Source organism: Miscanthus floridulus, chromosome 2 (assembly GCF_019320115.1).
Source record: "Miscanthus floridulus cultivar M001 chromosome 2, ASM1932011v1, whole genome shotgun sequence".
NCBI lineage: Eukaryota > Viridiplantae > Streptophyta > Magnoliopsida > Poales > Poaceae > Miscanthus > Miscanthus floridulus.
In genome coordinates this window covers 172783825-172855913 of record NC_089581.1, presented here as the reverse complement: position 1 = coordinate 172855913, position 72089 = coordinate 172783825, and the positions used below count along the sequence as shown (strand labels likewise).

The 72089-nt window shown below is 48.7% G+C and overlaps 2 protein-coding genes across 2 annotated transcripts; one reads left to right on the top strand and one right to left on the bottom strand.

Annotated features, from left to right (window-relative positions):
- The first annotated feature begins 24641 nt into the window (after positions 1–24641).
- On the top strand, positions 24642–30510 carry LOC136535725 (4-coumarate--CoA ligase-like 4). Its single transcript, XM_066528095.1, has 5 exons — positions 24642–26103; positions 28645–28790; positions 29083–29150; positions 29237–29339; positions 30114–30510. The coding sequence occupies exons 1-5, from the start codon at positions 24876–24878 to the stop codon at positions 30225–30227; spliced, it is 1659 nt and encodes a 552-aa protein (XP_066384192.1). The 5' UTR covers positions 24642–24875; the 3' UTR covers positions 30228–30510.
- Positions 30511–33943: 3433 nt separating this feature from the next.
- On the bottom strand, positions 33944–53631 carry LOC136537464 (uncharacterized). The gene is made up of 2 exons (XM_066529430.1): positions 53074–53631; positions 33944–34084 (listed from the first exon to the last, which is right to left on the bottom strand). Exons 1-2 carry the CDS (start codon positions 53629–53631, stop codon positions 33944–33946), a joined length of 699 nt encoding a protein of 232 aa, XP_066385527.1.
- Positions 53632–72089: the final 18458 nt, after the last annotated feature.

Sequence of the window (72089 nt, the reverse complement as noted above, 5' to 3'; positions counted from 1 at the left end):
TGGTGAGAGCGGGCGATACGGATCCCAGACGAACCATCGAGGGGAGTAGTGAAATACGCCCTAGGCACGGTCGCCGACCGGATGACCGGAGTCCTAGCCCTAAGGGCCCGGGACCATAGGCCTTTGACCGGTGTATCCGGAGAGCGCTGTTCCCACAGCGCTTCCGACCGCCCACCAACATCACCAAGTACACCAGGGAGACAAGCCCCTATATTTGGCTCGAAGATTTCTGGCTCGCCTGCCGAGCCAAAGGGGTGGATGATGACTATTTTATCATTCAATATCTCCCTATATGCGTGGGGGAACATGTTCGGGCATGGCTTGAATTCCTTTTGCATGGCAGCATCTGGGACTGGGCAGACCTCAAGAGGGTTTTTATCGAGAATTTCTAGGGGACGTATGTCCACCCTAGAAACTCCTAGGACCTCAAGAGTTACCAGCAGGAGCCTAGTGAGTCCATACGGGATTACATCCGTAGGTTCTCCTAATGATGCAACTCCCTCCCTGATGTCGTCGACGTGGACATTATCAGCGCATTCCTCTCCGAGATGACCTACGAGTCCCTGATCCACAAGCTTAGATGCCTAAGGCCCCGTACCACCCGCGACCTGCTCGATGTCGCCACTAACCACGCCTCTGACGAGGAGGCAGTCGGAGCGGTCTTCAACGGGGGCCAGGACAAAGGTAAGGCCAAAGCATGGATCAAGATGAGGGCCCCTCCACACAGAGGGGCAAGAAGAACAAAAAGGATCGACGTCGATCGAACAACACCGTATTGGTCATCATGGCTGATCGCACGGGCAAGCAGCCCCAATAGGGACTGCCTGACCACTTCAACAAGCTCATGGACAGTCCATGCACCAACCACGCCTACATCATCAAACACCTCTACAAGGACTACGAGCTCCTCAAACATTTCCTATGATAGGCCAGCGGGCCGAAAGAAGGGGACGACAAAGAGGCGGTAGCCAAGAAAGGAGGTGTGGCGGGTAAGGACGGAGACGGTTTCTCCAATGCTGAGGAATGCATCATGATCTTCGGTGGATCCGACGCCATCTGGTCTAAGTGCTAAGACAAGGTGCGCTATTGGGAGGCATGCGCCGCCGAGATGGCCGTCCCCTCCTTCCTCAGCTGGTCAGAATATCCGATCATGTTCGATCAGAGGGACCATCCCTCCCATGTCGTGAGATCAGGACACTACCCGCTCATCGTTGACCCCATCATCTGCAAGAAGCACCTCACTAAGGTGCTGATGGACGAAGGCAGCGGCCTCAACATCCTCTACGTCGACACCCTCGATGCCATGCGCATCCTTCGATCGAAGCTCCACCTAACGAGCTCTCCCTTCCATGAGGTGATCCCGGGAGCGCAGGCATACCTGCTCGGGCAGATCGACCTGCCCGTCATGTTCGGCAACTGGGCCAACTCTGATCGGAGGTCCTCACCTTCGAAGTGGTGGACTTTCTAGGGTCCTACCATGCCATCTTGGGGCGGCCATGCTACGCCAAATTTATGGCAATCCCCAACTATATCTACCTCAAGCTAAAGATGCCAGGACCGAACAACGTCGTCACCATGAGCAACACCTTTTTGCACGCCTTCATGTGTGACCGCGAGCACTACGAGCTCACCACTGTGGTTGTCAACTCGTCCAAGCTCTCGTGGCTCGAGGAATTGTCGATCCCGACAGTCCCAGACTGCAACAAACAAACCTCCTCGATGGCCTTCCATCTGCTCAAGGAAACCAAGGTGGTGGGAATTGACCCCACCGACCCAACCAAGGCGGTTTGGATCAAGACCCATCTCCTGGCCAAATAGGAATACGAGCTCGTTGACTTCCTATGCGACAATCACGATGTCTTCGCATGGTAGCCTTCTGACATGTCAGGCATACTGTGGGAGGTCGCCGAGTGTAACACCCCTGGTGTTAGTCTTGCCTAATTGCACTTGCATTTCCTGATCATGCGCATCATTCATCCATTCCTGAGCATATATCACTTGAAACATGGGAAACATGACTTTGAAACAAAAGTATCGTTTCAATTGTTTTTCATCATTTCAGTACCTTTAGTGCTTGATTATTGTATGACCAATGTGTGGTATGGCTAAATACATTGTTAAACATCTTAGCTATGCTTAGAAAGTCATTAGGAACAATGTTCATGTTGATCATTTTGCCAAATTAAGATTTCCAATTCATGGTTTGACTTGTTTTGACCCTAGGACTTTTTGGTTTGACTGTTCAAAAAGTACCACTTAGAATGTTTGCATGTCTGAGCAACCTAAAACAAAGTTATAGCAAATTATATGAGGAACAAAAAGTATTTTGTGACCAAGTCATGAAAATGTGCACAACATGCCCAAAATGGTCCCACAAGTCAGAATTTGGGTTGGTTTCAACACTTAGAAATTTTCTAAGTACAAAACTCCATTTTTCAGTTTCATGAACATGACTTTGGCATGAATTTACTCTCTGTCCTTTGTGAATTAGCTTAGGATTTCTATAGGACAATTGTAGCCCTATTGTAGATCTACAACTTTGCTTCAAGGAGAAATTGCTAACTCGCCACCATTTTAGAGTTTGGAAGCAACAAAAACGCGCTGTCAGTCGGTCTCGGCGGTCTCTGATGGACGGTTTAGGCCAGCCAGCTGGCCGACATCGTCAGGCCGCGGCGGCCAAGTGGTGGCCGTACGCCGTCGCTGCCCCCACCGGTCAGGCCATCGCCGCCACGAAGACGCCACGTGCCCCGTAGCTAGCTTATTTGTTTCGCCCGCGTCCCTTTGCCTCGTCAGTCCACTCCGAGCCGAGCGCGCGCCTCCGCCATTACCGCCATGAGCTCCGATGAGCTCCCGCGTAAGCACCACCATACCTTGCCTCGCTCCGTCACTTACGTAGCTCCGCTGAGACCTCCACTAGCTCCTCGCCACCTCTGCGTAGTCCACCGACCTCAGGTGAGGCCGTTTTCGGTGTTTCCGCGCCGTCGCAACCTCGCCGGAGTTGGGGTGCTCCGTGGCTAGCCCCACCTGGAGTACCTCATCCCCTCCGCTCTCTTCCTTCTCATTCCCCAGTGTGCCCTGTAGCCCAGCTGCAGCGACCGAGGGAAACCCCGGGTGCACAGCACCGGGTGCACCCAACGTTTGCATTCGCTGGTTTTTCGTTTTAAGGAAAAGGGGTTTTAGAAATGGTTTCAAAAATTGATTCAAATGCTTAGTAAATGTATATCTCAATTTGTGTTGCTCCAAAATGTATGAAACAAATTTTGTTATGCTTCTTGTGACTAGATCTATCTGTTAAAAATACTGCATGTCTAGTTTGTGATACTTTTATGTGTAGCTTTATTTAAAGTAAATAAATGCTGATTTCTGAGAAAATGTCTAGTAAATAGAATATACCTCAGAAAAATATGGTTCTAGTTTTGTTAGTTTCCTTGAGTGATTTACTTTCTGTGAAAAATATATTCCATGCATGTCTTGTAGAAAAATTAGGAAGTGTAGTTCAAGTGCCTTTAATGGCTGACTTTTGTTATTTTTGCTAAAGAGCCAAAGTTGCATAAAACATACATATGATAATTTTTGTACAGTGATTATATACTATGAAGAACCTAGGAAAAATATTAATTCTGTTGTTTGACACTTTTCATAGTACAAAGTAATTTCATGCTCATTTTTATGCTATAGCTTGTCATTTTTGTGTAGGATAGTTTACTTATCCAAATGCCATGAAATTTTTATGGTAGTTTGCTTAGGATAGTATTATGCTACTGTAATTTTCTCAGATTTTTAGGAGCATCAGAAATATATGTTGCTATTCAAACCTATTATTAATTAGGGTTTAAGCAAGTGTTGCTTTAAGTGTGATTAAGAAATTAGTAAAGCTTTGGTGTATCTTTGAAGCATTTCATAAGATATGTTGACTTAACATATTAGTAGTAGAAGAGAATGCAGTAGATGACATGTGCTTGTAGTATAGTTTCTTGGATGATGTTGACTACCTTGCATTTAAACATATCCATTGCATTCATCTCCTTCGATGCACCGTTTGCATAATCACTTACGCGCATTGCATCATATAGGATCGCAAACCGAGAACCCAGTTGTCATACCCGAGGAGCAGCTCGAGGTGCAGCAGCAGGAAGTGCCAGAAGCCGACGAGGAGGACGTTGAAGAACTTTCGGAGTGCCCCGATCACCGTCCGAGCTCTTTCGAGAGAGGCAAGCCCCGAAGCATTTTTCTCCCGATTTGCAATTATTTAATTAAATGCTTTACTTTAATTGATGCATTATGTTCAAGAGTTGTTTGCAACCGTTGCTGCATTATACCTTGTTTGCCTTTGTTATACTATATCCTTGTTACCCTAGTATCCGCAGTCGAGTCAATGCTTAGCTGGCTTAGACCGGTAGAAGTCGGGTGATTTCCTGTCACCTGCGAGCTATAGGTGGTTACCTGGATCTGCTTGAATGACTATAAAGTCATGATATAACTAAGTGTTAAATGAAGTTGAGACCGGACGGAGACTTGCAGAGTTTTTGGGCTGTAGTGTTTCCATCTGTGTCGATTAAGGACCGACCGTTGTTGGGCCTCAAGTCATATTGAACGCATGCCTTACATTTAGCTGGCCGGATAAAGTACCTTCCGACCGCGAAGCTGGGAGATTTTTCGGGCCGAGTAGATTGCCCGCAATGCACTGTGCCGGAGCAGGTGTGGTAGGACATGGGGGCGGGATGATAAGACAAAAGTGCAGTCGGTCGGCCCCCGGGTACATGTGGTTCCTAGCAAACTCGAGATTCCTGAAAAGTTGACTCGGTGATCAATATCTCACTTTAGCGGGTGAGTGAGGTTTGTGTAAGAAATAAATCACCAGCTGGTTAGTAATCGATTCGAATCGCCATCGCTCCTAGATAGTGAGCACTTGACTTGAGTTACTTCATCGTAGTAAATGTTTATGGAACACTTGGACAGTTATAATGAATATGACAGTATGGAAGTTATTTAATGGTCGTTGGTTATCATTATCTGCTTAATCATATGTTTACTCTAATATAGGTGCAAATCTAGTCGACAGGTTAATAATAATTAACTTGGCAAAAATGCTTTTCTAAAGGTTCTCGAAATGCTAAAAATGCTTCTTTTTGCAAATGAGTCAGCTACCCTACTATAAAGCCCTTCATGATCCTTGGTGTCATTTATTTTTGGTTATGTCGGGTAAGTCTAGCTGAGTACCTTCTCGTACTCAGGGTTTTATTCCCACTTGTTGCAGATGGGCAGATGTATTATGGCTACTGTATCAACTACCTTTATCCTGTGATGGGTGATGCTTAGGACCATGGGCATGGTCATTCCTTACGTCTCACCTGATGTTTTTGTTGGAGATGATCATTCGCTGGCACTATATTTAAACTACGCGTGAGTGTGTGTGGTTTGAACAAATGACTTCCGCTACTTTTATTCGAACTGGTTTGTAATAACTATGTTAAACTCTGATGTATCTGTGATGCGAACTTTTATGTAATTTGTGATGGTGACCGCTAAACTTATTACGATCATGGCTGGGACACGAGTTGGTTTGAAATCCTTTGTGATTTTACGGACTACCGGGTTATACGGGCTTAAGTTTGTTCAATCGTCTGCTCTGGTGGATGATTTTCTTACTTAATTTTGTATAATTGGTCGGTTCTATCACAGCTGGTATCAGAGCATGGTTTAGCGTGTTACTGTTCACAAGTGTATTTAAAACAAAAAGGCATTTGGAAAACGTGATTTTAAAACTATAAAGTGTGCCAGTGATCATATTCTTTATGCCCAGTTAAGGACTTTAGGTGGCTTAATTAAGTACTGACTTGAGGTTCTTGCATCATATTTCTCTTTCGTCGCTCATACAGCGTGCTATTGTATGAGTGCCACTTGTTTGAGTGGTAATGAATGGATCATTTGCCTCTACGCGTCGGTAAGTGTGAGTTGTGAGAGCATAATCGGACACACCGCCGATCTAGGGTGAATGCTTATATGATACTAGAGTAATTACATGTTCTACGCATGTTTTACAAAGGTATCTCATGTATGGGTCTTCCGTCTGTTGAGGCGATGCCGTCAGTAGGACGATGGTTCGGGTAGTTACTACCGTTGTACACGTATCTGGGGATTCGTGTAGAGCGTGTAGATAAAACTTTACTGCTTTTATGCATTCATTGGGAATTGGGCTGAAATAAATCTTCTGCAGGTACATAACAACGCTCTCGTGTAGAACGTATTAGCTACGTATTGAGGGATCGTTGTATGCCACCGAATTCGTTGTTAGAAATTATTTATTTCCTAAGTTTGTGAGAACGTACGACACGTACATACATCATGTTACTTGTGCATTTCATTCATCTCATGCATTCCTCCCCTTATAAATTGATTGTCTCATTTTGATAAAAGATGTATCACCAAAAATATGTTTCCCCGAGGTAATAAAAGAACTTTTGCTACAGATGGCCCGCACGAAGCAGACCGCCCGTAAGTCCACTGGAGGAAGAGCACCCCGACGTCCGTTGGCCCTGAGGGAGCACCGCACCACGGACACCTTCTTGAGCGAGTTTGGCATGCCAACTTTGCTTTGGAGAGTGCTCCATGATGTGGGGTACCCAGAGGGTCAAGAGCCGATGTACTCATGGAATGAGAGCCAGTTAGCAGAGGATGGACTTGTAGTGGTGGAGATCACGGTTCCTGCTCTCGGTGATGCTCCGGATTGGGATGGTTGGCATTTGGAGTTTGAGGGTCGCACTCCAGCTGAGGGTGCAGAGGGAGCAGCCTTCCGTGTCATCAGGGACATCATGAGCAGATTTCCCAGTGAGCTTGCAGCAGCTCTGGCTGGTACTTTTCCTAGGGATGATCCTCGTGATGCCATTTGAGTTCAGCCTTAGGGAAGCGCATTGGTCAGAGGTCCAGCTGAAGGACAGGCTAGCGACAACCAGGCAATGAGTGCTATGTTCACCGCCATCAGAGCGTATGAAGGTCTCGAGAGTACCTACTGGACTTTGACTGGCTTGCGTAGTGAGGATAAGCTCAAAGGGAAGAAGCGGAAGAAGAGATAGGCACGAGCTATAGCTAGCTTGCAGGAGCAGTTGGCTGATATGAACTTACAGCGAGATCAAGCGGTTGAGAGAGGTGATAGAGCTATGCAGCGAGTGCATACGTTGACTCAAGCCAACAACAATGCAGACCGCATGATTGGACAGCTGGTTCAGGAAAGGAATGAAGCCTGGAAAGCAAGAAACCTTCTACTGCAAAGGGTCGATGAGCTAGAGGAATACAACGGCTACCTGCACAAGGAGTTTCACGCGCTCTACAATGGGGTTAGCCCATATGCTCCACCAGACGCCGCTGGCATGGACATCGACGACGACAACCAGGATGAGCCTATAGTTTCACCTGGAGGCGATGGTGATGTCTCCGATCTCGATGATGGCCCCAAGGAGTAGGCTAGTTGCCTTACGCTAGTATCTAGGTCGTGTCGCGATGGCATTTCTTTTGTTGGCATGTAATCTATCATATGTTGCTTCGAACGTATGAGATTTGGCATGTGGTTGGAACTTGATTTTCGAATGCGATATCTGAACGCATAAAAAGTCCAGTATATGTATACTGGCAAATTTGGTTGTATGGACGCGATGTTTGCTGTTGAAGCAATTCGATTAAGTGCTGTTGTTTTAATTGGGATGCGATTGTTGTGCCTCTGTTTTATTGTATGAGTTTATTCTCTCTAGTAAATTTAGTACGGCATAAATTTTTCCTTCACTCGCAATTATTACAGCTTCACTTAATCGTTACTTGTTGCTGAAATATGCAGATGACAAACACTCGCCGAACCACGTATGAGGCCGCTGAGCCCGGTGCCAACGGTGCGGGGACCGGTGGTGGTGGTGGTGGTGGTGGTGGAAACCACGGCAACAACAATGAACCTCCCCATGAACCGCATTTGCCACCTCCTCCCCCGTTTACCCCCGAGATGTTCCTCGCATAGCTACTCGGGAGTGAGCGCAACGCGGAACAATCCCAGAAGAACATGGAGGATCTTCTTCGAACCATCACCAACAACGTTCAACGTGGTAACAATCAAGGTGGTGGCATGGGAGTGAACCAATATAGCAGCTTCAAAGATTTCATGGACACCAGGCCGCCAGTATTTAAGGAAGCAACAGAGCCACTCGATGCTGAGGAATGGATCAACACGATGGAAGATAAATTCCGTGTGTTGAGGATGACGGAGGTTCTAAAAACGGAGTATGCTGCACTTGAATTGCAAGGACCGGTGGGAATGTGGTGGAAGCACCATCGCACTACCTTCCCTTCAAATGCTCAGATTTCTTAGAGAGAGTTTGCTGAGGCCTTCCGTGGAGCCTATATTCCACCAGGGCTGACCGAGATGAAGTTGGGAGAGTTTCTGGCGTTGAACCAGGGCACCAAGACCGTGACACAATACCTACATGCCTTCAACAACTTGTGTCGCTATGCTCCCGACATGGTTGACACAGATGCTAAAAGAATAGCCAGTTTTAAGAGGGGTCTCAATCCAAAAATGATGAAGCATGTTGGTACCAACAACCGCATCAGATTCAATGACTTCATCAGCGACTGTCTGAAGCAGGAGAAGAATAACAATGCCAGCACCACAGCCAAGACACGCAAGAGAGCCTTTGAAGGTGGGTCGTCTCAAGCTAGAGCCCCTATGGGAGGTCATCCTCCATATCGCCCATCGGCACCTGGCGCTAGGTTTCGGCCACCTCAGCCAAGAAGTCAGAATTTCCGTGGACCTCAAAAGCCATACAAGATAGCAGCACAGCCCAACAAGGTAGCCGCAACTACGGTACAAGGCAGTTCCAAGGGAGCTGTGGGATCTGCCGGGACAGTAAGAGGACCCTGTTATAACTATGATCAGCCCAGTCATTTCTCAAGGTTTTGTCCATACCCACCCAAAAAGAAGTAGCAGACTTATAATGCTAGAGTGCAACGTACAACAGTGGATAAAATTCCAGAGGGAGAGCCCGTCACTGCTGGTAAGTTTCCTGTCAAAAAAACCCTGCAGTTGTTCTATTTAATTCTGGATCATCGCATTCTTTTATGAGTCAAGCATTTGCACAGAAACATGGACAACGATGCACAGAATTGGGTTATGGGTACCGTATAAGCTCAGCAGGGGCTGATGTTTTGACCAACCAGATGGTTCGAGGGGCAACCCTTGAACTAGGTAGCAGGAAGTTCCGGGTGAACTTGATAGTTATGCCTGGGTTAGTCTTGGATGTCATTATAGGGATGAATTGGATGAAGGATTGGGGAGCAGTCATAGATACTGGAAGTCGAGTACTTACCCTTAAGGATCCCCTAGGTGAGGGTACTTTCCAAGTACCATTGCCTTGGAGAACAGACCTGATAAGTGTTACCTGTGCTACGGCAGTCATTCCTATTCATCAGATTCCGGTAGTGTGTGAATTTCCGGACGTATTCCCGGATGAGCTACCTGGTCTTCCGCCAGATAGGGAGATTGAGTTTGGAATTGAGCTAGTCCCCGGAACAGCTCTGATTTCAAGGAGACCCTATCGGATGCCTCCAGATGAGTTAGCTGAGCTGAAGAAGCAATTAGAAGATTTGTCAAAAAAGGGGTTTATTCGGCCAAGCAAGTCTGAATGGGGATGTCCCGCTTTGTTTGTAAAAAAGAAGAAAGAGGGCACATTGAGAATGTGTGTAGATTATAGGCCACTCAATGCTGTGACCGTCAAGAATAAATATCCCTTGCCTCATATTGATGTTCTATTTGACCAATTATCCAAGGCCAAGGTGTTCTCAAAAATAGATTTGAGATCCGGTTATTATCAGATTAAGATTAGGCCACAGGATATAACGAAAACTACATTTTCCACCAGATACGGGTTGTATGAGTATCTTGTCATGTCTTTTGGCTTAACAAATGCTCCTACATACTTTATGTTTTTGATGAATACAGTTTTTATGCCAGAATTGGATAAGTTTGTGGTAGTATTCATCGATGACATTCTGGTATACTCCGAGAATGAGAAAGATCATGAAGAGCATCTGAGAACTGTCTTGACCAGACTTAGAGATCATCAATTGTATGCTAAGTTTAGCAAATGCGAATTCTGGTTGAAGGAAGTTCCTTTCCTTGGTCACATTCTGTCAGAGAATGGAGTTTCAGTCGATCCAAGTAAGGTGCAAGAAGTTATGAATTGGAAAGCACCGACCACAGTTCCTGAGATTAGAAGTTTCTTAGGACTAGCCGGTTATTACCGTCGCTTTATACCAGATTTCTCGAAGATCGCCAAACCGATGACAAGCCTCCTACAGAAGGATCATAAGTTTGTGTGGACAGAGGAGTGTGAAGCAGCTTTCCACACTTTGCGGAAACTGTTGACCACTGCTCCTGTTCTAGCACAACCGGATATCGAGAAACCATTTGATGTGTTTTGCGACGCATCGAAGACTGGATTGGGTTGTGTTCTTATGCAAGAAAGGAGAGTCATTGCTTATGCATCACGTCAATTGAGGAAGCACGAGGTCAACTATCCAACACATGATCTTGAACTTGCTGCAGTTGTGCACGCCCTAAAAATTTGGAGACATTATCTACTTGGTAATGTGTGCAATATTTTCACGGGTCACAAGAGTCTTAAGTATATCTTTACCCAACCAGAGCTAAACATGAGACAGCGCAGATGGTTGGAATTGATAAAGGATTACAACTTGAATGTGCAATATCATCCTGGTAAAGCCAATGTAGTGGTAGATGCTTTGAGCAGAAAGTCACATTATTTAAATGTGCAGCCATTACTTGAAGATGGGTTCGATCTAATGCATCCTGCTGTGTTACATAGTATTCAGATTAGTTGCTCTTTAGAGAGTAAGATAATAGAAGGTCAGAAAACCGACAAGGGAATATTCCATATCAAAGAGAAAATAAAAGAAAAGCCATCTCAACACTTTAAAGTGGATGAACAGGGCGTGTTGTGGTTTGACAACCGTCTTGTGGTTCCCAAGGATCGAGAGCTTAGGAATAAACTCATGGATGAAGCTCACTTTTCTAAGCTATCTATCCATCCAGGAAGTAGTAAGATGTATCAAGAACTAAGATCTCGCTATTGGTGGACCAAAATGAAGAAAGAAATTACAGCATATGTTGTCAGATGTGACACCTGTTGTTGAGTGAAAGCAACTCACATGAACCTACCGGTATGTTGCAACCCTTGTCCGTTCCTAGTTGGAAGTGGGACGATATAAGTATGGATTTTATCATGGGTTTGCCCACTACTCAAAAAGGCCATGATTCGATTTGGGTAATTGTGGACCGTCTTACCAAGGCCGCTCATTTCTTGCCTGTCAAAATAGATTATCGACCACCTCAATATGCCGAGAAGTATATCACAGAAATTGTGAGGTTGCATGGTATACCAAAGACCATAGTATCTGATAGAGGCTCACAGTTCACGGCCCACTTTTGGGAACATTTACACAAAGGCTTGGGAGCTAGTTTGATTCACAGTACCGCTTATCATCCTCAGACAGATGGTCAGACTGAATGAGTAAATGCTATTTTGGAGGATATGTTAAGAGCCTGTGTATTGTCTTCCAAGAGATCATGGGAGTCATGGTTACCGTTAGCTGAGTTCTCTTATAATAATAGTTATCAATAAAGCATCAAGATGGCCCCATTCGAAGCTTTATATGGCAGAAAATATAGAACACCATTAAATTGGGTCGAGCCTGGTGATAGAAGATATTATGGCATTGACTTTGTAGAAGAAGCCGAGAAGAAAGTTTATATTATTCAGCATAATATGAAAGCGGCCCAATCACGTCAGAAAAGCTATGCCGACAAAAGAAGGAGACCTCTTATGTTTGAAGTGGGTGACTATGTTTATCTGAAAGTCACGCCAATGAAGAAGAAAAGGTTTGGAATCCAAAGAAACCTTGCCGCGAGATTCATAGGACCATACAAGATCTTAGAACGAAGAGGTCCGGTAGCCTACAAGTTACAGTTACCTAAAACAATGAGTACCATTTTCCCAGTTTTCCATGTGTCACATCTCAAGAAATGTTTGCGTGTTCCGGAGGAAAGAATAGAACCTCGAGGTATTCGACTCAAATCAGATTTGGTGTATCATGAACAACCCATCCGAGTGTTAGACATGAAGGAACGTGCTACTCGGAATAGTGTGGTGAAAACATACAAGATACAGTGGGATCATCATGATGAGGGAGATGCAACTTGGGAAACAGGAGAGTATCTACAAAAAGCTTATGAAGAATTTTATAACCAATGGTTCGTAACCCAAATCTCGGGACGAGATTTTTATAAGGGGGGAGGGCTGTAACACCCCTGGTGTTAGTCTTGCCTAATTGCACTTGCATTTCCTGATCATGCGCATCATTCATCCATTCCTGAGCATATATCACTTGAAACATGGGAAACATGACTTTGAAACAAAAGTATCGTTTCAATTGTTTTTCATCGTTTCAGTACCTTTAGTGCTTGATTATTGTATGACCAATGTGTGGTATGGCTAAATACATTGTAAACATCTTAGCTATGCTTAGAAAGTCATTAGGAACAATGTTCATGTTGATCATTTTGCCTAATTAAGATTTCCAATTCATGGTTTGACTTGTTTTGACCCTAGGACTTTTTGGTTTGACTATTCAAAAAGTACCACTTAGAATGTTTGCATGTCTGAGCAACCTAAAACAAAGTTGTAGCAAATTATATGAGGAACAAAAAGTATTTTGTGACCAAGTCATGAAAATGTGCACAACATGCCCAAAATGGTCCCACAAGTCAGAATTTGGGTTGGTTTCAACACTTAGAAATTTTCTAAGTACAAAACTCCATTTTTCAGTTTCATGAACACGACTTTGGCATGAATTTACTCTCTGTCCTTTGTGAATTAGCTTAGGATTTCTATAGGACAATTGTAGCCCTATTGTAGATCTACAACTTTGCTTCAAGGAGAAATTGCTAACTCGCCACCGTTTTGGAGTTTGGAAGCAACAAAAACGCGCTGTCAGTCGGTCTCGGCGGTCTCTGATGGACGGTTTAGGCCAGCCAGCTGGCCGACATCGTCAGGCCGCGGTGGCCAAGTGGTGGTCGTACGCCGTCGCTGCCCCCACCGGTTAGGCCATCGCCGCCACGAAGACACCACGTGCCCCGCAGCTGGCTTATTTGTTTCGCCCGCGTCCCTTTGCCTCGTCAGTCCACTCTGAGCCGAGCGCGCGCCTCCGCCATTACCGCCGTGAGCTCCCGCGTAAGCACCACCATACCTCGCCTTGCTCCGTCACTTACGTAGCTCCGCTGAGACCTCCACTAGCTCCTCGCCACCTCTGCGTAGTCCACCGACCTCAGGTGAGGCCGTTTTCGGTGTTTCCGCGCCGTCGCAACCTCGCCGGAGTTGGGGTGCTCCGTGGCCAGCCCCACCTGGAGTACCTCATCCCCTCCGCTCTCTTCCTTCTCATTCCCCAGTGTGCCCCGCAGCCCAGCTGCAGCGACCGAGGGAAACCCCGGGTGCACAGCACCGGGTGCACCCAACGTTTGCATTCGCTGGTTTTTTCGTTTTAAGGAAAAGGGGTTTTAGAAATGGTTTCAAAAATTGATTCAAATGCTTAGTAAATGTATATCTCAATTTGTGTTGCTCCAAAATGTATGAAACAAATTTTGTTATGCTTCTTGTGACTAGATCTATCTGTTAAAAATACTGCATGTCTAGTTTGTGATACTTTTATGTGTAGCTTTATTTAAAGTAAATAAATGCTGATTTCTGAGAAAATGTCTAATAAATAGAATATACCTCAGAAAAAATATGGTTCCAGTTTTGTTAGTTTCCTTGAGTGATTTACTTTCTGTGAAAAATATATTCCATGCATGTCTTGTAGAAAAATTAGGAAGTGTAGTTCAAGTGCCTTTAATGGCTGACTTTTGTTATTTTTGCTAAAGAGCCAAAGTTGCATAAAACATGCATATGATAATTTTTGTACAGTGATTATATACTATGAAGAACCTAGGAAAAATATTAATTCTGTTGTTTGACACTTTTCATAGTACAAAGTAATTTCATGCTCATTTTTATGCTATAGCTTGTCATTTTTGTGTAGGATAGTTTACTTATCCAAATGCCATGAAATTTTTATGGTAGTTTGTTTAGGATAGTATTATGCTACTGTAATTTTCTCAGATTTTTAGGAGCATCAGAAATATATGTTGCTATTCAAACCTATTATTAATTAGGGTTTAAGCAAGTGTTGCTTTAAGTGTGATTAAGAAATTAGTAAAGCTTTGGTGTATCTTTGAAGCATTTCATAAGATATGTTTACTTAACATATTAGTAGTAGAAGAGAATGTAGTAGATGACATGTGCTTGTAGTATAGTTTCTTGGATGATGTTGACTACCTTGCATTTAAACATATCCATTGCATTCATCTCCTTCGATGCACCGTTTGCATAATCACTTACGCGCATTGCATCATACAGGATCGCAAACCGAGAACCCAGTCGTCATACCCGAGGCGCCCGAGGAGCAGCTCGAGGTGCAGCAGCAGGAAGTGCCAGAAGCCGACGAGGAGGACGTTGAAGAACTTCTGGAGTGCCCCGATCACCGTCCGAGCTCTTTTGAGAGAGGCAAGCCCCGGAGCATTTTTCTCCCGGTTTGCAATTATTTAATTAAATGCTTTACTTTAATTGATGCATTATGTTCAGGAGTTGTTTGCAACCGTTGCTGCATTATACCTTGTTTGCCTTTGTTATACTATATCCTTGTTATCCTGGTATCCGCAGTTGAGTCAATGCTTAGCTGGCTTAGACCGGTAGAAGTCGGGTGATTTCCTGTCACCTACGAGCTATAGGTGGTTACCTGGATCTGCTTGGATGACTATAAAGTCATGGTATAACTAAGTGTTAAATGAAGTTGAGACTGAACGGAGACTTGCAGAGTTTTTGGGCTGTAGTGTTTCCGTCTGTGTCGATTAAGGACCGACCGTTGTTGGGCCTCAAGTCATGTTGAACGCATGCCTTACATTTAGCTGGCCGGATAAAGTACCTTCCGACCGCGAAGCTGGGAGATTTTTCGGGCCGAGTAGATTCCCCGCAACGCACTGTGCCAGAGCAGGTGTGGTAGGACATGGGGGCGGGATGATAAGACCAAAGTGCAGTCGGTCGGCCCCCGGGTACGTGTGGTTCCTGGCAAACTCGAGATTCCTGGAAAGTTGACTCGGTGATCAATATCTCACTTTCGCGGGTGAGTGAGGTTTGTGTAAGGAATAAATCACCAGCTGGTTAGTAATCGATTCGAATCGCCATCGCTCCTGGATAGTGAGCACTTGACTTGAGTTACTTCATCGTAGTAAATGTTTATGGAACACTTGGACAGTTATAATGAATATGACAGTATGGAAGTTATTTAATGGTCGTTGGTTATCATTATCTGCTTAATCACATGTTTACTCTAGTATAGGTGCAAATCTAGTCGACAGGTTAATAATAATTAACTTGGTAAAAATGCTTTTCTAAAGGTTCTCGAAATGCTAAAAATGCTTCTTTTTGCAAATGAGTCAGCTACCCTACTATAAAGCCCTTCATGATCCTTGGTGTCATTTATTTTTGGTTATGTCGGGTAAGTCTAGCTGAGTACCTTCTCGTACTCAGGGTTTTATTTCCACTTGTTGCAAATGGGCAGATGTATTACGGCTACTGTATCAACTGCCTTTATCCTACGATGGGTGATGCTTAGGACCATGGGCATGGTCATTCCTTACGTCTCACCTGATGCTTTTGTTGGAGATGATCATTCACTGGCACTATATTTAAACTACGCGTGAGTGTGTGTGGTTTGAACAAATGACTTCCGCTACTTTTATTCGAACTGGTTTGTAATAACTATGTTAAACTCTGATGTATCTGTGATGCGAACTTTTATGTAATTTGTGATGGTGACCGCTAAACTTATTACGATCATGGCTGGGACACGAGTTGGTTTGAAATCCTTCGTGATTTCACGGACTACCGGGTTATACGGGCTTAAGTTTGTTCAATCGTCTGCTCTGGTGGATGATTTTCTTACTTAATTTCGTATAATTGGTCGGTTCTGTCACATCGAGCACGCACTATGTCTCATCCTGGGCTCGAAGCCCAGCAAGCAGCACATGCGTCGCTTCGACGACGAGAGGCGTAGGGCCATAGGCAAAGAGATCGCCAAACTCCTAGCAGCCGGATTCATCAGAGAGGTATTTCACTCCGGCTGGCTTGCTAATCCCATTCTTGTTAAAAAGAAGACCGAGAAGTAGAGAATGTGTGTTGATTATACTTACCTCAACAAAGTGTGTCTAAAGGATCACTTTCCTCTACCACACATAGACCAGATAGTCGACTCCACCTTAGGTTACGAGATCCTCTCCTTTTTGGATGCCTACTCGGGCTATCACTAGATCACGATGAAAGAGTCTGATCAGCTCGCAACCTCGTTCATCACCCTGTATGGTTCGTACTGCTACATAACCATGACATTCGGCTTGAAGAATGCTGGCGCCACCTAGCAAAGGTGCATTTAGTAATGCTTCGCCGACCAAATCAACCCGCTCGATCAACCTAATCAAGTTGAGCGGCCAAGACCAACGATCGTCATCTATGTTGATGACATAGTGGTCAAAACAACTCAAGCTTGCGACTTGATCACAAACTTGGCCGTAACATTTGTTAACCTCCAAAGATTCAACATCAGGTTGAATCCTAAAAAATGTGTTTTTGGGGTTTCGAAGGGGAAGCTGCTAGGATACATTGTGTCCGAGCATGGCATCAAGGCCAACCCTGAAAAAATTACGGCCATCTCCAACATGGATCCCATACACAACGTCAAGGGCATGCAAAGGCTCACCGGCTGTCTGGCTACCCAAAGTCGGTTCATCTCCTATCTTGGCGAACAAGGGATGCCAATCTACAAGCTCCTTAAAAAGACAGACACTTTCGTCTGGACTGAGGAAGCTCAGCAGGCCCTAGAGAGCCTCAAAGTGTCCCTAATGTCAGCCCCGATCCTCGTCGCTCCCGAACAGGGAGAACCCCTTCTCCTCTATATCATGGCCAGCAACCAAGTGGTAAGCGCCACGCTGGCCGTCGAAAGGGAGGAGCTGGGACACCAACTTAAGGGCCAACGGCCTGTATACTTCATCGACGAAGTACTCACTGACCCCAAGGTCCAGTACCCCTAGGTGCAGAAACTCCTATACGCTGTGCTGATGGCGACCCAGAAGTTCCTACACTACTTCACCGACCACGAAGTCACGGTCGTCACTTCATACCCACTCGGGGACATCATCCGCAACTGTGACGCCATAGAATGGATCTCTAAGTGGGCACTCGAACTCATGGGCCATGACATAAGGTACATCCCTTGTACTACCATTAAATCTCAAGCTCTCATGGATTTTGTCGCCGAATGGACAGAGGTGCAGCTACCGACCCCAGACGTCACCCATGAGTACTAGACAATGTATTTCGAAGGGTCCATAATGGCACTCAGCTTGGGGGCTAGAGTGGTTCTAATCTCCCTAGATGGGAGTAGGCTCCACTATGCCATCCACCTCCACTTTTTAGCCTCAAATAACACCGTGGAGTACAAGGCCCTCATCAACGGACTACGCATCACCATCGAGCTTGGTGCTACGTGACTCTACGTTCGCGGCGACTTGGAGCTAGTCGTTGATCAGGTCATGAAGGAGTCCTCCTGCAAAAGCCTCCTCATAGCAGTATACTACCAAGAGGTGTGCAAGCTCAAGGACAAATTCCAGTGGATTGAGCTTCATCACGTCCCCCAAAAGGATAACAATGCTGCTGATTTTCTTGCAAAATTGGCCGCCAGACGGGATCCATCCCCAAGCGGGGTCTTCATCAACGATGTCCATGAGCCGTTCGCCCGCATCCTAGAAGGTTTGGTCTAGACACACCCCGACGCCTAGCCAGCGCCTAGAGGCTTCGACCCCGACGCCAAGCCAGCGCTCGGGGGCTCCGATCCTAGTACCTCCATGACTATGTCACCCACCAACGTCACCGTATTGACACTTGATCAAACTGAGTGGCGAGCGCCACTACTCGCCTACCTCCTCGAGGAGGTTCTCCCACCCAAAAGGACTAAAGCCCAACGAATCGCTCGACGCACCAAGACCTTCATCACGCTCAGTGACGAGCTCTACAAATGAAGTCCATCAGGGGTGCTCATGAAGTGCATCTCCACCAACTAGAGGAAGTAGCTCCTCCTCGAGGTCCATGCTGGGATTTATGGACATCACATGGCCCCAAGGTCGCTGGTCGAAAAAGCCTTTCGCCAAGGTGTTTATTGGCCTATCGTGCTACAAGATGTAGAGAAGGTCGTCCGTAGGTGTGAAGGATCTCAGTTCTACGCTCAGCAAACCCATTTGCCGGTATAGGAGCTCTAAACCATCCCCATCACCTAGCCATTCATGGTCTAGGGCCTCAACATGGTGGACCCCTCAAAAAGGGCCTAGGAGGCTTCACTCACCTACTCGTAGCAGTCGACAAGTTCACCAAGTGGATAGAGGCCAAGCCCATCACCAACATTCGCTCGGAAGAGGTAGTCAAATTCTTCCTCGATATCATCTACCGGTTTGGTGTTCCTAACTATATCATCACTGACCATGGGACTAACTTCACCGGAAAGAAGTTCCTAGACTTCAGTGATGGATATGGCATTAGGATCGACTGGTCCTCGGTCGGACATCCACAAACTAACGGTCAGGTCAAGCATGCTAATGGCATGGTCCTCCAAGTACTTAAGTGACGCATCTTCGATTGACTCAACAAGTACGCTAGGTGATGGGTTGCAGAGGTCCCAGCGATCCTCTAGAGCCTGAGAATGACCCCAAACTAATCCACAAGGTTCACACCTTTCTTCCTAGCCTATGGAGCTAAGGCAGTGTTGCCCTCTGACCTTGACCACGATGCCCCAAGAGTGAAGGCTTTCAACCGCGACCAAGCCGTGGAGGCTTAGCAAGACGCAGTCAACCTACTCGAAGTGGCCCATGAGACGACCATCATTCGCTCTGCTTGCTACCAACAAACCCTTTGTAGGTACCACAAAAGGAAGATCAGGGGGAGGATACTCGAAGTTGGCGGTATCGTACTCCGGAGGACCCAATCAACGAAGGAAAAACATAAAATCTCTCCACCATGGGAAGGGCCCTATACGGTGATCGAAGTAATCTGACCGGGCACCTACTGACTAGAGGATAGCAATGGCAACGTTCTCACCAACACTTGGAACATTGAACAACTACGTCATTTTTCCCTAAATTTGGTCCTATCGCTTTTTAGTCAACACTTGCTCCTGTAAAAGCACCCTAGCCCGAACATTTTTAGCTTGGGTCGCTCGGGGCTCCATGAGGGTACAATACTAAATATTACCTCTCTTTTTTACTATCACATGGTAAACAACTTTGTCGGGTGTTATAGCTGAAGCCCAAAGAGAAGGTCGAGGGAAAGCCCATATCTCTTAATGCCTCGATGGTGTCTAAATTGGTATGCTCCTCCGACGACGCACAATTAGGGTTCGATGGGCCGCCATACCACCACATTGGTCGTGACCTCTCCGCCAATGGAGCAACCCGATGGTGGTAGAGGGTGTGGAACACCCACACCCCATTAAGGCCACGCCGCACGAGCTTCTAGAGCTCCTCCTCGATGATCTCCACCTTTTTCTTCTCTCGATGGGAACAACCCCATGACCAACTATCCTGCTTCTCCGGCCTCTTGCCGGTGAATGCCGGGAACGATGCCTTTGTCGGATTCCTGATATAAAACCACTCCTCATGCCACTCCCAGTTTGAGTCATAGGGGATGTACGCAGGATATAAGCCTCCCGCGCTCGGTTTTCTCTGCAGGATGAAACCCCCCACTGGCACGACCTCAGGCGGATTCCTCACCAACAAAGCTCTCCTAGAGAATAGCCATCGGAAGAAGCCCGTGTGCGGCTCTATACCGAGAAAAGCCTCGCAAACGGTGATGAAGCCAGCGATGTGCAGTGCCTCCGTCGGATTGAGGTGCTGCAGCTCTAGACCTGCACTCATGGAAGGCGAGAAAGGAAACCACCTCACTAGGCCAATGTTGTGGAAATTCCTCCCTCCCAGGAGCCCTCTAGTGCGCCATCTCCTTCGACGGTAGAAACCCCTTCGCGATGAAGGCCTTCAATAGCGACTCCCTCATAGTGGACGACCTCTAGTCCAACATTTTGCTTCAGGATCATAAAAGGATTTGTGAGTTTTCTCTTCCCCCTCGCTCTCTCCCTTTTCTTTCTCTCCCTTTTTCTTTCCTAGAAACCGTCGTGGCTCTCAAGAACGCTCTCGGCAAGAAGAAAAATGAGAGGAGGTGATAGATGGGGAACATGCGAAGGAACAGGGCGAAAGACCTTCTCCCTTTTCCTACTTAAGGAAAAGGGCGCAACAGTTGGGGAAGGCGCGCCGATCAGGAAAGTCAAAATGGCAGAGCAAAAAACCCTATCTCTTTTCCATTTAAAGCAGATAAGACACACCCTGACCGATGAGACGTGCCCTGCCCGATGGAACGGCTCCTAATCAGATGAGACGTGACCTGGGTATGGCCCACCACTACCGCACGCCAACCACTACCGCACGCTGGGCACAAGAACCAAAGCGCCACCGCACATAAGCAGCTCTCCATATCCCTAGGCGGGACTTAGAAAAAATTCAAAATGAGATCTCCGCCGGGAGAGACCGTCGGGCTTCCTAAGTCGATCGAATGGCTCAGGAAAAATACCGAGAGACAGGTAAGGAGCAAAGGGACGCCCCATGTTGGCCATGCTGACTCCGTCATGAACGATGAGCATGGGTCCCAGTCGGACATTTCTGACTAGAGCTCTTCAAAACCCCATCACTCAAGTCATCAAGGTAACACTATTGAGCCCTCGCTATTTCCTTATAATCATTTGATACATCCATACACACATTTATTCCATACGCCCGTGCCCCCTCGGACGATTCGGGCCCTGAACCGTCCGGGGGCTCAGGAACTAAGCATCGCACATTCAGCGAAAATGCATCACAACGCTCTATGTTGCGTCATAAAGCGGCAGTTGCCTCATTTGACATGAGCAACAACCGATCGGGGTTCGAAGGCTGCCCCACGAAGGGCTCTAGGCCGCCCCACGTCAAACAGAGCCAGGGAAGAAAACGCAAATGAGCCCCGTGCGGCCCTCGCCCCGTCTGACCCAAAGCAGACAGGGCCATCTCAACCTTCTCATTCGATCCTAAACCTCTTGTCAAGCCCATAGAATCTCCATCGAGGGGAGACCGTGGCCACGTGGGTCGGTCTCTGGAACAACCCAGGCATCCGCCGAGTTATAGGTAAAGGAGTAGTGGAATATCACAAGAGGGCTATGCCGACCCCGTTATGAACGATGGACCCAGATTCCACTCGATCATACCCGTTAGCGAACTCACCGAGCGCGTCACTTGAGTCCAAGCGATCAGGACAAGTGACAAAAACTCAGCCCCTCCAGTTGTGAGAAACCGAGGACGGGGTAACGCACACAACTCAAACCGACCCCTACCAAAGCCCAATGGGGCTCAGGGGCTCAAGACACCAAACGCCTAGGTCTATGACCCCAAACTCATCCCATCCATCAGCTATGCTTTGACTGCACACCAAACACCTTGGTCTACGACCCCAAACTCACCCCATCCATCGACTACGCTTCGACTACACACTAAATGTCTGGGTCTGCGACCCCGAACTCGCCCCATCTATTGGCTACGCTTCGACTACACATCAAACGCCCAGGTCTGCGACCCTAAACTCGCCCCATCCACTTGGCTACGCTTCGACTGCACACCCAACGCCTAAGTCTGCGACCCCAAACTCGTCCCATCAGGATCCATGAGCTCTGGCTCACCCGATCCCTAAACTAAATAACTAACTACCTTAGCTGCGCGGGCTGCTCTAAGGCTAGGATCCATGACTCCGAATCGCCTGATCCCATGGCGCACACCGACGCTAGGATAAGCGAGCTCTGTCTCGTTCGATCCCTAAACTAACTAACTATACTAATTGTCTCGGCTACGCGGGCTGCACCGAGGTTAGAATCCACGAGTCTGACTCGCCCGATCCCACGGCGCACACCAGCGCCAGGATCAGCGAGGTCCGTCTCGTTCGATCCCTAAATTAACTAACTATACTAACTGCCTCGGCTGCGCGGGCTGCACCGAGGCGAGGATCCACGACTCTGACTCGCCCGATCCCACGACGCGCACCGACGCTAGGATCAGCGAGCTCCGTCTCGTCCGATGCCTATACTAACTGCCTCGACTGCGTGGGCTGCACCGAGGCCAGGATCCACGACTCCAACTCGCCCGATCCCACGACGCGCACCGACGTCAGGATCGGCGAGCTCCGTTTCGTCCGATCCCTAAATTAAAAACCGCCTCGGTTGCGCAACGACACCTTGGTTGACAACTCCATCTCGACTAAAAAACACGCACACACGTCCGCTTACAAAACCCACCAGACGATTCTGCCCGAATCACCCAGGGTCGGGGGCTACACCCGCGGGTGCGCTCGTGTGCACCCGCTAACGAAACGAAAATTTCCCCCGCTGGCAATACGAAAAAACTCCTAGACGATTCTGCCCTAATCGCCCAGGGACTCAGAGGCTACACCCGCGGGTGCGCTCGCGCGCACCCGCCGTCGAAAACAAAAATCTTCTAGACAATTCTACCGAAATCGCCTAGGGGCTCGGGGGCTCCTGTTGGGTTCATAAACCTGAGGTCCCTCGTGGACCGGCTTCCCAACAAAGGCTCGGCCCAAGCAGACAACGCGCAACTCATGGGCCGGCCCAAGTATTTGAACAACAGGCCAGAAGAGTGATCTAATCACCGACTGAAAGGCCTGGCCGAGGAGGAGCGGCACCCGTTTTCTGACTCTGGCCAACCTCTCCGATCGGAGCACTCACTTCGATCTCCAGCCTGTCGCCGAACGACCTATCCGACCGGAAGGCCTGGCCAAAGTACTACTTCTGACTCCGACCTCACGTCTCCGACTGGGGTACGTAAAAACCCTGCTCACTGCTCTTCTCCGACTGGCGCAACTAGAGTCGGCTAGGACCAACCGACCAGGGACGCCCGCTCAGAAAGGACCAGGGAACGAACGGAGAAAGCAAAGCAAGGCGCATAAGTCAAACCTCGATACCTGGGACCGTACCATGTACACCTGCAGAAACAATACTCTGCAACCTCCCTGACACAAGCAGTGGTATAGACGTCGACATTTTCCATACAGTATTGTGGACGTCATTAACTCCCATACGGTAAGACTCTCCCACATGTCTCTAGGCATCGACAGTATTGTAGACGCCGACATTTACCATACCGAGTGAACATAGTGAAACCTCTCACATGCCTCTGGGAATCAACAGTATAGCAGGTACCGACATCTGCCATACTCGAACAAAACGACGCAACCTTCCACGTACATCCGACATCAACAGTGTTGTGGACGCCTACCATCATCCTGTACTCGTCGGCGTGGGCAACTAGGCTCGGCAGCATACGTACTCTATTTCTCTCACTTGTAAGACTATTTTCTTTATCTATAAAAGGGGATGCGCTCTCTCCCAATAAAAAAGTCATTTCAGGTTCATTAGATCGATTAAGTTTACTGGCTCATAACCATAGAACCGCTAGGTTCGGACCTCAAGCACACATTTGAACACTAAGTTCATAACGGGGATCCTATCGCTCTCCATTCTTTCGACCGGAGTCCGACCGGACCTATTGTACCCCCTATCTTTCTCCTTATCGTTTGTAACCCCACTGCAAACTTCGAGCACCTAGGCTCAGTAATAAAGTCACCGACCAATTCAAACTGGACGTAGGGCACGTTGCCTGAACCAGTATAAACCCTGTGTCATTGAGTGCTAGGTCACATCCGATCACAACGTTCGGTAAAACTACAAATATTTACTTATCGATTACGTTATGCACCGACAAAATCAGTGTATTTCGATGATCTCAAGAAGGACGCGGTCTTTAAGATCTGAGTGTAATTGTAGGTTTGTTTGTACAGTGATGGTGTGAGTAGCGTGCATGTGTTGAGCAAACATACGTATGTACGAACAGATGCTACACCTATACCCAGATGAGAGAAAAAAAAATCCACGCTCCCTATTCCCGCCCGCTCAGGCAGCGGCGACGGAGAGGAAGGTCGTCGATGAGGCCCGGATGCGGAGCTGCGGCCTGCGGGGGTGCCGTCCGAGTCGGCCGACGCGCGACACGGTACGAGCTCGTTCCTCCGCACGCTAGTGGAGCACGCAAGTACACGGGACGCACTTCCCCGGCCCGACCAGCATCCACTACGCGAACGCGACGGTCGACGGCAGAAGCAGCTACTCGCAAGTCGAGGCACGATGTCACCGACAGGTGGATCACACGGACGGCTAGACCCACTCGCTCGTCACCGAACGACCCCGGTCGGCCTCGCCAACAACTTTTCCGGGCGCCATTTCCTTTTCCCCCACATGACCACGGCCACATGCCGCACGCGATCTTCATTTTTTTTTTTTTTTTTGATTTGAAAAGCGACCATAGCGCAGGAAGGCTACTGCGACCTGCCACCCGTACTAGTCAGCCCACTGGTCAGAGCAGGAGAGCACCAGCAGCTGGCAACCACCCCCGCGTCTCCGCAGCACGCACACTCGCTCGCACGAGGAGACCACCGGAGAGGCGACGCACCCGGAGAGGCGAGGCAAGCCGCGATCCCTCCCAGGCTCCGTCCGACCCAGGACAACAGGCACAGGCGGCGCGCGATCCGATCCCGCCGATCGCGATGGCGGACCGGCCGGAGGCGGCGGTGGACGCGCGCAGCGGCTACTGCGCCGCGACGCGCACCTTCCGCAGCAAGCGCGCGGACGTCCCGCTCCCCGCCGATGCGGACCTGGACGTCGTCAGGTTCCTCGCGTCCCGCCGCCACGCGGGCGTCGTCGCGCTCATCGACGCCGCTACGGGCCGCCGGGTCACGTTCCGGGACCTCTGGCGCGCGGTGGAGGGCGCGGCAACCGCGCTCGCCGCGCCGCCGCTGTCGCTCCGCAAGGGCCAGGTCGCGCTCATCCTCTCCCCGAACTCCGTCCACTTCCCCGTCGCCGCGCTCGCCACCATGTCCCTCGGCGCCGTCCTCACCACCGCCAACCCGCTCAACACGCCCTCCGAGATCGCCAAGCAGGTTGCCGACGCGCGCCCCGTCGTCGCCTTCACCACCCGCGACCTCCTCCCCAAGCTCCCTCTCGCCGGCGCCGCCCTCCGCGTCGTGCTCCTCGAGCCCGACCGCCTCCCCTCCGACCCTAGCTCCGTCGTCGCCACCATCGGGGAGATCTCCGCCACGCCGCCCGACCCCACGCGCCGCGGGGACCGCCGCGTCACGCAGGACGACCCGGCCACGCTGCTCTACTCCTCGGGCACCACGGGGCCCAGCAAGGGCGTCGTCGCCACGCATCGGAGCCTCATCTCAATGGTGCAGATCATCATGACCCGCTTCCGCCTCGAGGGCTCTGACAAGACGGAGGCCTTCCTCTGCACGGTGCCCATGTTCCACGTCTACGGCCTCGTCGCCTTCGCCACGGGGCTGCTCGGCTGCGGCGCCACCATCGTCGTGCTCTCCAAGTACGAGCTCCCCGAGATGCTGCGCTCCATCAACGAATACGGGGTCACCTACCTCCCGCTCGTGCCGCCCATCCTCGTCGCCATGCTGGCGCATCCCAAGCCGCTGCCGCTCGGGAACCTGCGCAAGGTGCTCTCCGGCGGAGCGCCGCTGAGCAAGGAGCTCATCGAGGGGTTCAAGGAGAGGTACCCGCAGGTGGAGATCCTGCAGGGGTACGGGCTCACCGAGAGCACGGCTATTGGCGCGTCCACGGACTCTGCCGAGGAGAGCCGTCGGTACGGCACGGCTGGACTGCTGTCACCCAACACCGAGGCTAAGATCGTCGACCCGGAGACCGGCGAGGCGCTGCCGGTGAACCTCACCGGCGAGCTCTGGATCCGGGGGCCATACGTCATGAAAGGTAACAAAGCTCGGGAATCACGTATGTGCATTATTTAGATTTTATTTCAGATCAGATGACTAGACACATGCTTTCAAGGACGAATGTCTTTGATCAGGGTGTGGGGTTAAAATAATAAGCGTACTAAACGTGTTCTAAATTGCAAAACGAACTAATTTAGAGATAACCATGTGCTGATAATACTTGCATGGCACATAGCTTGCAAGAAAATAAATCAGTGTTACCAAGTAACCAAGATGTATCTTTGTAGATCTCGATGCTGGGGTCCAACTTCCTGTATTTAATAACAAGTACTGTACTAACAATCATGTGCCGACATGAAGATGTCTGTTGAACTTGTGTGAGATTAAGGCCCCGTTTAGATGCAAGCCAAAAACCAAAAATTTTCAAGATTCCCCGTCACATCAAATCTTGCGGCACATGCATGGAGTACTAAATGTAGACGAAAAAAAAAACTAATTACACAGTTAGCCGAGAAATCGTGAGACGAATCTTTTAAGCCTAAATAGTCCATAATTGGACAATTTTTGTCAAATAAAAACGAAAGTGCTACAGTAGCCAAAAACCAAAAATTCCCGGAAGTAAATGGGGCCTAACCTCTATTTTAAGATACTACAGTTACTGCTGCAGTTTGTTTCATATCAGCAACTAATTGCAATTTAATGCTCACCAATATGTCAGTAATCTGTGTTAGCTGTGCTGAACTGTGATGGCATATTGGTGTCACCTGGAACTGGAAGCCTTTTAAACAGTGTCGCTTTTTCAAGCCTAGTTCAGGAATCCGCTCCCAACAATTTTCAGTCGAGTGCTAGCACACAATATGGTCAGGTCAGAAAGTAATGGAATTGCCTGCCATCAGTATGCTCATTTTGTCCCAGACGGCTAAATATGTACTCAGGTGGTCCTCGTCTCACAAATACAGTCAGTTTATGTTAGAATGAGTTTGAGAGAATGTACCCATAGCATCTAATGTCACCTCGGGAAAAGAGTGTGCCACATTATCTATGTTATTGATTATGCTTAACAACCGAATCCACAATTTTGCTGTTTAATATATCTTGACTTGAACGAGTACTCATCAGGATTTGCCCTTCCGAAAGTAGAAGCATAACCGTAAGCAGACAGCAAGTGTTGATGCTGATTCTTGCTGTCAACAGCAAGCTTAACTAAATGTTTATACATTGTGGATTGACTGATTGACTGCCACCACACTAGTTGTAAGATTTCAAGTGTTGACTTTGTTCTCTCCCGAACATGCATTGGATTGAACATGTATGAGATTTGCTTCTACTGCCTGCCTCAGTTGTTTCATATCAGCAATCTAATTGCAGTTTGATGTTCTCCATTCTCCAATATGTCAGTAAGATGGATTAGCTGTGTTCAACTGTGATCGAGTAACTCACAATTTGTGTCCCCTATAATCCTTTAGCACAGTCCCACCCTTTAAGCGTAGTTCAGGAACTGATTCCAACCATTTTATAGAGTAGGACACAACATGCACAAGTCAGAAGTACCAGAATTGCTGCCTCCAGTGTTTAGACAACAAAGTTCCTATGTATTTTGCATGAATTTCACGGTATGCTCATTTTGTTCCAGATTGCTAAATATTTAATGTACTCACGTGAACACATCTCACAAAATAGAGTAATAGACAATCAGCTTATAAACACTGATTAATGAATATCAGAAGGCTTGATCTGAGTTGATCACCTGTTTTTTGGCCTTAGTTGGTTTCTGTAGCTTGGTGGTTCAACTGTTCAGTTCTTATTTAGCTTTTTCTCTTCCTTGTAAGCTGGTAACCCCAGCAGGAGTGTGGTGTGTGGTCTCTAAAGCTGTTGTTACCTTTGTTGCTTTCTATAAAAGCAGGGTATCACCTCCTCAAAAAAAAAAAAAAAAAGGCAATCAGTTTATACAGTTAGGATGAGTTTCAGGTAATTTGCCCCTCAAATGTACCAGCAGCATCTAATGTCACCTGTCTAACAACACTCAGGAAAAGAGCATCATTTTATATGTTTTATTATACTTAATCACTGATAACAACTTTGCTGGTTAATTTCGTTTGAAAAAAAGAAATAGTTTTAAAAAACCTTTGCTGGTTAAATATATTTTGATATTGAACAAGTGCTCAGGGTTTGGCTTTCTGAAAAAGCAGAAGCATAAGCGGGCAACAAGGCACGTACAAAACAGCTGTATTATCTGAAATGTTCATACGCTCTGGATTGACTGTCACCCTACACTGGGTTGCAGGAAGCAGTGTTGATTCTGTTCTGTCCCGAACATGTATAAGAATGTTCAGAAATTCGGGTCATCAACACTTGATGTTACTTTCTGTTGATTCAGTAACCAGAATATAGTTTCATTTTCATTTTTGAACCAAAACGGGAAGTGTAGCCTGGGTATCACAAACAGTTACAGATAAGTAACTGGCCTCTGGTAACATTGGTAACATGAATTCTGTAGTACAAGTTGGTAGATTTCATGTTACTACTTTTAGAACAGGTTGGTCAGTACCTTATGAACATGCAACTTTGATCTTCCCAGGGTATTTCAAGAACACGGAGGCAACACAGTCAACATTGACACCTGATGGATGGCTGAAGACTGGGGATCTCTGCTACATAGACGAGGATGGGTATCTCTTTGTAGTGGATCGTCTGAAGGAGTTGATCAAATACAAAGGGTATCAGGTAAACAACGCTGATGACATTCTGATATCTTGCCTTCAAATGCCTCTAAAACAGTTGTCGCCTTGTTGGGCAAGGCCTGGCTGAACCTCTGCTGTAAACACTAAAACTCTGAACACTTGGTCCTGCTGCAATCCCATAGCAACCGCGTTTCCGTCCCTAGAATTAGAAGAAAAAAAAAACAGATAAAAAATGCTTCTTCTGTAGTCTGAACCATTATTTTTTGGAGAATAGTAGTCTGAACTGAACCATTAAGTGTTCCTTGGCATCTGAAATATAACTTGTATATGGACAGGTGCCTCCGGCAGAGTTGGAAGCTCTTTTGCTAACACACCCAGAAATCCAAGATGTTGCCGTTATACCGTGAGTGTCAGTAAAACTCCTTATGGCATCTTAACTGTACCAGGTCTGTTTTAATAAATGAGTAAATGTGCTGGTTCTTTCGGCAGGTTTCCTGATCGGGAGGTCGGCCAGTTCCCAATGGCCTACGTAGTGAGGAAGAAGGGGAGCAATTTGTCTGAGCGCGAGGTGATGGAGTTTGTGGCGAAACAGGTACGTGTTCTCATGACTGAAGCCAAAGGGCCTCTAGTCCAATTAGTGCGTCCCAGCCGCACTCCTCAGGTCCTGGGTTCGACTCCCCGTGGGAGCGAATTTCAGGCTGTGGTTAAAAAAATCATCTCGTATGTCCCACGCCAAAGCACAGGTCTAAGGAACGGCTGTGTTCTCACAAGGGTTCGGTGCCGCTGTGTATGGGTGGGGCAGAGGTTCGGGGGATTTCTAGACCTGCGTGAGAAGGTTCTTCTTCTTAGGCCTTGTTTAGTTGGTGAAATTTTTGACGAAATGGTATTGTAGCACTTTCGTTGTTATTTGGCAATTAGTATCCAATCATAGTCTAATTAGGCTTAAAAGATTCGTCTCGTCTCAACAACAACAGCAACAACAACAAAGCCTTTAAGTCCCAAACAAGTTGGGGTAGGCTAGAGTTGAAACCCAAAAAAGCCTTTAAGTTCGTCTCGTCTAAACTGTGTAATTAGTTTTATTTTTTATTTATATTTAATGCTTCATGCATGCGTCCAAAGATTCGATGTGATGGGGAATCTTGAAATTTTTTGCAAAATGAAGTGCAACTAAACGGCACTTAACGCAATGCCCGGGGTGGCTTTCTCCCCGCAGGTCCAGTTCTCATGATTGAATGAACAGATGATCCCCACAAAAACCAAAAAAAGAAAAACCGAAACATCACGTTCACTGTATATACATGCATGCATTCATCTCCTATGGTTTCTGCAATCTCTCTGACCTGCTGCGGTGCACGTATTTTCACAGGTAGCGCCTTATAAGAAGGTTAGAAAGGTGGCGTTTGTGACAGAAATTCCCAAGAACGCGTCGGGCAAGATACTGAGGAAGGATCTCATCAAGCTCGCCACATCTAAACTATGAAAATGTCCGAGTTTACTGTTGTCATCCACGAGCAGGGAGCCAATCTCTACGCTGCCCCAGTATTGTAGAATGCTTGTAATTGAAGAGCCCATCGGCTGTGTGCCTGTATAGACTGTTCTCATACTTGGAGGGAATGATAGTGTGCGTCTGTACCTAGGCTTGAATAATCAGCATAGGAAACAATTTCCGATAATTTTCAGTGTTCTATCACAAGAATTTTTATTTTCATGCACGGATCATCACAGGTCATTGCCCTAGCTCCTGCTCTGATCCTTTTACCTCACCCAGACACCCTGCCCCTGTGTGTTCAATCAGTGTTGAGCATCTTTTTGCTTGATGGAGTCTGCCGTCTAGTGGGCCGCGGCCCACAGAGTGCCCATCTCCGAAACGTGTATGGCATGTAGAATCCACTGCTGCTTTTCGGTCAAGCAAACGTGAAAAATGAACATAAGAATCCATCGAGCAGCCTCGTTCTTTTTGGGGGTAAGCCGTGTTCAGTTCCCATCCAAATTGTAAAAAAAAAGTGCTACAGTACCTATATGGAGCATTAAATATAGACGAAAAAAATTAATTGCACAGTTTGGTTGAAAATTATGAGACGAACGTTTTGAGCCTAATTAGTCTATGATTGAACACTAATTATCTAATAAAAACGAAAGTGCTACAGTATCCTAAATTCTAAACTTCAACCAACTAAACACGCTCTAAAATGGTAAATACAGACATACAGTTAGCAGCATCTCTGTCACTGTCAGCATGGTGATGCGTGCTAAGGGTTCGTGCGATCTGTGTATGCGATGACCCTGCCGTGACACGAACAACTTCAACTGTATCATCGGGTTCACTCGCAGTCGCAGCAGCCCGTTCGGTCAGTCCACCAGTGACATCCGCTCTTGGAAAAGCATGCGAGGTGATCGTGGCAGGCAGGTGCGTGCGCGTGCGTCTGATTCGGCGTCCACAAATCAAGTGACAAGTCTCGCACCGTGACCTAAGCATGGCCGCGCCACTCGCGTTACGTGTGGAAGGAAATATATTTTGCCGGCACTCGCGCGCGGTCCCGATTCTTTGCTGCGTCGACGCAATCACGCAAGTCCCACCGCGCGGCCCAAGTATCCCTCGACGGACGCCGCCACCCGCCGAGACGGACGGCGCAGCATCAGGATGGCACGCACGCTTGGCCGCCTGCGGCTTTTGGAGCTTTTTCTCCGATCCGATCACCGACGGAATAAAGGAGAAACCGACCATGGGAGGCGGTTATAAACGTCCTATAGATAGCTCGCTGCACGAATGGTTTATTTTTTTCTTTGGAGAAAAAGGATCGGGGAGCTAGCAAGGAAAATGAGAAGGACTCGCGTAAAAGCAGAGGAAGAACCGGGAAGCCAGACGGATTCGACGGAGAATCGGAGACACGAGACAAGCGAAATTCGGCTTGGCAAGCAATGCCCGTCAGTCGTACTACCTGCGTGCGTTTGATGGCTTCCACAGTAATGGCTTTGTCGCATGGTCGGTGTCCGTGCGTGGGGTCTGACGCAGCGTCTGCAAGTCCACAGGACAGGTACCACCGAGGGGCTGCCCGAAATGTAAGCCGCAGACGGCAGTGGCACCACGCACCAGAGAAGCATGACCACGGCTCCGGAGGTGAGACCACGGACCAGCATCGGCATTCGGCCGCTACTAGAACGTGGCGGAAACGGAGAGAAGGTTGGAGAAGAATCCGCGGCGTGCTGAGGCCGGGGACGACGGCACGTTCGCACAGCGAAGGCGACGAAACGTTTCTCGGCCGGCCGGCCGGCGTCCCCAGACGTCCAGATCAGGGGTGGTCGCGCCAGTCAATGCAGTACTGCGCGATCCGTCGTCGCCCTGAATCGACTGATGCCTCCACGTCGGCCAGGACGACGCGGCGTGAACAGAACGGGACACCGCGAGAGGCACCGGGCGGATGGGGTAGGGCAGTCAGACTCAGACGGCGCTTTAAGCGTCCTGTCACCGCCTGGCGGGGCGGCCCTTGTTTGTCTGTCCCGTAGCGTCACGGGCGGGAGTCGGGAGACCAACGCGTCCTGTCACGAATTGACAGCCTAGCCGCTCGGAAGATCGAACGGACCCGGCGGCTGGCCCGCACGCACACGTAGCCTGCCAGCGCTGCGCGTCCGTGCGCGCGCGCTACTGTACAGAGGGACACCGATTTGACTAGTTTGTGTATGATAAAAATAACAATCTAATTTATAATCCACGATTGTATAAACCGGCTGCCGTCACGGTTCAGAAGAAGGGCCATCGGATCGGTGGCGCGAATCGTCGCCTCTAGCGTCCGTCCGTCCGTCCTGCGTCGTATGCATGCATGTGGTGTTTGTATTGTACCGTTCCGACAGTACGGTTATACTACGATCATGCGTGTCGCAGAAAAGTGCTACCTCCGTCCCAAAATAAAACCCATCACGCTTCTCGAGGGATTACAATGTTTTAGCGGCTGCTTCCTACAAAAACTAAACTATACCAAGATGTAGCAGAAAAAAATTCATTTTGCATTTTATAGAAAGCATGAAAAATTCTTAAATTATTATGTATAGAGACATTTAAGTAACTAAAAAATTATAAACATAAATATTTAAATACATGCACGGGGCTCTAGAAGAACATGCCTCCATGTCCACCACTTAGCACTCACATATCCATCAACATACTTGCTATGGTCAACATTTATATTCATTCCATCCTAACTGTTCGATAGGGGGAGGGGGCATGTGCCCCGAGGCCGCTGCCTCCATGAAGTCGGCGGCGGCCTAGACCACAGCCGTGGCGGCTTCGGTCTCCACCTTGTCCGTGGTTGGGACGTCGCCACCCGCTGGCGTGACGAGTTTGGCAGCGGACTTGGTCGTCCAGCATTGCCTCTAGCTTTTGAGCAGCTCGGGTGGTGTCGGAGCTAGAGGGGGTGAATAGACTATAAAGAAGGACGAATAGGATATAAAAATGTTCTTCTATAAAGTACAAGTCACTATAGCAAAGTGGTTAGGAGGTGGTGTTTTTTGAACTTTCTTGATGTTGGGTTGCTTTCCGGTGTTTCACGTTTGTTGGTGGTTCCTTTTGAACTTTCTTGATGTTGGGTTGCGTTCTGGTGTTTCACGTTTGTTGGTGGTCGGTGTGTTATGGTAGAAGTGTTGGTTTTTGTTGTTGTTGTTATGTACGCCAGTAACCCAATAATACTACCTACGCTTTCAATACAAGTAGGGCTAAAAGCCTTTGATCTAAATAAATGCCAGAACTTTAAACTCTATGTCATAAAGTGGCAAAATCTTATCTCTAATGCTTGATTTCTAGGAATTGAGAGTAATTGAAAGTAGTCTAATAACGAAACATAGAGCATTTTCTAGATATTGATTTCAATCCATATGATCCAAACAGACCCTAAACAAGATACATGAGAAAATCTTCTCTCAAAACTAACAGAAATAGTGCCACTACCCGCCCCCGTCCATGATTTAATTTAAGGACGGATGGAGCATGAGCTATATGGACAGCACTTATAACCGTGTGGAGCGTATGGAATCCTTATGGACCTCAATCGGATGGCACGACAGCCTCAACCTCAGTTTTTCGAATCATCAACGTTGCATACTCCCTAAGCAGACCATACCAATATTCGTTAATGGCTTCCTAAAACTGGCTACGGCTAACCTCATCCACAGGAACCATGACGCGTCCATGCTTGTCCCAACTCGTCACGGGCCCACAGCTTGGAATTGGAAGAACTCATCCTGCTCGGCCTGTAACCACTCGATCTCCTCCTGCAGGCGCTTCAGCTTCACGGATTGACGGGTGCTGTAGTCGTTGAGGGTGGGGACGGGGTCGGTCTCCCTTGTCTGCGCCAGGAGTCAGCGAAGGTAGTTGTTGGTGTTTCAAGTAAACACCAACAAGTAAATTTGTGTTATTGCGTATCTGGCCCGGATGATGTGCTAAAAAGACACAAGTTTTATACTGGTTCAGGCAGAATGTCCCTATGTCCAGTTCATGGCTGTTGCTTGTGTTATTTGCACTGAAAAGTTTATAGTAGGGGTTACAAATGGGCGAAAGAGGGAAAGATCCTAAGTCTCTAATGGAAAGGTCGAATGGGTGCTGAGAGCTTGGTCGCTACTTAGCTATGTGTGATGTGATACGTGGTGTGTTCAATTGATCTCCCCCTTAGTGGGGTGCCCTACCTTCCCTTTTATAGACCAAGGGAAAGCAGGGATTACAGATGGGAGAGAGAAGAAAAAACAGAGGCCAAGGAGGTCCTTTAAAGATGTCAGGTCTTCTTTTTCCTCTAAGCGAGTCCCGCTAACACTGCGGACGGTGTCAGGGATAGCTCCATGCTGGGTGCATGTCCACTGATCCTAATAGGGCCGCACCAGGCATCTGTCTGTTGATGATGCCATGTTCTTGCTTTGTCAGCAAGTGGTCACGTCCCATCCCGTCCCGACGGGTGGCGCGATAGACCAGGGTGCTAATCCGCAACCTAATGGGGAGCAGACGACACAGTGACCGTTCGTCTGTTACTGTAGATGATACGAGTTTCCTCTAGGACCATAGTGGTTGTCATATGCTTCTGTCAGGATCCACGCACGAGGGCAAATGGCGGCGCCCACAACACTATAAGACAAATGTCGGCGCCTACAACACTGTTTGGGCTCTGACATGCCTAGAAGGGCTTAAAGCGCTATCTTGTCATATCCTGATGGTACTTTCCTACAGGCGTGCAAGATATGGTCCTTAGTATTGCGGTTGACTTGAGTGTCCTATCTTATCTACGCGCGTAGTTATGAAGGAGGAGCATGCAGACGTCGAGCGAGGCGGAGCCAGCCCTTAGACGTTGGACAAGGCGGAGCCAGCCCTCGGATGTCGAGCGAGGTGGAGCCAGCCCCTGGACGTCGAGCGAGGCAAAAACAGCCCTCAGACGTCGAGCGAGGCAGAGCCAGCCCCCGAACGTCGGGCGAGGCGGAGCCGGCCCTTAGACGCCAGGCAAGGTGGAGCCAGCCCCCAAACATCGTGATGAGGACATGGCACCTTCGGATACGAACAATGATTATAAGGTGCACTCGTTCCTACATTTGCATAGTGGCTTTGGTTATAATTCACTTGGTTCCACATGTACACGTCACTATTTGATTGTAGGTTCAAATGTGTTTCATAATGGAAGTTCATCAAAGTTGAACTTTTGGTTCGTCGGCAGCCGGACAGTGCTCATTGACCTCAATCGCACTCCGGATGGATGAGTTATGGCCTTCCCAATGAGGCACTGTCCGGCTGCCGACAAACCAAAAGTTCAACTTTGATGAACTTCCATTATGAAACACATTTGAACCTACAATTAAATAGTGACATGTACATGTGGAACCAAGTGAATTATAACCAAAGCCACTATGCAAATATAGGAACGAGTGCACCTTATAATCATTGTTCATATCCAAAGGTGCCATGTCCTCATCATCCTCCCCTTCTTGACAACAAACCATCCTCGGTTTGAGCTTAGCTGGTGGACAAGTTGTCGGTAGTAGCCAACATTGCTCCCCTTCTTGAAATTTAACCTTGTTGCCTCATTACAAAACTTGGAGATTTCGACATGACAACATTATCGCTATTGGTGCCCTCTAGTTGATCATATTTTTGCACAATGAAAGGAGATTTCAGAGTTGAACAAATATAGACACTGATGCACCATATACTCTCCTTTACAATTATATTTGCCAATAAAGTGGTATGTACAAGTAGACAACCATGACAATTCAACACATTTAAGTTTCTCTTCTAAACTACTAAGGGCATATAAAGTATCAAACTCAATATAACCCAAAGTATTTGAAGAATACAATAATTTCTTTTCATCTTTTTCGATAGCAATGGGAAGCAATTTTTATGTTCAGCATAAGTAATTGGTTCCAAAACATGTAAAACTAAAGCATCTTCAACCAATTCATCTTTGTCACAAGGAACATCAAGCAAATTATCATGGAACAAAGATAAATCAAGAAAGGGTTCCACTAACAATTGCTCTATGACAGCATGGTTTGTGGAAAAATTTAGTACATTAAGACAATTTTCACCTTCCGTGAGTGTAGGACCATGGGCATTACCTGTGTTCTTAGCAGGAGTAATAGGTGCATGGTGAAGTGATGGTTCTGAATTTGCATATGAGGTTGTGAGCTCCTCATTTTCTTCCATGTCATCCTCTCGCTTATGTACATTATTCTGCAAAAGGTTAGTCATAGCAAGAGGAATAACAACAGACTCTTCCTCTAAATGGTGCACCTCAGCATACAAAGTCAAAACAAGAGGTGGATTAACAAAGGTTTCTCGCATAAGAAGTTTCATATCATTCCAAGTTTGAGGTTTATCAGAAGGATATAAAGACTCCCACCAAGATAAAGCAGAATGTCGCAAAACACTAGCTGCATTTTTTTACCTTCCTCCTTGGACACATAAAGCGAGTAGCAAATATGTTATCGATGGCAATTTCCCACTCCATGTACTCATCAGCACCTATACCATCATAAGTCGGTGGATACGAACAACCTGTCATTGTAAACACAAAAACAAAGAACAAACGGTGAAAGTTATCCCTACCAAATGACTATGTGGTTGCAGTGGTGTCACTTTTCACAGCAAGTGGAAGCGTCTTACCAAGCTCTTACAAAGTTCTTACCAACATAAGCAGTGGCGGTACAACTGGTGGCTGGTTCATGATACCTGTGAGATAGTGGTACCGAGATTGCAAGGGTCTTTTTTCTGTACTGATCTGAAGTATATGTGGAGCTTGGGAGGCACGCAAAAGAACAAATATGTATATGTGGCACACAAGTCAGAGACAGACAGTAATATTGAATAAATGTCCAGAGCACTTGTCCTAGTTGCTGGCCTATACATGTTTCTATCACCAGTTGTGATAAACAAGAGAGGAAACAAGGATGAAAGGAAACAAGTATTAAAGGTAGCAATGGATATGAACAAGGCAAAAGATACCACAAACAATAGAGCTATTGAGTGTTCCTTATGTGCTCCTTTTTGATATCTCCTATTCTCTTTTACTATTTTTTTATTTTATTTTTTTTATCCAATCTTTTTTTTCTTGCTTTTGCTCTTTTGATATTTTTGCTCAGCAAGGAGCACACAAGAATAAACCACAAAAAATTTGAGCTCAATTGAATAAAAGATGTGGCCTATAGAAAATTATGACTGTGCTCTAAAAAGCATACCAAAACTTGTGGGCCTAGAAACTCAATTTTCCTAATCGAATTTCACAAATCTAATTTTTGCGAACCCAGCTATGCTGGATGAAATAGATCTAAAATTTTCTGGCGTTCTCCGTAGATATAAAATTTTCCTCGTTTCGAGTTCGGATACAAAAGTTATGACTGTTTTAAGAAAGCTGCTCGAATAAGGGTTTTAGTGGACACAAGATGCAAACCGATGGTGATACGGAATAGCGGCGGGTGGAGGGATCAACACAAACTAGAAAAGAACACAATCTAAACCAGCAACAAGACTTTGACCTAGGACACAAACTCAACAACGGAATCTGAAACTGAAATATGCAAAGGCTATGGCGCGGAAGGTCATAGGATAGGAAATAAAAGTATGGCACTGGACTATAGGACGAATGCGAAACTCTCAAACTATGGAATAAAAGTGAACCTGATGGTATACCTTAGCTCTGATACCACTTTATGGAGACGGAGATCCCAATCTTCCATTAGGTGATGGTAACTATCGTTGTGGCGGAGAGTGACACACCAATCCGGCTTCAGATCGAAAGATCGAACCCTGCAATCTTAGCACCACCAGCTCCTCTGGTTATCAACCAAGTCATGGACCAGGTTGACCTCGCCAAGAAGGCTAATCCCTACCTATGCAACGAAGAACATAAGCAAGAACGAGAAAGAAAGCAACCAAATTGCAGATGATTGATTAATCTCACGAGTTGGGGTCTCACAAACCGAAGAACGGCGAAACTGTTTCTTGACAGAATAATCTTAGCAAAACCCAAACCCTAATGGAGGGGCGGCAGCTATTTATGAAGACTCTAGGGTCATGCAAGACCCCTAGACGCGCCCCTAATGGGCCCAAACTCAATACATGGTCCAACGGACCAAATGACGGTGTCGCAGCACCCTGGCAGATTCTGGACGCTGACTTGTTTCGATGATTCCTGTTGATTACGAATAGATTTTGACAAGAAACCACTGGGATTGGCTTCCTTATCAAATTAGCTTTCCATCCATATGTGGATCATCGAAAACGGAGTCCGGATGCGTCCTGGGCGACCAGTTTAAGGCAGACTGATCCTGGAGGCCGAGGCAGACTCGAATTCGTGTTGGACTGGGCCTCCGGCTTGTGTTGGACGTCCTTGCTGGTCATCATCACCTCCTCCACGTCCTCTTAGTCCCTCTTGACCCTCTCCAATGTTCCTAAGCAAGATAACATCATTAGGTAGTAGTCTATTCTTAAAAGTATGAAAAGGATCGCTTAAGAACGAGCTCACCTGTAAATTGAGTTGACGCATTCGAGCCTGGGTCATTGGACCTTGCATGACGGTTGGAGGATCAGCTGGTATATCGAAAGGAGTGATGTCCTCATCACATCGGGTGAGGCAGAAACAACCCTCAGACATTGAGCAAGGCAGAGCCAGCCCTTGGGGGTCGGATAAGGCAGAGCCAGCCCTTAGGAGCTAGCCAAGGTCGAGCCGACCCTCGGGGGCTAGACGAGGCAGAGCCCGCAACCTTGGTGGCTGGATGAGGCGATGCCTAGCAAGAGGTTCAGTCATGCTCCTAATGCTAGGATGAATCAATGTTGATAGGTATTAACTCCTCTTTGGGCACCCTAGTATTGGTCCCCAACAGTAGCCCCCGAGCCCCCGGGCGATTCGAGTAGAATCATCTAGGGAATTTTTTTGACCTACTAGCGGGTGCACGTGAGCGCACCCGGTGGTTGTAGCCCCCGAGCCTATGGAGAAGTAGAATATTCCTTTGGAGGTTTTTTCGAAAGAGAGGATTCTGAGAGCCCTAGCCCTCTATTGTTGCCCATGGCGTGCCCTAAAGACGGTGAGTTCTCCTTCGCCAAGGTCGAACCTTTCGTGGGTGTGGTCGTGAGACTTGATGGTTTGTCAGCCGGATAGCTCAATTGGGATCCTAGTACAACGTTCGTAGGGATCTAGCCAAGGTCAGCCCTGTTGAGACTCGATCACGGGCTGAGACTCCCATGAAGCTCGTGCACCTGAGTTTTGGCTGCTTGTGGGCCCATACTTTGTCGTATAGGTGCCTTGGGATGGCTATCGAAACCATTGATGGGCCAGCCCTCGAACTCCTAGGACCAGACGGGCCAAGGAAATGCTTTTTAACCTATATCCCTTTTGTCGGTAAAGAGTCCTGGTCCACCCAGAGAGGCGAAATGTCTGGCGCGTCTTCGGAGGGAAACGATAGGGATTATGGGCGCATATGCCACAATGTGACGTGGTGGTGGATCATGGCAGGCGCGGAGATCCAAGTGGACGGTTGCCTTCCTCATATCTGTCGCCCCTATAAAATCAAAGGGTTCGCCCCTAGGGTTTTGTACTTTGCCTCCTTGCCTTCGCATCTACAATCTCCAACGCCAATTGCCTAAGCCTCCCACATTCACATCTCAACCGTCGTTGAATTCACATCCACTCACCCTAATCCCCCAATGGAGTTGGGGTGCCGCTCTAATATCACCCTCTAGCGCCTTGAGGGCCTCGTTCGCCGTGGTCTTCTTTACGCGTGGCCTACCACCGAGGAGTGGTGGCTGCCTAGCGATGAGGATGCACCATCACCACCTAATGGCTATGTCGTGTCCTTTGCTCACTTCCATGAGCGGGGATTCGCCACCCCCACCCATAAGTTTCTTCAAGGATTGCTGCACTACTACAAGGTAGAGCTGCAACACATCGTGATGTTCATCGCCATGTGTGAGGGATTCTTGGGGATCGGTCCCCACTTCGACCTATGGTGGTACTTCTTCGCCGTCACCCTCCTGAAGAAGCAGGAGAAGAAGTAGGAGCTGAGCACGCCGATGGGATGCTCCGGCATCCAACTCCACAAAAACCAGGTCGGTGAATACCCAGCAATGCATCTATCGACCTCCAACAAAGGGTGGCATTTGCTTTGGTTCTACATCAAGAACAACGTGGCCGCCCCCTGCTAGAGTTCACTAGGCGCCTCATTGAAGAGGCCCTGGACTCGTGGAGGAAGTGGGGAGTCCCGGAGAAGGACAAGAAGAGGATCCAAGACCACCTCACTGCCCTCTGAATCTTGAAGGAGAGGGGCCTAAAGGGGTCGAGCATCATCGGCACCTACCATACAAGGAGGGTGGTGCCACTGATGAGGCACGCGCTTCCCCTACGCATGATGGCTCCTGAGGCATCACTCGATGGGATGGCGCTCGCTAAGGGAGTGCTCTCCCCCTCCGAGGTAGCGCAACACATCAAGGAGGTGATGGAGCCTCCGCGGGACAATGCCGACGTTGTCCTCGAGTTTGTGTATCCGGTGCTGGGGCACCCCCTAATGTGGCTAGAACTGGGGTATGTCGTCTTTGTAAGTTTTCTTTCCTTGTGCCTCCTTTTTAATTGAACTCCTGACCTCTTGATGCTGATATTGAGATAGAGGGACTAGCCGAAGAAACTCATCCTTACGGATCACTCGGCTCCGCTGCCGAAGGACCCATCCGTGATGGCAGCCAACTGTGTCAAGGTCGAGCGGCGAAGGAAGGCGAAGGAGGACGAGAGGAGGAAGAAACAATAGAAGCTATGGGCATAGGAGCGAGGGGAGGACACAAATAGTGATGATGACAATGATGATGAGGAAGACAACAAGGTAGTTGCCAACACTGAGTGGGATGACCTAGAGAGCGAGGATACGCTGATAGGTATCCACTTGCCCTTGTAGGGACCCATCCTGTTTCATGCAGGGGGAGGCGAGTCAGTGAGGCCGGAGGAGGCGAGCTAGATCATCAGCCCATCCTCAGAACCAACCAGGGCGAGTGGATCCACCGCCGCGCCTGAGGTGCCAGCAGAGGGGGATGGCCTCGCTACCGTACCTCAAGAGCCAGTAGGGGCAGGCAAATCTTTTGCCACACCCGAGGTGCCGCTGAAGGAGGGTGGCTTCGCTGTCGTGCCTCAAGAGCCAACCGGGGTGAGCGGATCTACCACTGTGCTTGCGGTGCCGATGGAGGGGGGTGGCTCCGCCATCGTGCCTCGAGATGCAAGGGAGGTGAGCCCCTATGCCCGAGAGCAGGGGATGGGTTCGAAATGGCCCCGCCCTATCGAGGTGGAGCAAGGACCTAAGGGTTCATCCCCTAAACATATCCTCCACCCAACTGCACCAATGTAAGTCATTGACTCTTCTGTTTTTCTCTTTTTTCAGCATGACTTACCCCTTTTGTTTCTTGCAGCGTCCTGAGACATGGCAACTTTTTGGCGCCGGCGCCCAAGAAGAGCATCGCCATTCAGGCGAGGCGGTGGTCGTCAGGAGTGTTCACCTAAACAGATTAAACAGTCGTTTAAACGGCCAGTAAATGGTAAATGATGGTAAACTTTTTTGTTTAGGGGATAAATGGAAATTAAACAGTTGACCATTTAAACGGTCAAAAACGGCCTAAACGGAACGGAGATAAACAACATTAAACGGGCTAAACCACTATTTAAACGGTCGTTTAGGCAAACATGAGGTAAATCTAGTTCAATTTTGTATAGATAAATTTATATACTTAAGTTTATTATATTTATAAATGTGTACACTTGATATGTTACATGCATAAATATCTATATTTAGTTCTTTTCACATGCATAAATATATATACATGCCAACATAATTGATTTTTACTCAGATAAATATGTATAAATGCTAGAATACTTGAATTTTTACATGCACATATATAATTATATGTATTTTTTTAAAGTACAAAACCATTTAGACCGTTTAACTTCGTTTAAACAACGTGTAAACAACCTAAACGCTAAACGAAGGGCGACCATGTAAAGACCGTTTATCGTTTAGATGGGAGCGGCGCCGGTGTTACTGCCTCGTCGGCCGGTCAGGCATCGCTCGTTGTGGTGCCCGTGCCCTCGGTGGGACAAGTGGATGCGTGGGCTCGAAGGATGCCCTCGGCGGTCGCTAAAGAACCGCCAACGGAGGTAGTGCCGCTGCTGATGATGGGTCGGTTGGAGCTTCCGACCATGCTCGTGGTGCTAACCCCGACAGGCGCGACATAGCTGAGCGAGGTCTTGTTGAGATAGGTAGAAGTGGTGGCGGCCATGATAGGTGGGCCATGATCGGACGCCACTATGGCGACGCCCGAGGCAGTGGCATGACCCGCACCTCTGGCGGCCCAAATGACGGCTCTCGATATGGGCCGGACAGAGGAGAACACAACTGAGGGGTCCCCGAGTGTCGTGGCGGTGGTGGAGAGGACCAACAGGGGGTCACCCTTTTCCCTAGCATCTAGAGGCAGCCACTTGCCCATGCGGGGCAAGCCTCTGCTCCAGTGGATAGATCCGCAAGACCCGACGTCAACACTCTTCTCGCTCGATGATGCTAACGAGGGCATAGAGTGGGAGAGTCTCAATGAGGGTATCTCGGTCATGCTGGAAGCTCTGAACCAGGCCAGGGGTGCCCTATGTGATGTCCTCACTCCCACTGGCTGGGTAATCAATTAATCTTGCCTTTCTCCCTCTTCTTTCTTCATGTATTTTTGTGTTTTGACCATCATTTTTTTCTAGTCCCTTATCGCTCGCAGCCAGGAGAAATCCCGGTTCCTTCACGAGCAGAAGGAGAGCTAGGACCGCCTCATCAAAGAGGCCTAGCTGCATGGGGATGTGTCCTCCCTACTTATTGCCACCCAACAGAGGGTGGCCGAGCTGACTCCCCTAGCCGAGGAGGTGGCCAGTCTCTGGCTACGGGGGGCTGAGGCCCGTCGGGACGCGGAGGAGGCCGAGAAGGCATTTGAAGAACTATCGGCGAGGGCGAGGATGGATGAGGAGGAGGCCACTGGAGTCTAGAAGGAGCAGGACAAGTTACTCTAGAGGGACACTGAGACCCGCTAGTGGATCCTTGACCTCTTGGTCGAGGCAGAGAAGGAGCAGGAGCTCAAGCTGGGAGCTGAGGAGAGGTTCGTAGCCCTATAGCAGAGGGCGAACCTGGATGATGAGGTGGTTGCCCGGCTACACAAGGAGCGAGATGAGCTATGCAAGACCATAGAGAGGCTCTACTCCGAGGATGGCATGGCCCACGGGGAGCGTGACTAGGCCATCCGAGAGTGTGATGAGGCACAATAGAGGATCGGCTCCCTCCAGGCCGAGCTCGGAACCGCGGCAACCTAAAGGCTGGAGGCCAAGATTATCTCCACCAGGCTAGCCGCGGAGCTCATCGAGGAGTGGAGGAGCCTTTAGGCAGAGAGCGACGAGCACGATCTCCTGCGTGCTGCCCTTGTAGTGGTCTATGATGACCTAGAGGTGGCATGGTCAGAGGGGACCAGCTCGCTTGTGGCCCGTGCCGTAGATATCACAGCATGGGTGCGCCAGCTCGAGAGGGAAGCTCTTCACTCTGGGATCACCCAAGCCTTCACCATCTCCTGCTCTCACTATGCAGACAGTATTGACTTGGAGACAATGAGCCTTGGCTTTGCGCCTAGCTACGAAGACTCCGAGCTAGATGAGATAGAGACGACGGTGGCTCCTCTCACATGGAACCTGGCCGATAAAGTTCAAGACATAGTTCTCCCCCAGAGGGGATAGTTGGTTAAATAGATTGGATGAACTTTATTGTAACCTGCGAACAAGTGCCGGTCCTTATATATCATAAAAACAATTTCATCATTTTGTTTTGTTTGATTGAATTTGTTTCCTTCCCTTTTTGTATGTGAAAAGAGAAGGCTCACGTATTTCGACCCTTCTGTTCGTTAAGACCGTAGGGCCCGAGGTGTAAGGGGAGAACTTCGATCATGCTAGTGAGCAAAGACACCATAGCCGCCGAGGCATAGGTGTTTTTGTAGTCCAACCAGACATGATCAATTATTCATTTCCGCAAACTTTGCTGCTAGGCTTAGCGTGAGGAAGAGGTCTAACGCGATGACTATTTCAAAAAAGATGTACCTATATCTTTATCAGCCCCCGAGTGAGATCTGACCCCTTGCCATTGCTAGGGTCTGATGTCACTAAAAATTGAGGGGAGGATAGCAAAACTTAGGAGAATGCATCTCTAGTATTCGCGCATACCCTCCCCCTAGGATCTTAGCTATCATTCTATGACCATACGTTAGGTCTCCTTGCAAGTCCATCCTTCCTCAAGCCCCCGCGCGTGGTGGGGATTTGGTCAAGGGTTGGTTCATTTTTGTGACTGTGGCCCCATCTATGGTTTCCACAACTGGAGGGGTTGAGTTAATGTTACTTGCCTCGGTGGCTCGAGTAACATGCTCGGTGAGCTTGCTATTGGGCATGTTCAAACGGAATTTGGTTCCGTCGCTTGTGACGGGGTCGGCAAAGCCCTCGTGTGGCATTCCATTGCTCCTTAACTCATCTTCTAATATATTTCCCCTCAATGGAGATTCTATGGGTTCGGCTAGAGGCTAGGATTGAACGAGAAGGTTGAGATAACCTTATCCGCTTCTAAGTGGGACGAGCACAGGCTGCTGAGGCTCATTTGTGTTTTCCCCTGGCTCTTTGTTCGACATGAGGCGGCCTTAGGCCCTCTGCAAGCCGGCCTTCAACCCTCGGTCTTTTGATCTAGGATCGGGTAGCTCAAGCCCCCAAACCCCATGGGGTTCGGTAGGGGTTGGTCGTGATTCATGCGTCACCCCATCCTCAGTTTCCGCAACTAGAGGGGCTGAGCTAACGACACTTGCCTTGATGGCTTGAGTGTCAAGCTTAGCAAGCTCTCTAACAGGGCATGTTCGAGTGGAATTCGGGTCTGTCATCCATTGACGGGGTCGGTAGAGCGCACATATGGCATTCCACTACTTCTTAACCCGCCTCCCGGTAGATGCCTGAGCCGTTTGATAGGCTCAGGTGGCCCATTGGCCTCTCCTCAATGGAGATTCTATGGGCTTGGCTTGAGGTTAGAATCAAACGAGAAAGGTCAAGATGTCCCTATCCATTTTTGCCCTAGCTTTGTCTGACATGAGGCAGCCTCAAGCCCTTTGTGTGCCAGCCTTCGAACCTCGGTTGATCGCCATTCATATTGAATGAGACGATTGCTACTTCTTGACATGACATGAAGCGTTGTGATGTGGCAATTACATGTGCAATGCTTGGACGTACGAGATGATTGAATGGATGAATGTATGAATGATCATAGTTTAAGAAAAAATGGGGGTCAGTAATGTTACCTTGATGGCACGAGTGACGGGTTCTAGGAGCTCTTCACCAGATATGTTCATGCTGGGTTCGGGTCCGATGTTTGTGATAGGGCCAGCATAACCTGCATGAGCCTCCCATTCTTTTGTATTTGTCTCTAGGCAGTGCCCCGAGCTGTTCGATTGATTTGGGTGACCTAATAGCCTCCCCTCGATGGAGATTCCATAGGTAGGCCCCTCCAAATCCCTCTTGAGAAGGTGGAGGTTAAGGTTTGGAGTGCAGAGACAAAGACTATGATGGCGCTGGTGGACAAAAAGGTCATAGACACTGGGGTGTAGGGTCCTAGCAGTTCGACAAGGCTTACTCAAAGTTTGTGCCCGCACATCGTGCCTCTAGTTTTTTTAAATGTAAGGAGGGGTCGGGCAGAGAGAATGTCTAGTGAATAGACACCCTCGCCAGCCCCTGAGGAATTCCTGACCCTCTGCCATTGCTGGGGTCAGAGGCTCGGTAATGAAATTAATATGTAAAGTACATAAGTTAGGATGCTTATCTTTTGGCATTGATCTTGAGTCGTCCGATTGACCTAGGCACCAGTTTTACCTCGATGGTAAGAGTGATGGGTTTAGAAAGCCTCCCCCGAATATGAGCATGATCCTGCTTGCTCCTTATCCGTTTCTTGTTAGTGGCCAAGCCATCAGATCGACTTGCGTTATCTATCGAGACAAGATTTCCTTACGAAAATAGAGGATGAGAACATCCCGCGCAAGAATTTAGTTAGGCAGATATGCCAAGCATCAAATTTGTGCAAAATGGACGAGCTCTTCGTTATAGCAAACAACCTTTTAGCTCTTCTCCCTCTTTTTGTAAAAGAGGTTTAGTGCATTCCGACCCTTCCCATAGTTAAGGTCATAAAAGCTCAGAGTGTGGGTGACCTAGCTCTGATCATGCTGGTGAGCAAAGGTGCCATTGCCGCTGGGGCATAGGTGCCTCATAGTCCACCTAGTTTTACTCAGAGCTTGTTCTAAAAAACCTAGCTCCTAGGACTTAACATGAGAAAAGAGGGCAGGCACAGAGAATGTTTGTAGGATAAATGTACTCATACCAGCACCTGAGTGAGGCCTGACACCCAGCTATTTGCTGGGGTCGGATGTCATGAAGGATTGGGGAGTTTTGATAACGAAACTGATAAGTAAAAAGTATGCATTTATTAGGGGTAAAAGTGACGTAGTTGCTCGATATTCTAGGCATTGGTGAAGACCTCACCATCAATGGTTTTTAGCTTGTGGGCGCCTGGTCGGAGTACCTCCACGATGACATATGGTCCCTCCCACGGTGGGGAGAGCTTGTGGCGATCCTTGTTGCTCTAGATGAGGTGGAGGACTAGGTCTCCAACATTGAAGGCCTGACCCCGCACTCATCGGCTATGGTACCTTCGCAACGCCTGCTGGTACTTGGCTAAGTAGAGGAGGGTGATGTTGCAAGCTTCATCCTGCTGGTCCATGGCGTCCTCGAGGGATGCCTTGGCCCCTTGTTCATCATATGCCCTGATCCTTGGTGCTCCATAGTTGAGGTCAATTGGGAGGATGGCCTCGGAACCATAGACCATAAAGAAGGGTGTATAGCTGGTGGCTTGACTAGGGGTTGTCCTTAGGCTCTAGAGTACCGAAGTAAGCTCGGCGACCCATCGTGCGCCAAACTTGTTCAACTGGTTGAATATTCTAGGCTTAAAGCCCTGTAGGACCATGCTGTTTGCGCGCTCGACCTACCCGTTCATTTGGGGATGCGCGATGGTGGCCTAATCGACCCGGATGTGGTATTCATCATAGAATCAAAGGAACTTTTTTTCTGGTGAATTGCGTGCCATTGTCCATGATGATGGAGTTTGGGACTCCAAAGCGATGGACGATGTCGAGGAAGAATAGCACGGCCTGCTCAGATTTGATCACAGAGATTGGCCAAGCTTCTATCTACTTGGTAAATTTGTCTATGGTGACAAGCAAGTGGGTGTAGTCCCTAGGCACTTTTTTGAGAGGTCCAGCCAGATCAAGCCCCTAGACCACGAACGGCCAGGTGATGGGGATCATCTAGAGTGCTTGGGTCGGTAGGTGAGTCTACTGAGCATAGTACTGGCACCCTTCGTAGGTGCGTATGATCTGCTTGGCGTCCACTACAGTAGTGGGCCAGTAGAACCCCTATCAGAATGTGTTTCCGAACAGGGTTCTAGGCGTGACATGGCGACCGTAGATCCCACTGTGGATATCGTTTAATAAATGTTTCCCTTGTTTGATGGGGATGCAACACTATAGGATCCTAGTGTGGCTTCATTTGTAGAGTTCGCCCTCTATAAGAACAAAGGACTTGGTGTGACGTGTGAGCTATCGAGCCTCTGTCTGGTCCATCGGTAGTGAGTCATGGAGGAGGTAGTTGAAGTAGAGCATCCTCCAATCGACCAGATGGTTGGGCTCTATCGCCGGGTCCTCTTCGAACTCCATGACTTTGGGGCCAGATGGAGCCAACGGTTGGTCAGCCTCTAGGCCTAGATTGGTCAGACCATCGCTGCCCTATTCTGACTCCTTGTAGCAAACTAAGGGCTTGTGTTGGTCACTGGCAAAGACACTAGTTGGCACTAGCTCTTGACCGGATGCTGCTTTTGCAAGCACGTCAGCCACCTCGTTGAGACACCTCAGAATGTGGTTGAGCTCGAGGCCATTGAACTTGTCCTCCAATCGGTGGACTTCTCGGCAGTAAGTGACCATCTTAACGTCATGGTAGTTTGACTCCTTCATGACCTAGTCGATGACCAGCTAGGAATCTCCTTGAACATCAAGGCATCAGATGCCCTACTCGATGGCAGTGCGTAGGCCATTGATGAGTGCCTCATATTCGGTCACATTGTTAGAGGAGGGGAAATGGAGATGGACCATGTACCTCATGTGTACCCTGAGGGGTGACATGAAGACCAGCCCTACGCCAGCGCCCTTCTTCATCAGTGATCCATTGAAGTACATTGTCTAGTACTTTTGATCGACGACCACCAGTGGCATTTGGACCTCGGTCCATTCCACGATGAAATCAGCCAATACCTAGGACTTGATGGCCGTCCGGGAGGCATACGCGATGCCCTAACCCATCATCTCGAGCGCCCATTTTGTGGCTCTTCCCATGGCATCCTAGTTTTGGATGACCTTGTCGAGGGGGAAGGACATCAAGACTGTCACTGGATGTGACTCAAAGTAGTGGCGTAGCTTCCTCCTAGTGATGAGGACAACGTACAGAAGCTTCTAGATTTTGGGGTAGCGGGTCTTTGAGTTGGATAGGACCTCACTGATGAAGTACATAGGACGCTGTACTTTGAGGGCGTACGCCTCTTCTTCCTGCTCTACTACCAGGGCGGCGCTGACCACTTGTGTGGAAGGCCGTGATGTAGAGCAGAAGGGGTTCTCCCTCGTTAGGAGGAACTAGGATCGAGGCCTTCATCAGGAGCTGCTTAACCATGTCAAGTGCTTCCTAGGCCTCGGATGTCCATTTAAAGTGATCGGCCTTCTTTAGAAGTCGATAAAGGGGGAGACCTCATTCGCCAAGGCACGAGATGAAGCTGTTGAGTGTGGCGAGGCATCCCGCAACTTGCTATACTCCCTCTATGTTCTAAATCGGGCCCATCCTATGTAACACCCAAAATTCTACTACAAATTAGCAATTAAATTCTTGCCCTTTTAATACATTTTCTAGGTATTTCTAACTTAGGCTAAATATTAAATATTGGATAAATAAAATAAACTATAAGGTTTAGAAACTTGTTTGTTGCATTCATGCCGAAGCATATGGTTTTTTGGATGAGTGTAGGGTTAGAAGATTTGAAGTTGAATTCAAATTCCATTTGAATTTGGCTTAGAGTTGAAAAATATATTTGGAAAAGAATTTGGTTTTGAAAATTTACTTTTCTCCTTATTCAGCCCAGCAGGCCCAGCTCTTCTTTCTTTCTTCCCTTCCCACGCGGCCCACTGGCAGCCCAGCCGCGCCCATCCTCCCTCCTTCCTATTTTCCTTCTGGCCTATTGCTCCAGCCCACTCGGCGGCCACCCTACACCAGCGCGCTGGCCCACACCCCGCGCGGCCTAGCCTGCTGCTCGCCCGCGCGTGTGCATTAGCTCGGCGGCCTAGCCAAGCGCACTGGCCTGCCCGACCTTCATCGCTGAGGCACCCATCAGCTCTCTCCCTCACTACCCTGCGGGACCCTCCCGTTAGCATGGCCTTTCCTTCTTCCTCACGTTGCTCTTCCCTTCCTTGCCTCCGGTGATGGCGCTCCTGTATGGAAGGCCACCGCGCCGTCGCCCATAGATGGAAAGCGACCCTTTTCGCCCAATCCGCCCGCTTCCCTTCCCTATTTCCCCCACTGGCTAGCCTATATAACCCCAAGCAATGCCCTGCCTTGATCTCCATCCCTAGCTCGTAGCCATGAGCCACCGCCGCTGTAATACCCCTCGTTCACGCCTCAAAACTCGATGCCGACGCCGCTTGGAGCTTCGCCGTGACCACCCGCGTCCAAAGGTACCAGTGTCGCATCCTTTTGGTCACGGAAACCCCAGATTTGAACTCACCTGCATGCATTTCTCTCTCTAGAGCCCCACCACCATCAACCGTACCTCTGGACCCGCCCCGAATGCCGAGATCTTCCCCAACGGACCCCCGGTGAGCTCCTGACCGTGCCTGTGCCCTCCGTTCATGTTTTGGCGCCCTGGAAAGCCGTACTGGCAACACCAGTTCACACCGGCCATGGCGCCGCCGGCATCCCTTTCTTCCCCAGCGAGCCACTGCTCTACTCTCACCCGATGCTGCTGGATCCGCGTGGACGGTCTAGATTAGCTGGTACCGGTTTGGTCCACAGCGAACTGTGGACTTAGTCCACCGTGGCCGCGTCAGCGCCCACGTCAGTACGCCCATGCCTGCATGGTGCACCGCGCCTATCAGCAGCCGCCATGTGGCCGCCCAGTCAACAGCCACAGTCAAAGTCGAACACTTTTGTGCTTTAGCCCCTCAGTTTTCTCAGATTCAACCCATGGTACTCATCAGTTCAAATTAATTTTTATTCAGTCCTGTTTTTATTCAATTTAGACCCTATATTTTCTAGATTTAATGCCCACAGTCCTGTAACCGTGATAATTTATATTTTTAATTGTTTTAATTCAAAAATAAGTTTAGTTTATTTATAGAATTGCCATTACATCTTATTTCACGCATAACTTTCATGTTTTAAGTCCGATTTGAGTGATTCTTTCTCTCACGTGTTCGTAGCAATACGTAGAATAGATTTGTAAGCTTTTCAACTTATGTTTTCACTGTTTGGTATACTATTCTAATGAAAGTCTATATTGTATGCATGTAATAATTGGAATGATGCTTGATTGATGATTGGATCACGATTAGAGGGTGAGTCATTTGAGGTGACTGAGGACCCCTAGTAGGATCAACAATACTCTCAGGATGACTTTGAGGAAGGCAAGTGTACCAAAGGCCCCTTGTTACCTATGAACTACTATCACTTACATTCATGCATGTGTTTAATTTGAATTGCCTTTAAGGACTTTACCTAGATAATTCCTTGTACCACATATCCTTGATACCTGGGATTATTGGGTAGGCATTTTGGATAGATGCTGCAGCGCTTAACATAAAGTAATTGGTAAACATGATTAAAGGCTATATGCAATGTGATAAAATGGAACTTTTTAGCAATAGATAGGGGGCTGGAGTACGGGGTTGAGTACTCTAGTGCCTCTCCATAAGGACTTAATCCCGAAGCGGCAACCCAGGAGAGACCGTACAACCCCAAGTGTCACATGGCTCTGACTTTAATCTATTAACTAGATTGTACTAGCTCATCTGTAGCTCCAGTAAGGGGTAAGAGGGTATCTTTCCTTTTTCTGTTAGGATGTGCACCATGCTGCGATGCCCACGCGTGCCATTCCTTTGTAGCTATGATCTATTAGTGCAACTAGTTAAGGGTTTCATAGTGAAACTCTGCCACACTTCCTGGGAAGAGGTGTAGTGGGTCTCGCGAACCCCAGCATTAGAAATCATGGCTCGGTGGGTAAAGATGTACAATTTCTGCAGAAATAATTAACCTATTATAACAGTCGTGCTCACGGATACGAGCGGTCTGGATCCTTCGAGATTAGTGGTTACTATGGATGATGGATGGTTGGGATATGAGATAAAACTTGATGATATTTTAATACCACTTGGGAATTGGGACTGTTCATTAAAGTAGTAGTTTAGGATGTTAAAATTTGATCTACTAAAATTGCGAACCGTAGTCAAACAGTGTCAAGCCTTTTTGAGCCTCATAGATCCCTTTGATATACTTGCTAAGCATGGTGAGCTTACACTTTCTTTACATCCAATGAAAATCCTGGATGGGTAACAGATAATGGATATGAAGAGTTTCTAGAGGATGTCCAGGACTACTAGGGAGATGTTCACTAGTTGGAGTCCCTGTGGTAGTTGGGCTAGTTATTCCGCTGTGATTGTAATAATATTGCCTTCGAGCAAACTTTGTATTAACTTTATGATAAGTTATGTGATGTAATAAGTACTTTACTTTGATACTATTGCAATTTGTGATATATGTGTGTGTTTGGACATCCTGGGCGCACATATATGAGTACTTGGTTTTGCTTTGCAAAATTGGGTGCGACATCCTAGTGATGGCTGAGATATTCTCTGGGTTGGCCTCGATGCCACGCCCGGAGATGATGAAACCGAGCAGCATGCCCCTCGAGACCCCAAAAACACACTTCTAGGGATTGAGTTTGATGTCATTTGCTTGAAGTTTTACAAAGGTCTGCTCAAGATCGGCTACATGGTGGTCAGCCTGTTTGGACTTGACTACGATGTCGTCAACGTAGGCCTCAACAGTCCGCCTGATGAGGTATGCGAAACCCATGAGCATACAATGCTGGTGTGTTGCCCCAGCGTTCTTTAGACTGAATGACATCATGACATAGCAAAATGATCCGAAGGGGGTGATGAAAGATGTCATGAGCTGGTCGGACTCTTTCATCATGATTTGATGGTAGCCAGAGTACGCATTAAGGAAGCAGAGGGTTTCATACCCTGAGGTAGAGTCAACTATTTGGTCTATGTGTGGTAAGGGAAACAGATCCATTGGGCATGCTTTGTTGAGACCCATGTAGTCAACACACATCCTCCATTTCCCACTCTTCTTTCATACAAGAATAGGATTGGCTAACCACTCTGGGTGGTACACTTTGTTGATGAATCTGGCCACCAAAAGCTTTGTTATTTCCTCACCGATGGTCCTATGTTTCCCCTTGTTGAAGCAACGTAGACATTGTTTCACTAGCTTGGAGCCTAGGTGGATGTTCAAGGCATGCTCGGCGACTTTCCTCGAAATGTCTAGCATGTCTGAGGGTTTTCACGTGAAGATGTCTCTGTTGGCGCGGAGGAAGCTGACAAGCACTCTTTCCTATTTGGAGGAAAGCATGGTACCAATGCGCACCATTTTTCCCTTGGTGTTCCCAGGGTCTATGAGGACTTCCTTAGAGTCTTCTACTGGCTCAAAGGACCCAATTGACCTTTTGGGGTCGGGCATTTCTTCGATGACCTCTTTTCTGATGTCCGCGAGCTCTCTGGAGGCTACGATCGTTGCGGCGTAATCGCAACACTCGACTTCGCACTTGTAGGTGTGCTGAAAGGAAGAGCATGGGCTCAACATCTTCAGCTTGAGGTAGGTGTAATTGGGGATGGCCATGAACTTCGCGTAGCATGGTCGCCCTAGGATGGTGTGGTAAGTTCCGTGGAACCCCACCACTTCAAAAGTGAGAGTCTTCATCCTATAGTCTGACGGACCCTCGAAGGTGATGGGCAGATCGATCTGCCCAAGCGGCATGTCCTGCTTTCTAGGCACGATGCCATAAAAGGGCGCTCTAATCGGCTGAATGCATGCTCGGTCAACGCCCATTGCGTCGAGCGTCTTGGCATACATGATGTTGAGGCCGCTACCTCCATCCATTAGTACTTTGGTGAGCTGCTTTGTGATGACAATTGGGTCGACCATGAGCGGGTATCTCCCTAGCTATGAGATGCTCTCTAGATGGTCAGTCCAATCGAAGGTTATAGCAGACTCTGACCACTGGAAGAAGGTAGGTGTGGCATGTTCGATCACGTAGACCACACAATGCGCGATCTTCTAGCGACGCTTGGAGTCGTAGCCCTCCAATCCTCTAAAGATCATGAGGCACCATTTGATGTTGGAAAGCCATCGTCCTTACCCTCAATATCATCCATGGTAGGGTCGAGGTCCTTTCCATGCTCCCCTTTGTTGGAGCCTTCGGACAAGAACCGCTTCTTGAGGGCACAGTCCTTGTACAGATGCTTGATGGGAAAGGCATGGTTCGGGCATGGCCCCTCGAGTAGTTTTTCAAAGTTGTTTGATGTGCCCTCTATGGGCTTCCAACCACCCCTACGATCAGCGGTGGCCACAAGAGAGCCCTCATGCCGTTGCTTCTTGTTCTTCTTTTAGGTGGGATGGTCAGAGGCGCGTTCGCCAGCGTCCTCGTCCCTCCTTGCCTTGCCATTGAGGCGATCAAAGATTGCCCCGACCACTTCTTCGCCCGAGGCATGGCTGGTGACAATGTCAAGGAGTTCCTTGGTGGTTCATGAACCTTTGCGTCCTAGCTTGTGAACCAAAGACTCATAGGTGGTCCTGGATAGGAAAGCCCCTATAACGTCAGTGTTGACGACGTTAGGTTGCTCGTTGCACTACCGGGAGAAGCGTTTTATGTACCTATGGAGGGTCTCACTGGCCTTCTGTCGGCTATTTTTAGGTCCCATGGGTTCCTAGGGTGCTTGTATGTGCCTAGAAAGTTTCCCACAAAGATCTCCTTCAGGTCTACCCGGCTTTGTATTCTATTGGATGACAGGTGTTCTAACCATGTTCATGTCGAATTAGCTAAGAACAGTGGAAGGTTGCAGATAATGAAATTATCATTATCCACACCACCGACTTGCTAGGCAAGCCGATAATCCTTGAGCTATAGTCTGGGGTTTGTCTCTCTAGAGTACTTTGGGATGTTGGTTGGTGGCTGGTACCTTATTGGGAAGGCAGCGTTGAGAATGTGTTAGGTTCATAAACCTAGGGTCCCTCATGGATCAGCTTCCAAACAAAGGCTCGCCCCAAGCAGACAACACAACTCATGGGCCAGCCCAAGTGTCAGAACAACTGGCCAGAAGGGCAATCCAATCATCGACCAGAAGGTCTAGCCGAGGAGGAAGGGCACCCACCTTCCGACTCTGACCCACCTCTCCGACCGGAGCACTCACTTTGGTCTCCAGCCCACTTTTGAATGGCTTCTCTGACTAAAAGGCCTGGCCAAAGCACTACTTCTGACTCTAGCCCCACGTTTTCGACCAGGATATGCAAAAACCTTGCTCACTGCTCTTCTCTAACTAGCGCAATCAGAGCCGACTAGGACCAACCGACCAGGGATGCTCGCTCGGTAAGGACCAAGAAATAAATGAAGAAAGTAAGACAGGGCGCACAAGTCAAACCTCAATACCGGAGACCATACTCTATACACCTGCAGAAGCAGTACTCTGCAACCTCCCTGGCACATCAAAGCCCAAACAGTGTTGTAGGCGCTGACATTTTCCCCTACAATATTGTGGGCACCATTAACTCCCATATGGTAAGGCTCCCCCCACATGCCTCTAGGCATCGATAGTGTTGTGGACACTGACATTTACCATATCAAGTGTACATGGTGAAACTCCCCACATGCCTCTGGGCATCAATAGTAACAGTAGGTACCGACATCTGCCATACTCGAACGAGATGACATAACCTCCCACGTGCATCTAACATCCAATAATGTTGTGGGCGTCTACCATCATCATGTACCCACCGACGTGGGCAACAAGGCCTAGAAACAAACATACTCCTTCCCTCTCACTTGTAAGGTCATCCCCTTCATCTATAAAAGGGGATGCACTCCCTCTCAATAGATAGGTCGATTTAAGTGATTCTAGATTCATTTGATCGATCAAGTTCACTAGTTCACTAGTTCATAACCACAGAATTGCCAGGTTTGAACATCAAGCGCACGCTTGAACACTAAGCTCATAGCGGAGCTCCTGTCGCTCTTGGCCCTTCCAACCGGACTTCTTGTACCCCCCATCTTTCTCCTTCTTGTTTGTAACCCCACTGCAAACTTCAAGCACCTGGGCTCAGAAATAAAGTCACCGACCGACTCAAACTGGACATAGGGCACGTTGTCTGAACTAGTATAAATCGTGTGTCATTGAGTGCTAGGCTACCTCCGATCACAACATATGGCAAAACTACAAATATTCACTTGTTGGTTACTTTCTGCACCGACAGTTGGCGCCGTCCGTGGGGAAGATGTTGTACGTTCAACACTTTTTGGTCATCGAATGGCTCACTTTTTCACCACCTTTACCATGGTGGAGTCAGGCGAAACGATTTGCTTTGGCTCACTAGAATTTCCCATACTCCCACCTATTGGGATGTGGGTTCCACCCGTCTTTGAGCCATCCCAGGCCTTCCTCTTTAGAAGCCTAGACTTCATCGCCGACCGGCTCGACGTACTACACCTCTGAGAGGAGGCACTCGTTTTGGCACCCGTTGGAGGGGCACCCTCCATCGGCTTTAGGATGCATGATGACTTCAACAATGCAGCATCTGCGCTTCATTCCAAGCAAACTCTCTGCTCAAACCCCGCTATGAGTAATATGCATTATGTAATTTACTCTCTATTTACTATCTCCTGTTGATTATCTGGAGGGACCACATTGACCGCATCGCAGACACCGTATGATTGGTTCCTCTATGGCCTTGCGTCCCCCATGGATGTGTATGCTCAGGGGCTCTAGGGGACGCTGCTGCCTTCCCCCCTCACATCCAAATTCATGGGAATGGGGAGCTATGCTCCTACCACTTTCCACGAAACTTTCGGATGATGAGGGTTAGAGCGACGGCTCCAGCATCAGCGATGTGGCACCTAGCCACTGTCTGTCCTAGGAGTGCACTATGGTAGATGTTTTAGGACAGCTGTTGGTCATTGTGGAGTCTGCGCAAACTCACACCCCTTCGGACCTGTGTGCGGGGGTCCTCGCGTTTGCACAAGGGCACACCGAGGAACTATGATAATGGCGATAGAACCAGCCACTGCCCGCGCCAGCAAGCTCGGTGCAGCATGTTGCACCCCATGCACATAACCTAGTGAGCGAAGCCCAAGGTCATGCCCATCAGGTCCAACATGACATCATGAATGAGGGGAATGATCTCCCACAGTTCGCTCTGGCTAGTCAGAACATTGCTGTCGCAACAATGCTTCTATGGGGCGTTCCCAAGCACGTCAACCCCTAGGAGCGGGCGGTCTACCGAAATTTCTAGGTTCTAGTAGAAGCCACCACCATTCAATAGGTGGAAAGCTCTACATCGCGACTCTAACATGCGTCCTCTCTCCCCACCAGAGAGCAAGGACATGCAAGACGGATCGCTCCATCTGCTCACCGCTATAGCCACCAGGTGCGGCTATGGAGAGCAACAACTACGACTCGGTCCAACCTAGCGGCCTGGTCTACACCAGGATGCTCGTAGTGTCGTCAACAACCAGCATTGGGCCCAGCATGATGATGGCATCTACCGAGTGGCTGTGAGAGTAGGCGACACAGATCCCGACCGAACCATCGAGGGGAGCGTTGAAACGCACCCTAGGCACGGTCGCCGGCTGGATGACCAGAGTCCTAGCCCTAAGGGCCTGGGACCACGGGCCTTTGATCGGTGTATCTAGAGAGCCCATTCCCATAGAGCTTTCGACCGCCCACCAACATCACCAAATATATCGAGGAGACAAACCCTGGTATTTGGCTCAAAGATTTCCAGCTCGCCTACCGAGCCAGAGGGGTGGATGATAACTATTTCATCATTCAATATCTCCCCATATGTGTGGGGGAACATGTTTAGGTGTGGCTTGAATTCCTCCTACATGGCAGCATCCATGACTGGGCAGACCTCAAGAGGGTCTTCGTTAGGAACTTCTAGGGGACGATGTCCGCCCTAGAAACTCCTGGGACCTCAAGAGTTGCCAGTAGGAGCCTAGCGAGTCCCTATGGGATTACATCCATAGGTTCTCCCAACGATGCAACTCCCTCCTTGATGTCATCAACGTGGACATCATCAGTGCATTCCTCTCTGGGATGACCTATGAGTCCTTGATCCACAAGCTTGGATGCCTGAAGCCCCGTATCACCCGTGACCTGCTCGACGTCGCCACTAACCACACCTCTGGTGAGGAAGTGGTCTTCAATGAGGGCTAGGACAAAGGCAAGGCCAAGCGCATGAACCAAGATGAGGGCCCCTCCACATAGAGGGGCAAGAAGAACAAAAAGGATCTGCGTCGATCGGACAACACCGCGTTGGTCGCCGCGACTGATCGCAATGGCAAGCAGCCCCAACAGGGACTGCTGAACCACTTCAACAAGCTCATGGACAGTCCATGCACCAATCATGCCTACCCTGTCAAACACCTCTACAAGGACTTTGAGCTCCTCAAACATTTCCTACAATAGGCCGATGGGCCAAAAGAAGGAGACGACAAAGAGGCGACAACCAAGAAAGGAGGTGCAACAGGCAAGGACGGAGATGGTTTCCTTGATGTTGATGAATGCATCATGATCTTTAGTGGATCTGACGCCATCTGGTCCAAGCGCCAGCATAAGGTACGCTATAGGGAGGCATGCACCACTGAGACGGTCGTCCCCTCCTTCCTCAGCTGGTCGGAATCTCCAATTACCTTCGATCAGAGGGACCATCCCTCCCATGTCGTGAGACCCAAATGCTACCCGCTCATCGTCGACCCCATCATCTACAAGAAGTGCCTCACCAAGGTGTTGATGGATAGAGGAAGTGGCCTCAACATCCTCTACGTCGACACCCTCAATGCCATACGCATCCCCCAGTCGAAGCTCTGCCCGGTGGGCTTTCCCTTCCACGGGGTGATGTCTAGAGTGTAGGCATACCCGCTCGGGCAGATCGACCTGCCCATCATGTTCGGCAACCATGAAAGCTCTAGTTTGGTTTTGGTGAATTGATGAAACCCTAAGTGCTAACCTAGTTTATCAAGTGATCATGAGATAGGCAGCACACTTCAAGTGGAGAAGCTAATGAAGATCATAACATGACAATGGTGATGACATGGCAATGATCAAGGACTTAAACTTGAAAAGAAGAAAGAGAAAAACAAAAAGCTTAAGGCAAAGGTATAATCTATAGGAGCTATTTTGTTTTGGTGATCAAGACACTTAGAGAGTGTGATCACATTTAGGTTTGATAGCCGTACTATTAAGAGGGGTGAAACTCGTATCGGAATACGGTTATCAAAGTGCCACTAGATGCTCTAACTCATTGCATATGCATTTAGGATCTAGTGGAGTGCTGACACCCTTGAAAACATTTGTGAAAATATGCTAACTCATGTGCACAAAGTGATACACTTGGTGGTTAGCACACTTGAGCAAGGGTGAAGAGAACAGAGGAGATGCCAGCGTCAGTCAAGTGAGCGGACGCTGGATCCAAATGCACCGGACACTGACTGCCTGCGTTCGGTCATGCTGACTTGGTGGTACGGTAGCTAGGGTTTACCACCAGACGCGTCCGGTCGAGGAAAACTGGTTTTGGACCCTTACTGTACTCGACCGGACGCTGAGGCTCCATCGTCCGATCAGTTTTACCAGAGCGTCCAGTCAGGTTCATAGCCATTGAAATTTGACAAACAGCGTTTGAAGCTGGTGACGCGTGGCATCCATCAGTGGACTGAACGCTAAGGCCAGGGTCCGGTCAGTTGGACCGGAGCGTCCGGTCAGAGCGCAGTGTGCCCAGTGAAGGGGTACAATGGCTCTATTTTGTGGGGGCTTCTATTTAAGCCCCATGGCCAGCTATGGCTCACATCTTTGTCCATTTTCATTGATATAGCAACCTTGTGAGCCTAGCCAAAGTCCTCCCACTCATCTCCATCATTGATTCATTATCATAGTGAGATTGGGAGTGATCCAAGTGTATTGCTTGAGTGATTGCATCTAGAGGCACTTGGTGTTCGTGTTTCGCTGCGGATTTCACTTGTTACTCTTGGTGGTTGCCGCCACCTAGACGGCTTGGAGCAGCGAGGATCGTTGAGCAGAGGGTGGTGATTGTCTCTAGCTCCGATCGTGGTGATAGTGAGGGGTTCTTGACCTTTCTCCGATGGAGCGCCAAAAGGTACTCTAGTGAATTGCTCGTGGCTTGTGTGATCCTCATCTTGTGTTGGTTGTGCAGCACCCTATTGAGGGTTTGGCATGTGAAGTCAATTAGCGCGTGAACCTCCAAGTGAGTGAATCGCCACAACGACGAGTAGCTTGCCGGCAAGCAAGTGAACCTCGGTAAAAATTATTGTGTCCATCCTTTGATTCTGAGGTGATTGGTCTTCATTGTTATTCATCCTTGTGATTGATTGGTTCACTCCTCTACATGGCGGTATAACTATCTTGATCACTCTCTTTACATTATCGCAAACTAGTTGACAAGCTCTTTAGTGTAACTAGTTGTGAGAGCTTGCTTGGTTGGTTGGTGTGGCTCTTTAGTTAGCCTTTAATAGCACACTAACATAGGGTAGTGTCATACCTCTTGTGTGAATCAACACTATCTAAACTAGAATTGTAGTAGGTGGCTTGCATTTTGAGTAGGCTAGCGCAACACTTGCTCCGCCTCATAATCGTCTAACCTTTTGTTAAGTGTTGTTGTAGAAATTTTTATTAGGCTATTCACCCCCCTTCTAGCCATTAGGACCTTTCAAACCGGGCCAACTTCCGCTCGGAGGTCCTCACCTTCGAAGTGGTGGACTTTCTAGGGTCCTACCATGCCATCTTGGGGCGGCCATGCTACGCAAAATTCATAGCAATCCCCAACTACACCTACCTCAAGCTAAAGATGCTAGGACCGAACGACATCATCACTGTGAGCAACGCCTTTTCACAAGCCTTCACGTGCGACCACGAGCACTATGAGCTCACCACTATGGCAGTCCTAGATTACAACAAACCAACCTCCTCAATGGCATTCCGTCCGCTCAAGGAAACCAAGGCGGTGGGAATCGACCCCACCGTCCCAACCAAGACGATTCATATCAGGACCCAGCTCCTAGCAAAATATAAATGCGAGCTCATTGACTTCCTACGCAACAATCATGATGTCTTCTCATGACAGCCTTCTAACATGTCGGGCATACCATGGGAGGTCATCGAGCATGCACTACGCCTTATCCCGGGTCGAAGCCCGCTAAGCAGCGCCTGCGTTGCTTTGACGATGAGAGGCGTAGGGCCATAGGCGAAGAGATCACCAAACTCCTAGCAGCAATATTCATCAGAGAGGTATTCCATCTGACTGGCTTACCAATCCTATTCTTATTAAAAAGAAGACCGAGAAGTAGACAATGTGCATTGATTATACTGGCCTCAACAAGGCATGTCCAAATGACCACTTTCCTCTGCCGCGCATAGACTAGATAGTCGACTCCACCTCGGGTTGTGAGATCCTCTCCTTTCTGGATGTCTACTCGGGCTATCACCAGATCGAGATGAAAGAGTCTGATCAGCTCGCAATCCCATTCATCACCCCATATGGTTCGTACTGCTATATAACCATGCTATTCGTCTTGAAGAACACTTGCGCCACCTACTAAAGGTGCATGCAGCAATGCTTCACCGACCAAATCGCCCCGCTCGATCAGCCTAATCAAGTTGAGCGGCCAAGACCAACGATCGTTGTCTATGTTGATGACATAGTGGTCAAAACAACTCAAGCTTGTGACCTGATCACAAACTTGGCTGAAATGTTTGCGAACCTCCGAAGGTTCAGCATCAGGCTGAATCCCAAAAAATATGTTTTTGGGGTTCCAAAGGGGAAGCTGCTATGATACATTACGTTCGAGTGTGGCATTGAGGTCCACCCCAAAAAAATCTCGGCCATCTCCAGCATGGGTCCCATATGCAACATCAAGGGCGTGCAAAGGCTCACCAGTTGTCTGGCTGCCCTAAGTCAGTTCATCTCCTAGCTTGGCGAACGGGGGATGCCACTCTACAAGCTCCTAAAAAAGATGGACACTTTCGTCTAGACTGAGGAAGCTCATCAGGCTCTAGAGAGCCTTAAAGCATCCCTGATGTCAGCCCCGGTCCTCGTCGCTCTTGAACATGGAGAACCCCTTCTCCTCTACATTGTGGCCAGCAACCATGTGGTAAGCGCCACACTGGTCATCGAAAGGGAGGAGCCAGGACACCAACTTAAGGTCCAGCGGCCTGTCTACTTCATCGGCGAAGTACTCACCGACCCCAAGGTCTAGTACCCCTAAGTATAGAAACTCCTATACACCGTGCGGATGGCGACCTAAAAGCTCCTGCACTACTTCACCGACCACGAAGTTGCGGTCATCACTTTATACCCACTCAGGGACATCATTCACAACCGCAACGCCGTGGGATGGATCTCTAAGTGGGCACTTGAACTCCTAGGCCACAACATGAGGTACATCCCTCGTATCACCATTAAATCTTTGGCTCTTGTGGATTTTGTCACCGAATGGATAGAGGTGCAGCTACCGACCCCGGACGTCACCCACGAGTACTAGACAATGTATTTCAATAGGTCCATAATGGCGCCTAGCTCAGGGGTAGGAGTGGTTCTGATCTCCCTGGATGAGAGTAGGCTCTACTACGCCATCCACCTCCACTTTTCAGCCTCAAACAATGTCATGGAGCATGAGGCCCTCGTCAATGGATGACGAATCACCATCGAGCTTGGTGCTACATGACTCTACGTTCGTGGTGACTCAGAGCTAGTCGTTGATCAGGTCATGAAGGAGTCCTCCTGCAAAAGCCCCCTCACAGTAGCATACTACCAAGAGGTGTGCAAGCTCGAGGACAAATTTTAGGGGATTAAGCTCAATCATGTCCCCCTAAAGGACAACGATGCCACTGATTTTCTTACAAAATTGGCCGCCAGGCGGGGTCTTCATCAACGACGTCCATGAGCCATCCGCCTGTATCTTGGAAGGTCTAGTCTAGACACACCCCGATGACCAGTTGGCACCCAGGGGCTCTGACCTCGATGCCAAGCCAGCGCTCGGGGGCTCCGATCATAGTACCTCTAGGACGACATCACTCGCCAATGTCGCCATATTGGCATTGAATCAAACCGACTGGCGAGCGCCGCTACTCGTGTACCTCCTCAAGGAGGTTCTCCCGCCTAAAAGGTCTGAAGCCCAACAGATCGCTCGATGCGCCTAGACCTTTGTCGTGCTCGGTGATGAGCTCTACAAACAAAGTCCATCAGGGGTGCACATGAAGTGCATCTCCACCAACCAGGGGAAGCAGCTCCTCCGTGAGTTCCATGTTGGGATTTATGGACATCATGTGGCCCCAAGGTCGCTAGTCAGAAAAGCCTTTCACCAAGGTTTTTACTGGCCCACCGCGCTACAAGATGCAGATGAGGTCATTCGTAGGTGTGAAGGATGCCAGTTCTATGTTCGATAAACCCATTTGCTAGCACAGGAGCTCTAAACCATCCCCATCACCTGGCCATTCGTGGTCTAGGGCCTCGACATGGTGGGACCCCTCAAAAAGGGCCCAGGTAGTTTCACTCACCTACTCATAGCAGTCAACAAGTTCACCAAGTGGATAGAGGCCAAGCCCATCATCAACATTCACTCAGAAGAGGTAGTTAAATTCTTCCTCGACATCATCTACCGGTTTGGCATTCCTAACTGTATAATCACTGACCACGGGACTAACTTCACTGGAAAGAAGTTCCTAGACTTTAGTGATGGATATGGCATTAGGATCGACTAGGCCTCGGTCGGACATCCACGAACTAACAGTTAGGTCAAGCGTGCCAATGGCATGGTCCTCCAAGGACTTAAGTCACGCATCATCAATCGACTCAACAAGTACACCGGACAATGGATTGGAGAGGTCCCAGCGATCCTTTAGAGCCTGAGAATGACCCAAACCGATCCATAGGGTTCACACCCTTCTTCCTGGCCTATGGAGCTGAGGCAATGCTACCCTCTGACCTCAACCACAGCGCCCCAAGAGTGAAGGCTTTCAACCGTGACCAAGCTATGGAGGCTCAGCAAGACATAGTCGACCTACTCGAAGAGGCCCGCGAGACGACCGTCATCCGTTCTGCTCGCTACCAACAAACCTTATGCAGGTACCATGAAAGGAAGATCAGGGGGAGGATACTCGAAGTTGGTGATCTCGTACTCTAGAGGACCCAATCAACGAAGGAAAACACAAACTTTCTCCACCATGGGAAGGGCCCTATATGATGACCGAAGTAATCCGACCGGGCACCTACCAACTGGAGGATAAAAATGGCAACGTTCTCATCAACACTTGGAACATTGAACAGCTATGTCATTTTTTCTGCTAAATTTGGTCTTACTGCTTTTTTAGTCAACACTTCCTCCTCTAAAAGCACCCTAGTCCAAACTTTTTCAGCCTGGGTCGCTCGGGGGCTCCATGAGGGTATAATACTAAATATTGCCTCTCTTTTTTTACTATCGCATGGTAAACAACTTTGTCCCTGAACGGAAGCACATTCCATTCCAATGATTGCCCTATGTGACTATGTTCTTACTCCCAATTGAACGCACCCCGCCATGACCAATGGTTACAAACAGTCAAGCCCTGCGGGCCATGCCAAGGTTCTTAACAGATGCAGCCTATGGAACTAATAGGCAGGTGCAAAAAAGAAATGATAAAAACAAAAGCTATGCTTGGATAAAAAACAAGGAATGGATAGTGGTTCTGCCACAAAAATAGAACTGATGTATTCATTGATACAAAAACTATTCACACGGGGGCTCACCCATGAACTAAGCTATTACATTTTCTTAAAACTACTTCTATTCCAAATACTACTGCGGCTGCTCGATGACACCATGTGACACCAAAAGAAAGGCCATGGCACATGCCGCTGGACATAACCACCACCACAGGGGCCCCGCTCGGTTCCGCTCACTCGATTTTGGTGAGCGCAACAGGTACCTTAAGGGACCCGCCCAGTTCTGCTCCCTTGACTTCGGCGAGCACAATGGGTACCTTAAGGGCATTGCAGAAGAGCATGGAGCTATGGACTTGCTCATGTAGTCGAGGCAGCTCCTCAGTAGGGATGCCACCACCGAAGAATGGCCACCATGGCTAGAAGAGATCTCATCAAACTTTATGAACTGACCAACTTGAGCAGCTACAGGCGCAGAACCCTCCATCGGCATAATCATGAGCAACTTCCCCTCCGACAAGGCTCGCCCAATGAAGATCCACCTAAGAAAGTCCACACATAGCTCCATCCAGAAGAAGGCCTTGCAAATGAATCCAGCATGCTAGCCCTTTCAACAGAAGCCGCCCCTTCTCAGCCAAAGATGGCCAGCACCGCCCTGGGCAGCCTCCAACTCGACATCATGCTCTAGATTCATGAAAGGATCTATAAGTCCTCCCTCTCACTCATCCCCTCTCTCACTATGGAACCGCCATGGCATACATGCACTCTTGGTAAGGAGGAAGGAGGAGGAGAGACAATAGTTGGAGAACAAGCAAAAGACTACGATAGAGAACCCTCTCCCTCCCCCTATTTAAGGAAGAAACGTGATAGTCGAAGAGGGGCAAAAGATTAGAGCGAAAAACTCTCTCCCTTCCCCCATTCAATGTGGATGAGAAATGATGGGACACACCTCAACCGATGGGACGCACGCTGACCGACGGAACACCGCCTGGTCAGGCGAAACGCCGCCTGGTGAGACAAGACATGGCCAAGGTATGGCCCACCACTATCGCATGACCAGGCGTGAAAACCAAAGCATCACCACACGAAGGCAGCTCTCCGCATCCCTAGGCGGGACTCAGAAAAACCCAAAACGAGATCTCCACCGGGAGAGACCATTAGGCTTCCTAAGTTAATCAAACGACTCAGAAAAACACACCGAGCGATAGGTAGGGAGCGAAGGGATGCCCCATATAGGCCATGCCGACTCCATCACGAACGACAAGCACAGGTCCTGGTCATACATTTCTGACTGGAGCTCTCTAAACCCCGTCGCTCGAGTCAATAAAGTAACACTACTGACCCCCTCTATTTCTTTATAAATCATTTCATACATCTATACGCGCATTCATTCCATACACCCATGCCCTCCAGACGATTCAGGCCCTGAACTACCCGAGGCTCGGGAACTAAGCATCGCGCAAGAAGCAAAATGCATCACAATGCTCCGTGTTGCGTCACGAAGCGGTAGTTGCCTCATTCGACATAGGCAACAATAGTGCCAGGGGAGAAAAACGTAGATCAGCCCCATGCAACCCTCGCCTAGTCTAGCAGACAGGGTCATCTCAACCTTCTTGTTTGATCCTAAGCCTCTGCCAAGCCCACAAAATCTCTATCAAGGGGAGGCCATTAGGCCATTTGGGTTGGTCTCTGGAATGACCCACGCATCTACCAAGTTGCAGGTAAAGGAGCAGTGGAATGTCACAAGAGGGCCATGCCGACCCTGTCATGAACGACGGTCCCAGATTTCACTCGATCATACCCATTAGCGAACTCACCGAGCGCATCACTCGAACTCAAGCGATCGGGACAAGCGACAAAACTCAGCCCTCTGGTTGTGAGAAACCAAGGACAGGGTAACTCACACAACTCAAACCAACCCCTACTAAGGCCCAGCGGGGCTTGAGGGCTCAAGACACCAAACGCCTGGGTCTGTGACCCCAAACTCGTGCCCATCTAGCTATGCTTCGACTGCGCTCCAAAAACTACCTAGGTCTACGACCCTAAACTAACCCCATCCGACTATGCTTCGACTGTGCTCCAAAAACTACCTAGGTCTATGAACCTAAACTCGCCCCCTCCGGCTACACTTTGACTGCGCTCCAAAAACTACCAGGGTCTGTGACTCCGAACTCGCCCCATCTAGTTATGCTTCAACTACGCTCCAAAAACTACCTGGGTCTGTGACCTCGAACTCGCCCCATCAGGATCCATGACTCTGACTCACCCGATCCCATGGCGCGCACCACCGCTAGGATCAGCGAGCTCCGTATCGATCGATCCCTAAACTAACAAAACTAACTGCCTCACCCAATCCCACAGCACGCACCGACGCTAGAATCCACGAGCTCTACCTCACCCGATCCCAAAACAAAAAATGCCTCGGCTATGCAACGATGCCTTGGTTAATAATTCCATCTCGACTAAAAAACACGCACACATGCCCGCTAATAAAACCCCCAGACGATTATGCCCAAATCGCCCGAGGGCTCGAGGGCTACACCCATGGGAGCGCTCACACGCACCCACTAACAAAATAAAAAACCTCCCCCACTGGCAACACAACCCCCTGATGATTCTATCCGAATCGCCTAGGGGCTCAGGGGCTACACCCGCTGGTGCGCTCGCGCGAACCCGCCGTCAAGACAAAAAATCCCCCAGACGATTCTGCCTGAATCGCCTAGGGGCTCGGGGGCTCCTATCAGGTTCATAAACCAAGGGTCCCTTATGGACTGGCTTCTCAACAAAGGCTCGGCCTAAGCAGACAACGCAACTCATGGGCCGGCCCAAGTATCAGAACAACAGGCTAGAAGAGCAATCCAATCACCGACCAAAAGGTCTGGCCGAGGAGGAATGACACCCACCTTCTGACTCTGGCCTACCTCTCTGACCAAAGCGCTCGCTTTGGTCTCTAGCCCACTTCCGGATGGCCTGTCCGGTCAAAAGGCTTGGCCAAAGCACTACTTTTGAATCTGACCCCAAGTTTCTAACCAGGGTACACAAAAACCTTGCTCACTACTCTTCTCCAACTAGCGTAATCAGAGCCGACTGGGACCAACCGACCGGGGACGCTCGCTCGGTAAGGACCAAGAAATAGATGAAGAAAGTAAGACAGGGTGCACAATTCAAACCTCAATAAGGCAAAACTATGTCATTGAGTACTAGGCCACCTCCGATCATAACGTACGACAAAACTACAAATATTTACTTGTTGGTCACTTTCTGCACCGATAGAATGTGTCGATCGAAGGCCTAATGCTCTAGTAGGCTGGGGCTCGGGCCTCAGTCCTCGCTGCTATCATTACATTCACCATGGCGAGGGTGATAGCCGTGGCTAGCTCCCTCTCTTGGGTCGGTGTGAGTACGCCTACGAGCATCAAGGGTGTTGCGTGCGTCACGGCTGTGGCCGAGACACTGATGCACCGGTACTGTGGCATGCTGCCCATCGCTTTGTGGCACCTGGTGGATCGACGCGTCCCTGCTGGAATGCTCTAAGAGTGTTTTTTGGCTGGCATCAAGCTCGTGTCACTAAGACAATGAGCTCTTGGCCAGCTGTGCTGCCGCACACTCGAGCAACGTGCGAATCTCATAACGGGCCTGACGATCCTCGATGTCACAGCCTTTGGAAGGCCATGGAGTAATGCTGTGGCGGCGGCGATGTTCTAGCTTGCCCAGGTGAAGCGAGGGAGGGCTTCATCGTCTACGATGATCCTTTGGTTCACATCATGGGCCATGGCATGTGCATGCCCATTGTCTCCAAGGCACTCTATCTCCTCATCGAGCTCTGCATATTCCTGCTTGAGCTAGAGTCGCGCTTCCTCGATCTCTTGATATCAGGCTTTCAGCTGCTCCACCAGCATGTGTGGTGGCGCCACTGTCTCCCTCTCGGCCTCGTCATCAAGGTCATTTGTTGGGGTAGCCTACCCCTCATGAATGCTTTCAATGTGCCCCTTGGGGGTACCTATCATGAAGCATTCATGAGAGGGGTGATGGCTTCCCCTGCTAGAGTTAGAGCTAGAGGGCGACTCTGGCTCCTCTGCTAGGAGGTCGTGGAAAGATTCCACGACATGTTCGATCACCCCTATGAATTTGTTGTTTGTGGGAGGTGGGACCATGCATTGTGCCACAAGGTGGCCAACAGTCGCTGCAGTGTTGCGAAGACCGAACAATAACACTATCGGGGTGCTTCGTATGAGTTGTTCCGGAGAGAGGGTTCCCCTCTGCCGAGCTATGCCATGTCGTTGGTGTAAGAGAAGGTGAGGCAACGTGGGCCCCCCTGGATGGCTGGGGTCCCATGAAGATGTCGAGCTGGTACTCAAGCCTCCTATAGTCGAGGCCGATGGAGGGGAGAGGTTTGATGGCGGCGTGAGCCAATGCCAACTCTTCTCCCACCGTGATGATGAAGTCTAGGTCCCTAAAGCACACATGTGCATGCAAGACCTAGCTAATATTATGGCTAACCATCCATGGTTTGATGTTAATGTCAGAACGCGCAAAGGTTCCCTACCTGATGCGCCAACTATTGGTCTTTTGAGTAAACACTAATGAGTAAATTTATGTTATTGCACGTCTGGCCCAGATGGTGTGCTAAAAAGACACAATGTTTATATTGGTTTGGGCAGAATGTCCCTACATCTAGTTCATGGCTGTTGCTCATGTTATTTGCACTAAAAAGTTAGTAGTAGGGGTTACAAGCGGGCGAGAGAGGAAAAGATCCCAAGTCTCTAATGGAAAGGTCGAATGGGTGCTGAGAGCTTGGCCACTGCTCAGCTATGTGTGATATGATGCGTGGTGTGTTCAGTTGATCTCCCCCCTTAGTGGGGTGCCCTACCTTCCCTTTTAAATACCAAGGGAAAGCATGGATTACAAATGGGAGAGAGAAGAAAAACCAGAGGCCAAGGAGGTCCATTAAAGATGTCGGGTCTTCCTTTTCCTCTGAGCGAGTCCCACTGACACGGCGGACGATGACAGGGATAGCTCCATGATGGGTACATGTCCACTGATCCTGATAGGACCACGCCGGGCGTCTGTCCATTGATGATGCCATGTTCTTGCTTTGTGAGCAAGGGGTCATGTCCTATCCCACCCCAGTGGGTGGCGCGATGGACCAGGGTGCTAATCTATGACCCTACGGGGAGCAGATGGCATAGTGACTGTTTGCTCGTACTGTAGATGATCTGAGTTTCCTCTTGGACCATAGTGGTTGTCATATGCTTCCATCAGGATCTGTGCCCAAGGGCAAATGGCGGTGCCCACAACACTGTAAGACAAATATCGGCGCCTACAACACTGTTTGAGCTCTGACATTCCTGGAAGGGCTTAAAACGCCTATCTTGTCATATCCCAATGCTACTTTCCTATAGGCATGCAAGATATGGTCCTCGGTATTGTGGTTAACTTGAGTGCCCTGCCTTATCTACATGCGTAGTTATGAAGGAGCAGCGTGCAGATGTCGAGCAAGGCAAAGCCAGCCCTCAAACATTGGGTGAGGCAGAGCCAGCCCTCAGACGTTGAGCGAGGTGGAGCCAACCCTCAGACATCAGGCGAGGCAGAGCTAGCCCCTGGATGTCGTGCGAGGAGGAGCCAACCCTCAGGGGTCGGACGAGGTGGAGTTAGCCCCCGAACATCGAGCGAGGCAAAAACAGTCCTCAGACATTGAGCGAGGCGGAGCCAGCCCTCAAACATCGGGTGAGGCGGAGCCAGCCCCCAGACTTTGGCGCGAGGCGAAAACAACCCTTAGACATTGGGAGAGGTAGAGCTAGCCCTCAGTGGTTGGACGAGGTGGAGCCAGCCCTCAGGAGCCAAACAAGGTTGAGCCGACCCTCGGGGGCTGGATGCGGCGGTGCCCACAGCCTTGGTGGCTAGATGAGGCGATGCCTAGTAAGAGGTGCAGTCGTGCTCCTAATGCTAGGACGAATCAATGTTGATAGGTATTAACTCCTCCTCTATGGGCATCCTAGTATTGGTCCCTGACAGTAGTCCTCCAACATCTTGACTAGCTTCTCCTTCAATGGCTCCACCTCACCGATGTTGCCGGTAGCGGCCTTATTGTGCTTGTCCGCCGGCGTGCCTACGTGGGAATCCTGTGTCGGATCCTCCATGCCCATCATTGGAAGCGAGGGTGGGCGAGATTGAGATTGAAATTGAATTGGGTGACGCAATGATGTGTGGATTTGAGAGGAGATTGATCGCAAGGCGCCGGCGGTCTCGGTCTCGCCCTCGCTCACGCCCATGTTTTATGAACCGACTTTAAACCAGGTTGAGGTCACCTACAAGTGCGAGTCAGAAGTCAGAACAAAACCAGACTGTAGAGCCCAGAGTATAGACACAATCAGATTGGGCCTATTTCTAGAAGCGGGCCTCTCTCTCTTGTCCTCTTTGTCCCTGCGCCTTCGACTCGAAGTGAACAACCAGCTTAGCCCACCTGTTTCTCCGAGGCCTAGTGGAGGCCTAGATAAACTAGGTTAGTGGCTGTCGACGTGCTACTGCAACACGGCCTATCTCAAAGCAGCACCTGACCAGTTGCACTGATTTTTTTTACTTTTTAGCCCTTTTTTGAAAGTTTTTCACAAATAGACCCATGGAGGAAAGATTTCATAATCTGGACCATTAGCTCGGCGCCATCAATGCTGGCGCCAAGCTAACACGCCTTGGCACAAGCGTCCCTGGCGCCAAGCTCCTAGACTTGATGCTAACGTGGCGCTAATTTGGTAGGCATCTCAGCGCCGGTGACTCTAGCGCCGAGCTTGGCGCTGTCAACTCTGGCACCGAGCTCTGTGCAAAAGCTAGGGTTCGTCCGGTGAGGTGAGGTGAGGCGGTCATGTGATGTGAATGTGACCTCTATTTATGGCTGGTACACAAAGGACTTTGGCTCACTGCCCGATCGTGGAGCCACTGTTTGACTTGACTTGACTGCCGGTTCAAAAAGGTTTTGGTCCTGCAGCCATCGTACTAGAGCTCTGGTAGCTCAACATGGGCGTTGTCTAGTTAGCTTAATCTGTACCACTGTTACTGTGCCTACATGGTTTCTATCAAATCCGTTGTGCAAGGAAAAGCTAGGGTGATGGGGCATCTTCACGTACACCGCTAGCAGTTTTTTTATTCTAAACAACTAGCAAATAAGATCTACTAGCAAATAAATATAGACTCATGACATAACATCTATGCTTTTAGATTCACTATGAGAAATATTGTCATAATATATAATAATTCGTATGCGGTGGAACTATAATGATTTTTTAAAAAAAATTGACGATCAAAGATAGTAGTGTTTAACTTAGGACAAAGATAATATGACATATAAAAAGAAAGGAGGAAGTATCGTATATATTGAATTTGCTCCTGTTGATCAGCACATTCTAATGAGTAATCATAAGATTCACAACTTACATAGACCCTGACCCCGCGTCCCTTCGACAGAGACTCATAGGAACCAGAAGGCGTGTGGAGCAAGGCTAGGCGAGGCTCAAAAGTCAAAACCACTGTACTATAGCCCATACCCTGCGCAAGGTAGTATTATATAACCATCCTGACATTCTACAGAGGCATCGATAGTATTGTAGGCGCTTATCATCCTTTTGCACCCATCAGAATAGGAAACCAGTCTGGGTAGACGTGAGCCACAAGGCTAGGTAGAGTACGCA

Excerpts from the sequence above, each read along its gene's own strand:
- LOC136535725 (XM_066528095.1), top strand. The coding sequence starts at position 24,876 with ATGGCGGACCGGCCGGAGGCGGCGGTGGACGCGCGCAGCGGCTACTGC. Across the intron at positions 26,104-28,644 it reads GGGGCCATACGTCATGAAAG|GGTATTTCAAGAACACGGAG; the intron begins GTAACAAAGCTC and ends TGATCTTCCCAG. Across the intron at positions 28,791-29,082 it reads TCAAATACAAAGGGTATCAG|GTGCCTCCGGCAGAGTTGGA; the intron begins GTAAACAACGCT and ends GTATATGGACAG.
- LOC136537464 (XM_066529430.1), bottom strand. The coding sequence starts at position 53,631 with ATGGTCGACCCAATTGTCATCACAAAGCAGCTCACCAAAGTACTAATG. Across the intron at positions 34,085-53,073 it reads GGAACACCAAGGGAAAAATG|ACAAGGGAGACCGACCCCGT; the intron begins GTGCGCATTGGT and ends CTCCTGGCGCAG.